The sequence below is a fragment of the Diospyros lotus genome, chromosome 8 (genome assembly GCF_014633365.1).
Source record: "Diospyros lotus cultivar Yz01 chromosome 8, ASM1463336v1, whole genome shotgun sequence".
NCBI classification, from domain to species: Eukaryota; Viridiplantae; Streptophyta; class Magnoliopsida; order Ericales; family Ebenaceae; genus Diospyros; species Diospyros lotus.
In genome coordinates this window covers 32451499-32514296 of record NC_068345.1, presented here as the reverse complement: position 1 = coordinate 32514296, position 62798 = coordinate 32451499, and the positions used below count along the sequence as shown (strand labels likewise).

The following is a 62798-nucleotide window of genomic DNA, read 5'->3' as shown; positions in this document are numbered from 1 at the left end:
TGAGCTCCCATCGATGTTTCTAGCTCACTGGCCTAACCGTCCAGCTCGCCAATCAAATTATTCAGATCGCATAACAACAAGATTGCGGAACAACCGGAGGCAGGGACCCACCTACTTTATCTGGGGCATCCCAAATCCCTGATAATACTGAGTCCACTCTCGATTTTATGGAGATGATAAGGACACATTGTCCTTCATAAAATCATCTTTATATTTTTGTATTTTAATGCAATTATAAACACCCCTCACTATAAATAGGGGATAAAAATGCCATTGTAAAGAGAGAGAACAGCGAGAATGTTATGCTATTACTCTGCTGGAATAACCAGAGAACACTCATTCTGCCCGAATCACGTAAAAATTCTTTTTATCCGTTCTATTTTGTTCTTGTTCCTTGCATTTTGGTTTATTTATTCATTACGGACCTACAAATCACGGTTGACTGATTCTAAACGTCGACACAATCCGACTTTTAATTCTTCAAACCGCTCTTTCTTGGTTTAATCCCCCAATTTGATTTCTTAAACAAATTAACAATAGTGCTAAGTATATTTTATTTGTATACAATGTGCTTTTATTATAATAATATTTAAAATTTTAAATAATTAAATATCAATATTAATTAAGAAAATTATTTAAAATTAAAAGCAAAGTAGACTAAATATATCTTAACCATTATTTTTTTTAAAAAAATTAACATTACCAATAAACAAAATCATAAATCCATAAATAGGATTGTAATCGAACAGAACTGAGTCAAGATTCGTTGAGTTCAAACTTGATTCGGTGAATTAATTTCTAGTCTTAAGATTGGCTCAAGCCTTAAAACTCAGCTTAGACACTGCTCGTCAACAGGTTAACAAGTCGAGCTCGAGTGCCTACTAGTGAGCCCATTTTAACACTTCAAAATTAATTTTTGTATTGCACTATAAACTACGCTTCGTTCTATTTTTCTCCATTTTCTTAGGAAACAAACAGTGTTTGTATGATATTAGAAGAGAGAAAGAGAGATCAAATACCTCATTTGCATACGGTTTCAAGGAAAAGAGAAGTATAAACCCAAATGGAGAAAGAAACGAAACTGAGAAGACGCAGTTGGAGAGAAAGCGAGGGAGTCACAGACAATCGAAGAGAGAAAAAAAGCTAAAGAGAGAGGAAGGGAGAGAGGGAGATAGACAACTGAAGAGAGAAAAGAAATTAAAGAGAGAAGAAGGGAAAGAAGTCGTCGATGAGAGAAAGATAATGCAAACAGAGGAACTACAGTAAAGACGCATTTGAAGAGAAAGAGAGGGAGATGAAGAGAAGGAGAGCTAAGAAGATATATATACGGTTGTATGTGTTAATTAATGGTATTAATGTATCTTGTGCCACATTTTGAAATAATGGAAAATTTTGCCACATTAATATTAATATGTAGTGCCTTCTCTTTAGCCCTGTCCACGGGTGGGGCCATGGACCAAGTCCAGCATATCCAAATTTTCGAGATGAACAAGGGTCTAACAAGGGTTCGATGATTTCGGGTTTGGTGCGGAGTAAAACCAGTCGGGTCGAGTTTGGGTTTCCATATTACAAAAAATCATTTAATTTCTTATTTTATTTTTATTTTTTCTCCTGTCATACAGGCTACAATCAAGTAAAAACGAGTAGAGGTTATGTAATAGGTTTTAGGTCTTTTTTTCTTTTTGATTAAGATTTGAGATGATTTGTTATTAAAGTTAAATTGCTTTACAGTAATAGAAATATTCTTCTCAATTTACTATTTTATTTTATTATATATTTTATATTATGTTAAATTAAATTAATATATATAATAATTTAAAAATTAATTATTTTATATTAAATAATATATTTATAAACTAATTTATTCACAAGTTATTTATAAATTTCTAATTGAATACGATTATAAGTTTTTAATCGAAATTATTAATATTCAGGAGTCTCTAATAAGATATATTGTGAGATTTAACGAATCAAGTTTTATCAAATTTAAACTCAAAGCATTTACAAATCAAATTTTAAAATTAAATTCAAGTTTAATTTATTTATCTTAAAAATAAACTTATACGAACTTTTTAAGTAATTGTTGGATTCATCTGCCACCCTATCCACAAATTATAATAATTTAAATATTGGGGATATCTTATTTTAGTCAATCATTGGAAAAGTAACTCATAATTAAGGTGTCTTGTGTGATCATTTCAATATCATCTATTTTCTCTCTTCGTCTCTGTGTCTCACGCACACACATGCACATGAATATGGGCGTGTTGGCGCCCGTGTGGGGTGCCTAATTTTCAAAAGCCAAAAGGATTGGAGACAGAAAAGGACACGCAGACAAGCAATGTGATGACCATCTCTCGTTATCTGGGGAGCACATGACTGTTAAGGAGAGGCCAACTTTACTGTATCTTCACATGCATCATCACCAACTTTCATGCCTCTTAGTCATGAAAAGACTCATCTAAACGTCTTTCCTTCAATAATTTCAACCAATTACCATTCATCCCATGCACGCCCACTTCCCCTCGTGCAGAGGGAAAAGCTCAACTTGATTATACATATATGTGGGTGTATATATATATATATATATCTTGGTTTCCCTAGAAACTATAATAATAACCCAGAAGAAGGAAATTTTCCTTTCTGGGAAAATATTTAATTAGAATATCAGTTGGAATTAATTAAGGGATGGCAGAGGTTTGTTTCTGTAGCACCCTGAATTGTTTCCCATGTTGCATGGGCGCACCTAGTTTCATTTCATTCATGTTTAAATAGTTGAAGTTTAACCCAAAATAGAAACAATAGCAATCAAATAATTAAGCATTTGATATTCATGTTGATATTCATGTTGTAGTTCGTCGCTTTCTTTCTCCCTCAGCTGCGGCTGTTAATAATTTGTTATCATTAACTAATATTGAGTGTAGGGCACATCTAGACCTAATTTTATTTTTTCTAGACCTAATTTTATTTTTTCAGTCTGGCCCACAACCATGGACTTGCCCCCGAAGAAAATTCCATGGCAAGCCCACTCCTCTCGCCCCGTTTTCTATCCCATCAGCACATGGTTTTGCTCAACTCGAACGCCACATAAATTCGATAAAGAAAATACCATTACCCCAGAATTTTGATCAGTTCGTGTCAGCATTACCCATATAAATATACTAGTTCCCAACTCCGGTTCGCTCACAGAGCGAGCAACCTGAAACTGACAGTGCTCCAGTACGTGCCATTACCCTCCCTCCTGCTAGTGCTAGTGCTTGATGATGATAAGCTTCAGAAAGCTGGTTTCAATGGCGAGAAAGTGGAGGAAGATGGCGGGGATAGGGCGGAGGAGGATCTCGCTGCCGAAACAGGCCGGCATGAGGGTGGCGGACAAGGGCCATTTCGTGGTGTACTCCGCCGAGAGACGGCGGTTCGTGGTGCCGCTGGCGTACCTGAGCAGCCACATTTTCCGGGAGCTGCTGAAGATGTCGGAAGAAGAGTTCGGGCTGCCGAGGGACGGTCCCATCACCCTGCCATGTGACACGGCGTCGCTTGACTACGTTTTGTCGGTGCTTCAAGGGAACGTTTCCGCGGAGATTGAGAAGGCGGTGCTGGTGGTGCTGGCGCCTCCTACTCCGAGCCTTTGCTCGGCCGCTGTTTCTAGTTACTTTGGGGCGGGCCTTGCCCATTGCCAAATGCCAAATGCCCGTCCATGCCTTCTAATTCTAAGTTCTAATTAACTCATTAATTATTAATCTGGATATTTTTGTGTTCATAAATCTCTCCATTTTGTTGCTGAGAAGGCAATGTATTGTATATATGAAGGTAATTTTTTGAATTATATATTCTATTTTTATTGATTATCATTACTATTCATCTTTACGAAAGTCGTGGCCTGGCCGGAATATTAATATCAGCCGAAGTTGGGCGGCCATTGTTGAGCGGATTACTAGTTACTACTGTGTCCACTGGGCCTATGCCCTTGGGCACAATCAACACGGCCCGTTTGAAAATTAAACGGGCCCATTGGGAGAGACAAAAATACTAACTTTTGATGAGATTGGATGAAACCTCTCCATCCCATTCTATTTCATTTCATCGTTAGGGCCGTTCTTTTTACTATTTTCAGTTTTTTAAAATAATGAAAACATATTTATTTTACTATTTTCAAAAATATATTTTCAAAAACAAAAAAAATTATAAAAAATACTCAAAACAAAAGTTGTTTTAGCTGTTTTGAGCCAAAACAACCAAAATATGAAAAAAAATAAGGTAATTTATTTATTTATTCGTATTTTATTTTTGTAATGGAAAAAAATATTACAAAATTCACCAACTTTAAAATTTATATATTTCTTAATAATATATTAGCATTAAATAGTTCTAATTTACTGAATAATCAAATTTATTAAATAAAATGTCATTAAAAAATTATTGTCAAAATTTCAAATAGAATGCATTTTCTAGTTTTCTTTTTTGAGAAACAATTTTTTAAAATGACAAACATAACGCATTTTCTGTTTTCTAAAAATAAATTACTAAAACAAAAAACTAAAAATAAATTCAAAACTCAAAACTAAAAATTAAAATTCAAAAAAACGCAACAATTCTCCCCAAATAATGAATACTTCATTTCATCGAACTCCATTTCATAACCCTCTCTTGTACACACCCACCCTAACATAAATTATGGTAAGAAGTTTCGACATTTGGTAAAATATTAGGAATGTTCTTTGTTTTAAGAAACTACACTCAATTACCTATACTTTTTTTAAAAAAAAAAAATAAGATTATTGCTTTAAGTTAAATCACATGGGATATTCTTGAATTTTAAATAATTACAAGTATTTCTTAATAATTTTTTAACAAGTGTCATTATTAAGATATAATAATAAATTTATAACTATTAAAAAGTGCTATCTTTAAACTCTAGTTTATGAAAGACTTATAAAATAGAAGACACACAAGGGTACAGGCATCTTCTACACTAGCTTTCTCATACTTAACTTAGTTTCTATAGAAAAATATATAAAATCAAGAGAAATGTAGTTTGAATAGTATTCTTATTATACATTGATCGAATGAATCACTCATTTATATAGATTGAAATTGACAGATAAAAGAGTAGATGAAAGAGTATTATTGAGATTATTTGTTTTGAATTTTCAAATAGAGACATTAAATGTGAGTTAATGTATCGTTAGAGTTGAAAAGGTCTCTTCAATACCCAAGAGTAGATTCCAAGAAAGTCTCTCCTATAGGAAAAGTCTCTTGAATTTCCTTATTTAGGGTTTTTTTTTTAGCCTATATTGGAGTTAGACTCACTTTTTTTAACACAACAAGAAGTAAATTCCACTTAGAGCTCAGGAGGTAAACTCTTTTGTTTGTTTTGTTTTCGTTTACAAGAAGTGTTTTGTTATTAGGTAAATTAACTAAAATTGTTAAAAAAAGACCAAGGTAAATTTATTGGGTATCAACATAGTTTAGATTTAGTTTCTTTTTTTTTAGAAAATCTCTATGGATTTTTTCTTAATATTAAAAATGATCGATGTCATTATTTTATAAACTTGTTGATGGCCCACTATAAGAATTTTGAGATTTAGTGACGGCTAAATTCAAAAATCCGTCGCTAAATCAATTTAGTGACGTCCAGCGACGAAACATGTCCGTCGTTAAAGTCTTCGTCGCTAAATTTCTTTTGTGAGGGATCCGTCGCCAATTTAGCGACGGAATAGCGATAGAAATATTTCCGTCGCTAAACATAATTTTTTAAAAATTTCACGATGAGAGTTTCTGTCGCAATTTTTTTTAAAAAAAATTATTTAAAAATAAGAATTAATTTTAGCGACGGAAATATCCGTCGCTAAATTTAATTCAAAAAATTAAAAAACATAGTGACTGAAAATTTCGTCACAAAATCCAAAAAAAAATTTAAAAATATTTTGATAAATTAATATATTTTTTATTTTTAATCATAAATAATTATTAAATTAATCTAAAATAAATTAAAAAGAGAATTATATAAAAATTTTAAAATTCATATTTATAATATGAAAATTGATATTCAAACAAAATACTAATAATCATTTGTTACATACTAATCGTTACATAAAAATAACTACAAAAACTAATCATCTAAATCGTCACTAGCATTAGGTGAGTCAGGCTGGTGAGAAGAAGAAGAAGGAAACATGCTACGAGTAGATGTAGTAAGTTGTTCAACCAAAGCTTGCATCTCTAACATTTGTTGTCGAACGTTATTCAGCTCCTGAGCCTGTGAATTTATCTGCTCCGTCTGCAATTTTATTTTCTCTATCATTTCTTGTATAATCGGATTTTCATTAAGACTAGATGAGGCAGTGGATGAGCTGTCAATATCAGAAAATTTCAATTGGGATAAGGATCTCGTGCCGTAAATCCTCTTCTTCTTATTTTTCCTGTTGGCAACCTAAATGAATATCTGGTCGCAATCTGGCTGCGGAGGCTTCGCAGATTTCTCATTTGGTTAAGTCGCCTACTCCAACACCTGTCCGTATGTTTCCTGCGACAATTTAATGAAAAAAATATAATAAATTAGTTATGAATATTAAATCTTACGTTAATTATAAAAATGATATTATTTATAATTAAAAAAGACTTACAGCGGTGCTCGCAGAGCGTCTATCGACGTACGCCCTCTATCATTCCTTAGTTTTTTTGAATGAGGTCGTTCAAAAAGTTCAATTAGTGTGAGCTCCCTTCCAAACTCTCGTGTTTAAAAAAAATAATATAGAATTAACAATTTTAATAATAAAAAATTATAAATATTAACAACTTAAATAAATTAATTTTCTCACCATTCATCTTTTATGCTCTGTTGAGGATATGGAGCCTCCAGTATGTCGAGAAGCACCAGCGCTAGAACCACCTATCTCACTCAAACGGTTCAACGATACTTGTGCCAACCGTTTCTTGAAAGGTTCATCTTGTTCCCTTTTCTACATCCAACGATCCCAAACATCATTTTGTACAAACACTCGTTTTCCATTAGCATGCCACTTACGAATGTTGTCAATGCATTGCTTAGCTACTTTTTGTGCTCACTCCCTTTTCACTAATGCATCAATTGTAGGATCCAACTGAAAAATTTTTTGTAAAAAAAAAAAAGATTAAATAACTTAAACATTTCTAAATTAATAATTACAAAAAAATATTAAAATGAGGTCTTAGGGTTTAGGGCGCCTGAAACCCTAAGACCTCATTTTAATATTTGAAACCTTTCCAAATGTTGCTTAAATTTACTGTATCTTTAGAAGCCGGGCGTGGTCCTGCTCCTGGTCTGGTTATATTAAGGATGCATACATATAGATCACTCGAGTTGATTTTTCAATATCACCATTTTTGTATATGTATCGACTACTAAGATGCCTAAAAGTTATGGGTAAAGTTAAAGGGGGGTGTTTGGCTTAGCGATTTGGTTGCTTATAAGTTAGCCTTTTAACTTAAATAATGTACAATTTGTTTGGTTATATATTTGTTAAAAAATAAATAATTTAAATATTATCAAATTTAAACGTTATTTTAACAATGTTTTAAAAATATTTTCCTTAATTTTTCTCAAAACACTGTTATCAATTTATTTAGTATTTTACTATTTTATCTCAAACAATTATATTATTTTCAACTTTATCTCTTTCTTTCATCCATTTATCTTCTCTCTATCGTCGTCTCTCTCTAGCTCCTCCATTGTCGTCGCTACCTCCATCTCCTACATTGCGGTCGTTGCCTCCAGCCCTATCCCCATCACTATTGCCTCCATCACCTCCTTCTCTATCTTCGTTCATCGTCGTCGCCTCTATCTTCGCTTGTCGCCATTAATTGTCTCCATCTTTGGCCGTTGTTGTTGTCTCCATCTCTCACCTTTTTTGTCTCTCTATATATTTTTTTAATGTCTATTGTATTAATAAATTTAACATTTTTATGAATTAAATTTAAATTTAAACATAAAGTATTGTATTAATATACTTTTAATAATTATATATAATTTATTAATATGTAATGGTAATAATTTTATTAGTTATATATAACTAAGTTTTGATAATTTATTAACTTTTTCAAATCAAATACATAACTATATAAATGATAATTTAAAGTACACTTATTTAAATATATTATAACTTAAATGTTAATCAATTTTAAAATTTTACACACCTTATATAGGTAAAAAGGCTTAAATGCCATCTTAAAAAAGGGCAAGCCAAACAGCCTCTAAGTCTGATAAAATCCATCAACTTATTAGATTTAAATATAATTCATAAACTGCAGGAGTGGGCGACACTGTGGGAGTGTTGAGTCGTAGGGAAGGGAAGGCAGGTGGATAGGAAACATAAAATAAAACTGGAAACTAAGACAAAATTGAATATTAAAAAATAAAAGTTAAAATTGAAAATTCAGGGGGCCCCTGCAATCAATGTGCATAACAGAGGCATATAGAATAGGGCTGAGGGGGAAGAAAACAATAGCAAAAGCACACTGAAAGGATAGGCTCCGTCGACAAAAATACAAACTACAACTGCTATTCTGACACTCTTTTATTATTTTCTAGTTTGTACACACTCACTCACTCACACCACTCATTCACTCACATGATCGATGTTCTCTTGCGTGCTCCATTGGGGAATAGCTGCACCACAGTCTACCCTATTTATTTATTTAAAGGAAAATATTATTTAGATATTTAATTCTGACATTTTGTATTGATAAAATAGAGGAGAGTGAGTTGAATCAAAATCGCAAATGGGTTATGGTAATCTCTTCAGCTGCTACTGAAGTTTAAAGTAAACGACCAAAAATAAAGATTTGTATGTATTATTTAGGGGGTGTGGGTGTGGGTGTGGGTGTGATGCATTATGTGTCTACTACGGAAAATACATTTAATTTAATAGATAAAATAAATTAGGAATATTTAGCATTTGTGGTAGTGGTTGTGCTTGGGATCTCTTCCTTGTGAAGATATCTCTCTACGTGGGATTGGGATGGTAACAGCGAGTGAGTCCCTAATCCATGGCCAATACCATGGCCAATAGGTCAGTGTGTACGTATGTACATTGTTATAACCCAAAGACATACCCAACCTCTTTAACTTTCTTCATTTAATTATTGAGAAATTCTATTTGAAACCGTAAAATTGTTCTTCACAACCCATATCCTGCCAAATTTTTCACTAATTTTAAAATTCTTATTTTACCCCCACAACCCATAACCCGCTCTGTGCTCCGACCACCCCGATCGCCGCCTCGCCTCGTCTCTCTCTTTCTCTCCTGTACCATATACACACAAAAACATATATATATATATATATACACATGCGCGCGATAACCATAGTTGGCCATGGCTGCCAACCCACCACCATTGCTGGGTCGACAATGGCGACCAACCCACATTCTCTCTCTCTCTCTCTCTTTCTGCGAGGTGGGTCGACGATGGCGGCCTACCCACCGCCATTGCCAAGGTGGGTCAGCAATGGCCAATCCACTGAGGGGGGGAATCGTCGAATCGTGGGGTTCAGGGGTTTCTCGAACCTTTGGTGGGTCGGCCATTGCCGACCCACATTGGCAATAGCGATACCGACCCACCTCGCGGCCATTGCACAAAAAGAAAGAATGTGTGTGTGGGCCGACTAATAGCGGTGGGTCGATAGTCATGACTGCCACCCGCGTGTATATATATATGTATGTGTTTGTGTGTATATGGTGCGGGAAAGAAAGAAAAAGGTAAGGGTTCCCCGATTATTGGCAATCGCGTTCCTCAATTGCCATGGCAATCAAGGCGTTCCATGGTCGTGGCCATGTAATAGTCGTGTGTGTGTGTGTATATATATATATCTGTGTGTATGGGTCGGTCAGCAATGACATGTGTATATATATATATATATGTATTTATGTGTGTATATGGTGCGAGAGAGAAAGAGAGACGCGAGGCGATGGCCGGCGATCAGAGGTGATCAAAGGAGAAAGTGGGTTGTAGGGGTAAAATAAGTATTTTAAAATTATCAGATAATTTAGTGGGGGTGTGGGCTGTAAAGAGCAATTTTATGGGCTTCGAATAGAATTTCCCTTAACTATTTTGTCCTATGAACCTAAAAAATAGATCTATTAGCCCTTCAATTTTTAATTTTAAACCTATTATGTTCCTTAACTACTAATTTTGTAATAATTATATATCTGAATCCAATAAAGATTGCGGGTGAGTTACACATGTGGTTTGACATGGGCCTCATATTGACCAGACCAATAAGAATGTGCCATGTGTCTCGCTGTTACAAGAGATGAAGTGGCTAGTAACGGACGACACAACAGATTGACGTCGGAAGTATTACTGCCCGTCCACCTCCTATGTTGCTGGATAGACTGACAGCTCACCCCCATGTCATGGGCCCAAATCTACTCGCCTACGCTTAGTCGTTACTTTCGTCGGCCCTCGCCCTAATCAACATCGTTATCGGCCACTAGTACAAGAAATGCGAGCGAGCGATTGACCGATTGCTTCCCATGCCATCGACCTAGATCTGCCTGCCCAGCCACTACTATGGATCGCCCCCGACCTAAAACGATGTCATCGCTAGCCACTAGCACAAGAAATGCTAGCTACTAACCTCTTGTGTTGGTGGCTAACGAGGTACTCGTGTCGCTAGAAATAAGAAAAAAAAAATATAATGGTATTATATGCACCTCAATCATATATGTAACTCACATGTTACCCAAATGTTTAAAAAGTTCAAAATTGAAAATGGTCATTCCTCAAGTTTTTGGGAATGCCCCCTTAAATTTAGGGATAAAATTGTTAGCCATTAAAATTTTATTTTTATTCTTTTATTTTTTGAAGTCAATTAATAAATTTTTACAGATAATATTTTTCAAAAATACAATTTTTCACACAGACATAACCATTCACACACATCCATCTTTATAACATATATTCAAATTTCAACAATTTCGATCCACAAATACAAACTTCACGAGATAAATTTATAAAATAAAAAACACATATATACTTACATAAACATATATATATATAATACAGATATATATACATATTCTATTCACCTACTTTCTCTCTCGTCAGCAACCATAGGCGGCTGTCTAAACACAAAAAAAAAAAATTCACAATGGGCCAACATGAAAATAAATAATCAGACATTATATATATATATACACACGCAGACACATATATATATATATATATATAGGAAGAAAGCAGCGGCCATGGGGCGGCCATGGCCGCCGAGCTTCACATCCCCCGAACCCTGAGGCCCAAGGCCTCCAAGCTGTTTTCTAGGAAGGAAGCAGCGGCCATGGCCGCCGAGCTTCACATCCCGCGAACCGCCCAAGGCCTCTAAGCTGTTTTCTATTCCCTACATGCTATTATATATATATATATATATAATATGGCTTGGACTTCACAATTTGATCTTGGGCACTTCCAATTGATTAATAATATTCATGATCCATCAATTCTGTCTTCACGTGTTGGGCAGCTTGGGCTTCAACTTCAATTGCTAAGCTTCAAGACTCCATTAATTGTTTAATTAATTAAATATTCCCATTGCCAAGCTTCAACTTTAACTTCCTCAGATAATTTAAATTGATTTAATCCTCAAGTGCAAGCTTTATATTTTAATGTTGTTGATCGGCTACGACTTGGTTCCACTCGGGAAATAGAAAATAACTTGGATCACACAGTAATTTTGCCTCTCAAATCCCAGTGTTTAGAGCTTTCAATGCACCTCAAACCCTGGGCTTCGAGGGCCATTAAGACTCCCAAACCCTGGAGTTCAAGAACCTTAAAGCGTCCTGAACCCCAGGGTTCGAGGGACATGAAGCTCGGCAGCCATAACCGTTGCTTCTTTCTTATGTATATATATGTGTGTGCGCGTATATATATGTGTATATATATTTATATTTGTGTATGGGGTATATACGTGACTGTTAATATATATATATGTATATATATGTGTGTGTTTGTGTACGTTGTTTTATTGTTATATTTTTATTTATTTTTTTAATTTTAATTGCATCAGATTTGATATTTTTTATTATATTTTTTTCATTATGAATAAGTGGATGGCAGTTATTGATTGAGGAAAAAAGTGAGTGCGAGAGTAAAAATGAATTTTTAAAAAAGTATTTTAGATATATTAAAATATAATAACCGTAAAGAATAAAAATGTAGTTGGGAATAAAATTTGTTCTAATGTTAAAGACTTAGGCCATCCTTTTTTTCAACGCCTGGGGTGCGGGAGAGGCGTGTTTTTCAAACTTTCCAGATTAGCCTACGTGTTGAGTCCTGCGAAAAGCAGTTGCAGTGGGCCCCACGCACCAAGTCACGGATGTCAGATCTGACCGTTCGTTTGTTCATGTGCTCCCATTTGTCAAACAAAATCCTTCCTGGCCCCCTCTCCCTCCTCTCTCTTCTTCTGTTGACGCCTTCCCTTCCCTTCCCTTTCCCACTGCCCTCTGGGTGATAAACTTAATAAAAATCCATCAAGTCCAGAGAGTGTGGTTCTGCCATTGTCAGTGGCAGTGGCTGTGGCAGGTCGGTGTTGAAAATATAAAGTTTCAAATTTCAAATCATAATAATAAATTAGGATTTGGGAGAATAATCAGAGCAGAGTAGGTGATATTAAACGAGAACATGTCTCCATGACGATCGATGATGGTCAGATCAGATGTGAATTTCGATGGATGGGCCATCTTAACTGTATTCTCTTTTGGCTTAGAAAAATATTATTGATAAATTATGAGTTATATTTTAAATTAATATAATTAAAATATTTTTTATTTAATGCAATAAAATAAGGCAATTAGGTGATGTGAAGAGGTCAAATGCATGAATAAAATATCCCTCACAATGAGATAAGGTGGCATGAGATGATAAAATACGAGAGATATTTTTATCATTTATAATGTATTACGTAGTTTATAAAATATCAATAATATGGTTTAATAATAAAATTTAATATTTTAATTATAAAAAATTAATAATTTAAATTTTTACTATAACTAAAAGTAAATAATAACATTATATATATATAATGTCACATCATATAAAAAAATCATATTAACGAGACAAATTAGATTAAACTTAATATATAAATATAATATTTAATCGTTCAGTAATTAAAAATTTTGATATTTAATCTCTGATATGATAAAAAAGATTAAATTTGATTACAAAAACTTAAATTTGATGAAATCTAAAAATAATAAAAAAAGATTTAAATTTCATAAAAAAACTTAAAAATATTCAAAAAAAACACCTAAATTTTATAAAAAAAGAGACCTAAATGAAACATATAAAACAAAAATTAGGTCTTTTTATTATTTTGTTTTTTTAAATTTTTAGGTCTTATGAAATTTAGGTCTTTTTTTTTTTTGAATTTTTTAGATTTTTTTATGAAAAACATATAAAATGAAATTTAGGTCTTTAATTATTATTTTTAGGTCTTTTATAACATTAAGGTCTTTTTTTAAAATATTTTATGCCTTTTTATGAAAAACATATAAAATGAAAGTTAGGTATTTTTTTATTATTATTACGTATTTTTTATGAATTTTTTAGCTTTTTATGAACTTTTAGATCCTTTTTTTTTATATGAAATTTATGGATTTTTTTAATGAGATTTAAGTTCGTTTTAATATTTTTAGGTCTTTTTATGAATTTTTTTGGTTTTTTAATGAAATTTAGCTCCTTTTATTATTTTTAAGTTTCTTTAATAAATTTTTTAGGTATTTTTATGAAATTTGGGTCTATGTTTGAATATTTTTAGATATTTTTTTTATAAAATTTATAGAATCTTCTGTGAAATTTAACTTCTTTTTTTTTTTTTTATCAAATTCGATCTTTTTTCTATATTAGAATCAAATGTCAAATTTTTTAATTGTTAAATGACTAAATATCATATGCCTAAGTATTAAGTCTAATATGATATGTCTTATTGATATATTTTTTTTGTATATGATGTGATATCTTATGTGGTGTAAATAATAATTTTATTTATTCTTAATTATTATTATAAGAATTTAAAATAATAATTTTTAATTTTAATATTTTATACTTTAAGCACGTATATTTCTGCCACCATACGTATCAAGGTGCTTCTATTTTTGATTTTAGAGTTTTAATATCATTCTTTCTAGGCCAACTTAAAAAGTCCTGGACGTTTAAGATTCTCCCGTAGGGTCTGTATAAATTATAATAGATTGCCGCGTGAAGGTCACTCTCAAATCTCGGTAGCTTTCACACTAACTAACTAGTTAATGCTATGAATTTCACTCCCGCTTTCACACATGCATCCGTTAATTTCTTTCTATAAAACTATCATAAACGTAACTAAATGTCTACAATCAAACATATATTATATATATATATAAAATTTTGATCTCTAAATAATATTACTTAATTTATACTAAATAACGTTGATATGACAATTCAAATATAATAATTATGTGAATAATATTATTCATATTTCCAGTTTAGATGTCATATTTTTATTGGACAATAAAAATATACGAGTGTCAATATTTGCTGTACATCATTTTCATTGTTTAATGAAAAGATGCCACCTAAACTGGAGTCTAGATGAATAGCAGTACAATTTGATAGGATCGACCTCATATTATTATATTTAACTTTCCACATCAACATTATTTAAAAATCAAAACTGTGGACATATAGCTAATTAAGATATATCAGCATACATATGCGTATATAGGCTAGGCTAGCAAGCAGCAATGTATTTGTTGTTGCTGCTGGTTGATATAGCTTCAACAAGCATCATATTAGTTGAAATAGAGATGTCAAATGGATGGAGTTACTATAAGCTCATGTCCCATTAAATTATAGAAAAATATATTTTTATGAAATTATATTATAAGTAAATATAGGTATAATTTAGTGTATTCATTATTTCAGTATATTACTTAATAGTTTAAAAACTACAAGTTTGGGTATATTTTATAACTTTTGGAAGAATAAAAATAATTTGTTATGTTATTTAATACAAGAAACTATAATATCTGGTACCATAATAGTAATATGATTTTTCAATTAAATGATAAAAAAAATCAATAAAATGATGATTATGTTATTAAAAAATATTCGTAACTAGTTATTTCGATGATCTTTTAATAATATAAATAAATAGTAAAAATTATTTTTTAAATTTTAATATACAAAATCACTAATTAAATTTTTATATTTTAATTTTAGAAAGCAAATATTTTTCAATTAGCAATACAAATAAAAGGAAAAGATTCGAAAACGTAAGAGTTCAATAAGTAAAAAATGTAAAGAGTTCACATGTAGGTCTTGTAAATTAAAAAGTTATTAATTTACTTTCTTTTTTTAATGTCCAGATCAATGCAGATTCCTTATATGAAATTTTTGTCATCCAAAAAATTATTTTATCAAATTTTCCTTCTAAAATAACATTAATTATTGATTTTTTTGGTTACATTATTGGTTTACATCTTATTATTCATGATCTAATATTAAAAAATAATTCCTGAACTAAGGGGGGGGGGGGTGTCTTATCGTTCAAATGGTAAAGCAATAAAATAAATAAAACATGAATTTAAACAAGAAAATTATTATGAAATGAAATTACTGATTTTGTATATTAAAAATAAAAATAATAAATTTTAAATAATTAATGATTTTGAGTTTTCTTTTTTTGTGTCCTATATATGCCTTTAGCTCTCACCGGTGGACTAAAACACTTTGATACCATATCCCATCCAATTTTGAACATATATATATATAATTGTAATTAACATAAAAATTATCTAAAATTGTCTTACAAAATGGTATATATGGTTACCATCTACAAGTACAGAAAATGGTTTATTAAAATATCTAGACTTAGTTACAACATATTAATTTCACATTACTTCATATATCACTATTAGAGGCAATAATGACATATGAGATATATGATTACATATATTATTATTATAATAATAGTAAGTCCAAATTTGTAGGAAGAGTGAAATTGAGATTGACTTTAATTAACGAGTTTGTATTGTATGTATGGTGTGTGTGTAAGGTGGGTAAAATAAACAAAAAAAAAATATAAATATAATCCACGTTGGACAATTGATTGGCTTAATTTAGCTCCGTCTAGAACAGAACAGTGTCTAAACTCGCACAAAACGACTTTACTCTTCCACGTCCTCGCGAGTTAAAGGCTGTCTAGAAGGACAGAGGTCAAAGTCTTGCACGGGAGATTAGTCAACCAAAGGCTACTACTACTACCACAGCTGCTCCTGTCAATCACGCCAGCCAACTACTCCATCCAACATTTTAAGTCGTTCCAGCAAATGAAAAATGAAGCCCCCCCCCTCTTCCACACCAAATTAACTTTTCACTTTTTAAATGTTGACATGTCTTATGTATATATGTATATGGTATTTAATGAATTCACTCAAATATAGAGTTGGTGACTGCAAATTTTATGTAAGTAAAACAAATAGGAACATTCAATTTTAGTTAATATATGGCTGTAAACTCAAGTTAATTAAAAGGTGAAATTTACCAAATATTATTATATTTTTAATAACAAAAAAGCAAAAAGGCATGCAGTAAGCATTACAAATTTATTGCATCATCAGAAGTTCTATATATAATAAGCGCCGGTCTGCAGCAGTTGTATACCATTCCGCTCTGACTCACCCTCCTCACCTATCTCTCTCCCTCTCTCTCTCTCTCTCTCTCTCTCTCTCTCTCAAAGCTACTTTTCCCAGCTCTCTTGTGAACGATATATAAATATGGCGTGCTAGGCTCGGGCAACTTGCTTGCGCAGAGAGAGAGAGAGAGAGAGGCAGAGAGAATTGGCAAGCCATATATACAACCACAGAGAGTGGCCGGAAGATCAGTCCAGAGATGGGTGATCAGGTAGTAGTTGAAGACTGTACTTTGTCACCAACCGGCGGCGACGTGCCGGCCGTGGCGGCCCCTCCCGTGCAGTCGACGCAGTACAATTCGCCCTCTCTCTCTAGGAAGCCATTGCTGAACATCGAACAACCGAGCGCTCCGGCGACCAACTCGATAGTTCCGAGAAGCGCCGGCCGGACGCCGAACTTCCTGACCCCAAACTTCCTGACGCCGCTGGCAAGCCCAATCCGGAGAGCCATCAAGCTCACCAAGCTTGACCATAACGACGCCTGGCTGCCCATCACCGAGTCCAGAAATGGCAACGCTTACTATGCCGCTTTCCACACTCTTTGCTCAGCAATTGGCAGCCAGGCTCTTGTGCTCCCCGTTGCCTTCACTGTTCTAGGATGGTAATTAAATTAAATCACCCTAATTCACCTTTCCAAATTATTTTTTCCTTCATATGTAGCTATTAATTATATAAAAAAAAAGTTAATAGAAATATTTATATATATATTATTATCACTTAGGGATTTTTCCTGTGTCGCTAGCTCTGCAGAACCACTTTAGACTTTTTTTGGATGTACACAGTCGTAGGGTACATATATAGATGGCTAGCTTAAGCCTAAAGTGGGAGTCCCGTGACTAGGCATGGGCATGCAAAGCAAGGCAAATTGTCAAATCATCCAACTCTCAACTTCATTGCTTACCCTTCTTAATTTCCTTTTAATTAATGTCCCATTAACTGATCAGTTGAGCAACATGTATAAATTTTATCTTAATTTGTCAATGATTTTCTTCTGTGATTTTGTCTAATATATATTAAGAATTTATTATAGGGAGTTTTTCTTAAATATATATATATATATTTATATTAATTTGTTCCTTGTGTGACGTGCTTGGTGTTTGGCAGGGCATGGGGCGTAATTAGTTTGACAGTGGCATTCGTTTGGCAGCTCTACACCATGAGAATCCTGGTGAGGCTTCATGAATCTACTGAAACAGGAATGCGTTACAGCCGATATCTCCAGTTGTTCAGCGCCATTTTCGGTACGTATCTATCTATACGTCTTTCAGTTTTACAGCCTTAATGATCTCCACGACCTTGAATCCCCCGATAACGGCGTCGGACCAATTAATGTCACAGGCGAAAAGATGGCCAACATATTTGCGGCCTTCCCAATCATGTACTTGTCGGGGGGAACCTGCGTGGCGCTCATCGTCATCGGCGGCTCAACCATGAAGATCTTCTACCAGATCGTGTGCGGCGAATCCTGCCCCAATCCCAAGCCCTTGACCGCCGTGGAGTGGTACTTGGTCTTCACCTGCGCCGCCGTGGTGCTGTCTCAGCTGCCCAACTTGAACTCCATCGCCGGCGTCTCGCTGGTCGGCGCCGTCACGGCCGTCGGCTACTGCACAATCATGTGGATTGTGTCGGTCGACGAGGGCAGGATTGACGGCGTGTCCTACGATCGGGTTAGGCCTAATGACAACGTTGTTTGGTTGTTTGGCATTCTGAATTCCATCGGGATCATCGCTTTTTCTTTCAGGGGCCATAATCTTACTCTTGAAATTCAGGTAAATAATAAATATACTTGGGAGTTTCATTAATCACTAACTACTCTTAGATTTTGCCATAGACTCATAGTTCTTTCTGCTCTTGATTGCAGGCGACAATGCCTTCAAGTGAAAAACACCCATCTCATGTCCCAATGTGGAGAGGGGTCAAAGTAGCATATGTGATCGTTGCGCTGTGTTTGTTTCCCCTCGCTATTGCAGGATATTGGGCTTATGGCAAAGAGGTATTTCTTTTCTCTATTACCAAAGTGTCACAACCATGTCTTAGATAGTCTTAGTCTTGAACTAAATTTATCTATCTGATTAGTCGATTTAGTTTGATTTTTGTTTTACTTTTTCGGACCCAAATAGTATTATTCGGTTGCGTGTTGGTTAAATCTTTGAATATAGAGAGCCATTTCCCTTAAAATTAGTTTTCTTATTTCACTTTTATTTAGTTAAATCTTTTCATTTTGCCCATGTGGAAGTGGTTGCTTCTACTTTTTTCTTTTTTCAAAAATTAATTTTATTAATCATAATATTTTGATTCATTATAAATTTTAATATAATTTTATAACTAAAGTTAATTTGGTTAGGTTAAGTTTATTTTACTTTTCAATCGGGTCAGTGGTGAGTTCAAATTTTTAAATTGAATTATGATCTATTCACATTCATATTTAATAAAATTCAAATACCACATCGGCAAACGCACCCCTATTCATGGTCAAACGTAGTCAGTAAAAAAGATCTTTCCTAATGTATACTCTGGTCTTCTTCGTTTCATCAGATACCTGAAAACGGCGGAATGCTGCCGGCGATATACGTGTACCACGGCCGCGATACATTACCGTCCATATTGGGGATGATGTGCTTGTTCATCATCATCAACGCCGTCAGTTCCTTCCAGATCTACGCCATGCAGATGTTCGACGACATGGAGCTGAAGCTCACTGCCAGGATCAAGAAGCCCTGCCCCTGGTGGCTCAGGGTAATCTCCCGGGCGATGTTTGGATACGGCTGCTTCTTCATGGCCGTCGCTATCCCTTTCCTGGGCAGCATAGCCGGCTTAATCGGTGGGATAGCGTTGCCGGTGACATTCGCCTATCCCTGTTTCATGTGGCTCAAGATTAAGAAGCCCAAGAAGCATAGCTTCATGTGGTGGCTGAATTGGGGATTGGGAATCCTGGGTTCCATTCTGAGTGTTCTGGCCATTGCGTCTGGGATTTATGTTATGATTGATACCGGGATTAAAGTAAGCTTCTTCAAGCCTCAGTGAGACCATTCACATGAGGAGCAGGTTCTGATTGGCGAGGGCTTGTTTGGATGTGTGGATTAATGATCAAGAGGGAGCCATTAATTATTGTTTTCTTTCTCTTTTTTTTTTTCTTTTTTCTTTTTTTTTCTAGTGTGTTAATACATGGTTGTAACAATTAATTAATAGTGCTCCTAATTAATCGATTCCTATTTTATCTACTTGTATGCAAATGTATTATATATATATAAAGCTAATATTAGGATTCATTCTAAAGCCACAGTTGAAGAAAACAACTGCTAATCCATATCAACTAAGAGTCGATCAGTAACAACTCAAATCTTAAGTTGAAGTCCAACTAAGAGTCAGACTCTTGACACTTAAAAAAGCATGACAATTCCATCCCAGATAAGAGACCAAGTGAATGTGTGACTCAAGATTTGGGTTGGGACGTGAAAACCAACCACATGGGCTTGGCTCGTGTCTTGCCATGCATGCTGCCCAAACACAGGCCCAATCTACAAAAAGTTTAATGGGTTTCATCTTTTTGTGGGGAATTAATTTCAGCGACCATACGTTAGGGATAGGGAAATAGATTGGGTTATTAAATGAATTGAGCCCTCACAAGCATGGGTTCATTCAAGTTTTTGTTTAGTTTAAGCTTTGTTCCTTTTTGCCCAAAGTGGTGGTCGACAAGAGAGCTTGAGGCAATAACAAGTCCAGTCACAGCAGTCTGCGTGGCGAGAGTGGCTCCTGCAAACACTTCAACACTCAAGTCAGTGGACATTTAAGATGACAGAGTTCCTTTAAAATTAAAAAGAACATACATTGATTAGTGACAAGGCGGGCTCATATGGGGGAGAAGGGGAGAGCCCAATCCTTGTGTAATCATCGACCTTTACAAGAGGATGAGAAGTCGAGGATCCTAGCATTGCTAAGGATGGGGGCGAAGATAAAGGGCTAAGAATCTCGAGGCAGCCGAGGCCTATTGCGGGTGTGGGGATCTCAGACGGTATTAAAGTAATGAGGATGTTGCTGGGCTGGCATGAGCCGAGGCCAAGTCTAGAGATCGAGCTTGGAGCTGGGTTATGGGCCTAACGTCAAATTGGGTTCTTGTGGTTAGTACGATCCACAACTCTCCAGGTCGGATATTCACTTGTGAACATCTGAGCTCAGGATGCACATTTCAGGATCATGTTGTGCTTCTATGTTGGTCGTATTTGAGTCGAGCTTTGGGTTTGGGCCGATGCCGGTGTGAGCATTGGGGTTCGTTTCGGTATCCTGATAGGTGACGCATGTGGTCTCAAAATTTGAAATGTCAGATTTGGAAAACGGTACATCATAAATAGGTGGGGAGATATTTGATAGGCTTAATTATATATATATTTTTATATAATTTTTATTTTAATTTTATGCTATTTTTCTTGCATAAAATGTGTATTTATGTAAATTTTATATTATTTTAATTATTTTTTTGTAGAAACCAGCAAAGGATTGAAGATTTGGGCATAAAACAATGATATTATAAAGTTAATTTTAAAATTAATATTATAAATTAATATAATTAATAGTATATTATATTATGTTATGTTATTTATATATATTATATATTATACTAAAGTGGCGTGAAGGTGTACAAAGGCATGCCAGGTGCACATTTATATATAATATATTATAAGATATTAATTATATTATATATAAAATATAATAATATTATTATTATTATAAAGTGAAAGTGAAGTCCAGGAAGAATTGAAGCAGCGCACGGAGTCCAAATTGGAAGCCTAGCGCCACGCGTATATATATATATATAAAATAATATAAGTAATCAATCGGAGATTAGGGAGCTTCACGCTCGGTGAAGAAGTTTCAACGCACGGAAAAGAAATAGAAGAAAGTGGCGCACAGACTTGAGATTGGAGGAACTGAAGCGACGAACAGAGAAATTGGAAGGACGCACAAGCACGCAACAGCAGCAACCAAAGAATTCAAATTTGTGCCATCCAGATCCATTTTAGATTTGGACAGGGAGCTCCCTTCTTTTTTATTCGATTTTTAATTTTTATTTTTATTTTAATAATATCTAGATAAAATATTTTAACTGGATTTGAATGAATTTTAATATTAGGATTACGTGGTTATTTGTTTAATTTGATTCAAAACTCAATTATTATTTGCCTGAGGAATTTATATTATTGCGTTTAATATTTTAAAAGATTGACTACTTTTTAATGATTTATGTATGACTGACTAAATAATTGTTATAAATTAAATTCAAAGGCAATATAAATCACATGCTTGACTATGAGATCGAAAGATGATTAGCTTATGTATGAGAATCGAGGAAGTTTAGTGAGTCAAATCTCCTTCCGAGATTAGAGATTTTCAAAGAATTTAATACTTATTTATTTCGTTGATATCTGCTCAGAAATCTAATAGTGAAATTAAATTAATAAAGGATTAATATGACTTGAGAAAACTTATTAATTAATTGAGGGAAATCCACCATCACATGCAAATAATTATAAAATACTATAAGGGTATTTGTGGTTTTGAATTGAGTTGAATAGATAATTACATGACCAAGATTAAATGAAATCTAAACCCTAGTGCATCTATTATTTAATTTTTCTCAAGAATTCAGTTTTCTATTTATTTTTTTTATTTATCCGATGAATTAATTAGTTCAACTTAGGCTAATTAAAATTATTTTGGTATTGTGATCTAGTACTCGTAGGATCGACATTTTTTTTTTATCATATTTGACTAGGGTACACTTGCCCAAATTAATTGTGCATAAATCACACATCAAGGCCCATCTCCCCTCCATTCAAGGCATTGAATGCTTGGTAGGTGCCGTGACAAATGGTGTGATGTTAGCGGAAGATTGGTATCGTTTGAATCTTGCCCGTCAGATACATCTTGGGGTGACGATTTGTCTTCGTTGATGGGCCTGAATCACGATCGCTAAGTGATGCCGCTATAATCTTCTTCTCCTGCTTCTCTATATTACTTTTCGCCTTTTATTTCTGATTTAAGAACCCCTATTTCTCTGAGAACTCCTTGCCCTTCTATTGTCTTCATTTTCGATTGTTTATCGTTTTCTAGCTCAAGACTTCACTCAACTTCATAGGTAATCTCTTGAATTCGACTCTTTTCACTCTTCTCTCTTTTATGCTTTCCTTATTGTTGTCGTTTACGGGTTGTCGAGCGTTATTGCAAGATAAGGGAGCGAATCTGGGTTGGGGAGCCATTCCATGATTGTCGTAGGTGAACAATCGGTGATAAACATGACGCGTATGCAAGGGGCTAGCCGTCAAGTCTTGTTAGCCGAACTTAGGAGGGCGATTCAAAGGGTAGATCGGGGTACTCAGAGCGTAGCTCAGAATAAGCGTGGAGTGCCAACTTCTAATAGTTTTATTTTCATTGGTTCCTCCGAGGATAATGTAGGTACCCCGTCCATGGCTAGGGAGATCGCCAGGATCGATGTTAGTGGCAATAAGGCAGCTAGGGCCAACCAACCAAGGTCATCTTTGGGTCTTTCTTCTGGCTCAGGAGTTACATACGACTGGGTAAGTGAGGAGGCGACCAAGTTCGCCTCAGTATATGACTATCCCGGGGAATTGTTGAGCTGAGAACATGAGTGTCCCTATCGGCTACCGGGAATGAAGGTCTGTTTGTGTGCCGCCCATGTGGGGAGGAAGAGCAAGTCTATATAGACCTGGCCTCGGACATAGATTCAGGGTTGATCTATATGTATGAGACATTTTTCACGCATTTTCGACTGCGACTCCCATTCACGGACTTCCAAAGTTTGGTGCTGGCGATGCTGAACGTTGCTCCAACCCAACTGCATCCAAATAGTTAGGCTTTTGTTCGAGCCTTTGAAGTGTTCTCCAACTTCCTAGGCTAGGAGGCAAATACAAGGGTGTTCTTCTACTTTTTCCAGTTGAATGGGGTCAACAAAGATAGCTAGGTATCCCTGAGCGACCTTTCGAGAAGGCGATTGTTGAAGCTCATCGACAGCTTTTACAAGGGTTTTAAGGCCAACTTCTTCAAGGTGGCTTCTCGAGAGGATGAGCTTGTCTACTTTCTGGACGAGGGTAGTGCCAAAAAGCATCCCTTGTACTGGACGAAGGAGTTGAGTTAAATCATGGGGTTGGAATACTTGAGCTTAAGCCCTTAGAACCAGGTGATGGTAGACTTACTGGAGTCTTGTCGTGTGTTGGAGACGTAGGCTCTCCTTAAGCACAACAATGACCAAGAGGGCTTGGGTAACGACTCGCTCCTACTTATGGGAACCACCGGTAAATAATCGACCAGATTACTCACCCGACGAACCACAACTGAAGGGTTGGACTATGTTTCAACAGGAAACGCCCTAGGTGGGAACTAGGCTTCGTCTTTCCCTTCGTTCCACTCAGGAATCGGTCCCAACTCGAACAAGAAAAACTCAGCAGACCAAGACTCGAAACCCGAGTGAGCTTCACCTCTCTTCAACTCGCCTCATAGCAAGCCAGAGATGACCCAGGCACAAAGCTAGCATAACAAATACTTCGCTGAGTATTGGGGATTTATGAGAACATATCTCACTGATCTTTACTTGGTCCGAAACTTGGCTTCTCCAACTAAGCCATATACAACGAACAATCTCACAATCATTTATTACATTATGATGATTACAACAATTAAATACATTTAACGCTCAACATCACATACATTTACTCACAAGGGTATACATACATAACACCACATGGCTACGTACAAGAGATAAATAAATACACAACAAGGGTAACACCGCTAGTTGCCACAACAACCTCTCGGCGCCATCCCTGCTTGCATCTGGACTTGCAACAGCTACACATGAGGTAAATCTCATGAGTCATAAAGACTCAGTAAGGGTGCAATGCATGTAAATATGAATATAATCATGTTTATGTATGCCAATGCATGCAAATGAGGCTAGGCCCACCCATCCTCACAACCCTCCAAGGTTTGAGGCATTAACCTATCAGCCCTCACAACACTAGTCCTCCCTATGGCCACAGGTCCACTAGATCTCGCATCACACAAGTGTTAACCACTACATGCAAATGGAACATAAAAACATTATCAAACACATTTACCAACTTGCAAGGCCACCTCTATATGGGGCCATCCTTTACTTGGCTCAAAGTCTCATCTCTGCCTCGGCGAGAAAACCAGCCCAAACTCCAAGCTCTTCTAGGATCACTGTCTTCCCAGTCGAACCTAGATGCAACCACACATAAAAACCCATTCACATCAGGCATTAATCCAAAGCTTATGATTTTTGCCACACCACAACGCCACTCATAAACAAATTTCCAAACAACCCCAACCGAGGGTTAAACCAACCAACACTTCACATTATATCATCTCCACAACATCCCAATAACATGCTAATGCTTGAAAAGAAATTTAATAAATTTACCCCAGTAAATCAGGAAAAAATCAGCCAATCGCCCACACCGGCATTGCCTCATTAACTGCCATCTCATGCCCGAAATCCCACTCTCGAGCTTCCATTAAGCTCTACTAGCCTCGAAATACTTTCCAGAATTTTTCTGGAATTTTTCCCATTTTTTTCCAGAATTTTTTTTTTCTTTTTTCTTTTATTTCTTCCTTCCTTCTTTCTCGACTTCCCGTGCGCCTTCATCTTCTTCCCTTCATCTTCACTACGTGACCACTGCTCCATCTTCTTCCTCATCTAGTCGACACAGACCAGTCCAGCCACCCACGACGCTAGCCCTCGTCGGCTGCTGCCGCGGCCAGCCCCGCCGCTTTTAGCCGCCACTGAAACCAACTTCTCCTGCACCTGAGCCGCTGCCAGCGTCGGCCTCCCTTGCGTGCCATGCTTTCATGGTCGACAGCACTTCATCAGGCCGTCATTGGCATCGCTTCAGCATTGGCCAACCACCATCTCAGGCGCTGCTTCAACCTCTGCACGCCGCGATTGCCAACGGCCATCATCCGCTTCAACATTGCCGCGAGCCGCCTCAGCCATGGTTGATCGGCCTTTCTCCATTGTTGCTCGCGACCTCCTTCGCGCCCAGCCATGGCCGCTCCATCTCTTTCTCTCGCTAACTCTCTCTCTCTCCTACTCTTGCTCTCTCGCGATCACTCCCAAGCCTCGGCCATCACTCTTTTTCTCCCTCGTTCTCTCTGTTTTCAAATATCAGAGGATAGGAAGCTTCCTCACAGACGCGCCTACAAACACACACATATATATATATAATTTACATATAAACCCCCCCTTAATTTTTCATAATTTTACTTAGGAAAATATTAATTGAATTTGGAGAATTCTAATAATTATACTTGGACCCTCCCAAGATTTTAATTAATTACCCACAAGCCACCAAAACCTTAATTCTCCAAAATTAAGAAATGACTTTTACTCAAAAATGACGATTTCATCCCTGCGCCTGCACAGGACCTTTTATTTTACCCAAAAACACTTAAGGGTTGCTTTATTCGTAAAACTGAACCACCCCTAGGGTCCCCTCAGCTTCCAGGAGATTCCCTCCGACTATTCGGTATTGGCACCCACTCGGGCTTATAAGAATTTATTCCAAAAATTATTCCCAGTTGAACCGCTACCAGTGTCACTATCCTCATCTTGAGACGCTCACCAATCCCTTGCCCTCTTCCCTGGACATCCAAGTCCCGAAGCATTCCTAGCCGCCAATTCGACAATTCTTAATAATTAATTTATCAAGATTAACTCTTGGGCTTCCCGAACCACCCGAGGTCCTGACAAAATAATCCAAATTTATTTATTTTTCAATATCATATAATACCGGGTATTACAGCTTGGCTGAGTACATGGGTCTGCTTTCGTCTTATCTTTCAATTTTTGGTTATTATTTGATGTTAACCACGCTATTTGTTTGTTGTTTCAAGCTTAATGGCTCCAAAAATGCCAGTCGAGGAGGTTAGGAGAGGCCTAGAGAAGAAGCAGGTCAATGTGGCTAATAATGGGTCAGTTAGAAAGGCTTTCGAGAAGGCCCTCGCTACTAAGAAAGCCTCCACCTCTTCTAGGGGTCCTGTGCTAATTTTTGGGACCGCCACCAAAACATCTTCTGCAAGGATTCCTACACTCCCTGGGCTGAGGAGCCAGAGGCTTGGTGTCCCTGTTAACCTGAAAGAAACCAAGGGATACCTGAAAGGAGAAGGTGAGAACGTCCGGCACTCCAGGTGCCACCGATGGTCAATTGTCAGGTGTTGAGAGTCTAACTTAAGAAGCCTCTAAAGCACTCAGTTTGGCCCCGAGGCATTCATTGACTAGCATCTATCTATCTCATTAGACCGGAAGAAGATGCTGGATCTTAGGTAGCTCCGATGTGCCGTTGGTCTGAGCTACAAGCCCTCTGCCTTGTGAGCGCTTGCCGGTCGAGAGAGGTAGAGTATTAGGCTTAGTAGAAGAGGCACGACTAGGCTCTCAAAGAAGAAACTGATCGATTGAAGGGGCAGTTGGCAAAGGAGACGACATATCTACAAAATCGGGCTAAAGACGAGGACGCCTCGGCTCATAAGGTGTCCAGACTCACCCAGAAGTTATTAGACTAACAAGATGTTGCATGGTTAGAGTTGGACAAGATGAAGAGTGAAGCCTTGGCAATCGAAATCGTGGCCCATGAGAGAAAAAATAAGTTTGAGGCTGAGTTTGCGACTGCACTTTCTCAAGTGTTGGTCCATTGACACACACAATGGCCACTCAAGAGGGAGGGTGAATTGAGTGATTAAAAACTTATTAAATCGATTCTTTCCTTTTTAAAACTCTTGAGATTTTCTTATACACAAAATATACTTGTTATAAATATGTATGTTGTTTGGAAATGATAGCAATATAAATACACAAACAACCACAATATAAACACAAGATATATAGTGGGTCGGTGTATCCAACACCTACTCCACTCTCTCAAGGTCAAACCGACACTTGAGGTTCCACTAAAACCACCACTAAGTTTTCACACAAGATCACCTAGCAAACTTGTACACCCCGAGGTTTCCCCTTTGCTCACCCCGGAAACTAATACAACACAATAATACACCTAGATTACTTGGGCTCTAGGATGCCACTCACAATCCACAATCTAATACAAATAAATCAATTCTATGTCCAACACACTTGGACTACAATGGATATCAATACAAGAACAATATACAAGGCAAAATGAAATGATACAAGTTACCAATAAGAAGAAAACTTCTTCTTTGCCTTGAGGCTCCAATAGATAGATCTTTGAAGCTCCTTGGGCCTTGGATTGCTTTGATTGAGTGCTTGAGAGCTTGGGTGTGCTTTAGAAAGATAGGAAATGGTAAAGCATTAGCCTTCTCCAGATTTCTCCTCTTGATATTTATATTGGGCTCCCAAAACGACCTGCAACGGCTCCAAAAATCTGACCGTTGGAGTCTGGCAGTCGACTGCTTTATCTTACAGTCGACTCCGCGACACCCACAGTCGACTCTCGCTACCGACAGTCGACTCTCGCTGCCGACAGTCGACTCTCGCTCAACCCGCAGTCAACTTTCTCACAGACAGTCGACTTTTATTGGCCTACAGTCGACTCGACAGTCGACTGGCCAAAACTCACTCTCGGTTACCTCGACTCTGCATAAACAATGCTCGGCTATATCGACTAATGCACATCCACAGTCGACTGCCATTGACTTACAGTCGACTGTCCCTCACTGGGAGTCGACTCTCAGTCCAGATTTCAGAAAAATAAGATTTGCTTTGATAATACAATACATAGCATAAATTCATTACAAGATATTTACATTCACATTTACTTTTATTTATATTTTACCTTCTATTTACTTTAATACATAAATGTAAATAACAAAGTACCCCCCATTTGGATTCAATAAAAATATCTAAAAAATCAAAATCCAATTAGATAAGAAAGTAGATTTTGGGTTTTAGAACAAATTCCGATTTTGACAAATTTAGCATTTCCAAAAACATACTTTTCATTACTTGAAAAATTCACTAAAAATCATTTTTACAATAATGAATACTAGCTATGAAAATACCAGGAGTCAGTTTTCCAAAAGGAAAATATTTTCTTATATGTTCCCTTATAGTGTGCTAATATTCTACTTAGAATCAAATAACATTTCTTGATTCGTTTTGATACACAAAATACTATAATACTTAATGAGTATCAAAAATTCATTAGGGGTTTTAAACATACTAAAAATAGTTTTACTAAAATTATGTTTTGTTAAACATCAAAATACACAATAGGTTGATTGGAGCAACTTAGCTCAACATCAAGTTGACCAAGCTAGGCTTGAGGCTGTCAAGATGAAGGACGAGGCTGACAAAGCTCGGGCTGAGGTAGAGAGCTTGATGGACGAGGCCGCCTATCAATTCACGACAGCCTATGAGAAGGCTTTGTCCCATGTTTGGCTGGTTTCCATGATGCCGACTTCTCTGAGTTTGATGGTTGTTGAACTCGCTTCTAGGATGGCTATCGGACCCACTAGGCCTTAGTTTTTTGATCTCGTAGTGTAGGTCAGCACTATCTCTATAACCCTAGCATCAAACATAATGAAGAATGTTTTTGTTTGGTTACCTACAATGTTCAATGTTTGTTTTTTCTCAATTTGTTATTTCCCCGAATACACAGGTTTGTGCGTAACTCGCTTTATTGCATGCTTGGTCCCCCTCTCGTTCTCTATTTTACTTGTAATACAAGTTCGCATAAGTGCATTTGCTTTTGGGATAGACCCAAGGCCCACACCTGGCCTAGGCATATAATATGGGTTGACCAAGCCTATCTAGTTTAGGGCATCGGCTAAAGAGACCGAGATGACCTGAGGTCCACACGTTAGGTCTGGCCCAGGCTTAGAGTGTGGGTTGACCGAGCCTGTTTGGTTTAGGGCAGTTGTTAAAGAGACCAGGATAACCCGAGGTCTACACGTCAGGCCTGACCTGGGCATAAAGTATGGGTTGATCGAGCCTATGTGGTTTAGGGTGTCAGTTAAAGAAACCGGTTGGGATGACCCAGGGTCCACATGTCAGGCTTGGCCCAGGCTTAGAGTGTGGACTGACCAAGCCTGTCTAGTTCAAGGCGTCAGTTAAAAAGACCGAGATAAACTCAGGACATTCATTTGCTTACTGAAATAAGAAAATATGAGCAGATTTTTTGAATTCCCTATGATTTTATTCATAAACTGTGCAATGCATTGGTGTATAGTCAAATGATACATTGCGTAATAAAGCCTATGGCGGCGTAAATATGGAAGTAATGAAGACTGTAATGAAGCAAAGGCACAAAATTGGGCTTAAGCCCATGACGATGTAAATGTAGACATAACGAAGACTAGAATGGAATAAATGAAATAGTCTTAAAAGCAATACATCAAATGAATTTGAGACTATTATCACTTAGTTGAAGTATTTCTTTAGGCTAGTTACATTTCATGCTCTTGGTAAAGGTTGCCTTGAGAGTTTGGCCAAGTGGTAGGCTCCGTTGTCTAGGTTACATGTGACTTGATAGGGGCCCTTCCAGTTAACGTCGAGCTTTCATTCTCCGGGTTGTTGTCATGCTATTTCGACCTTCCTTAGGACCAAGTCTCCCTCCTAGAAGCTTCGAGGCGAGACCCTCGTGTTGTATTTTTTCTTTATTTAGCCGCTTGTTTACAGATGTGTGCCATATCATGCACCTTTTGGATAAGGTTGAGGTTGGCTCTTTGCTCGACCTCATTAGTACTCTATTAGAAATGTTGTCTTCGATGGCTCGGCTATCTGACCTCTACTGGAATCATAATTTCGGATCCATAAGTGACCTTAAAGGGGGTTTCCATCATCGAAAATTGTGCCATGGTGTGATATGGCCACAGTACCATTGGGAGCTCCGCTGCCCATGCTCCATTAACTTGGTTGAGCCATCTTTTGAGCCCAGCAAGGATGATTTTGTTGGCAACTTTGGCTTTCTCGTTCGTCTAGGGATGCTTAACTGAGGTGAAGACTAAGTGGATGTCGAGTTCTTTACATAATTCATGGAGTTTCTTATTGGTAAACTGAGTGTAGTTATCCAAGATAAGTGTTTTGGAGAGACTGTACCTACAAATGACATTCTTGCAAACAATTTTTTTGACTTTTTCGACTGTGATAGTGGCCATGGGCTCAGTTTCAATCCATTTGGTGAAATAATCAATGACCATGATGATAAACTTGAGTTGTCCAAGGGAAATCAGAAAGAACCCGAGTAGGTCTAACATTCTTTTATATGCTAACATTCTTTTATATTAAAAACTTAGTAAGTGATGGCATTTATTATGAAAATGGCACTAACTCAAGTAAGCAAGAAAGCTAACATTCTAATGGCACGTACGTCTATATACAAAATGCCACTAAATTACAAATATGTTTCATTAATTACTTCTTTTGGGAATTTTTAATTTTTTATAGGAATATTTCCAAAAACATTTCTTTATAAAGATAGAAACTCTTCTTTGATGTCTATATGTAATTATAAATAATAAAAATTCTGAATGTAGCTTAACCAAAACAAATTTATGCAAATGAAATTAATTAAGTACATAATATAAACAAATTTGTATGCAAAACAAATCAAATCATAACCTTATCACTCCACTTACACTTGCACCATTCGGACTCACCCACACAGCACCATAAACTTAAAGCTTTCCTTTCAGTCCACTCAATTTTAGCATGATGAATCTTTCCTTTCGCTTAGTTTGTGCGCTTTTTTTTTTGTTAATATATTGTTTTTGCACAAAAAAAAAAGCTTTGAACATAAAATTCACAAAAATGATAAAAGAGAGATTGAAAAACAAAAAATATAGAAGTATCGACTTTATTAAAAAAATAAGTTATAAGTTATGACTAATGACGATGTCATCAGTTATGTAGTACATCTTCATTAAAGGAGACTAAAAAGATCAAGTATTATTATCTTTTCTACTTAACACTTCTTTTAAAGAGAATGCGACACATGACTATAACATTGCATTATTCTTATCAAAAAAGACCCTACTCAAAGTAGTGAAAAAGATAAGAAGGGTAATAATTCTAAGCGGGGATCAAGATTCTATAAATGCTTCTTTCTTTCTTATCATCTTTTATTGCTCTGTCTCCTTGTTCATTGAACTTTTTTTTATTGATAGAAAACGTTTTACCCTGTGAGGTCTCACAATGAGAGATTCAAAACAATAATTATTTTATTAAATGTGTAATTTTCCTAATGAGTAGTAAAAGTAGCATAAAAAAAAATTACAACACTCAAATCTTATAAGCTCAGCGCCCACCATTAACCACTTGAAGGTCAAATTTAGGGGTGTTCATAGTGCGGTTTGGGCAATTTAGACTATTTTCAACACGTCAAACCACACATGCGGTTTGGCATTAAACCAAACTGCATGGTTTGGTTTAGGTCAGTGGAAATCGCATCAAACCGCACCGCAATTTGTGTACGATCTAATGCGGTTTTCGCAGTTTGAGAAATAGGAAACCCTAATTACAAGAAACCCTAATATGCCAACAACCAAACCCATAGAATAGTCATATAAGCCTAAAACTTAGAACCTAATAGAGCAGTAAAGGAGAGAACTTACAGTGATAGTGAGCGTGAGCGAGAGAAAGGCAGGGGCGCTAGGCAGCCCGCATAATAGCGACCGTCGGCCATCGAGCTGTCCGAAGTCAACGACCATAGAACGGATCAAGAGTAGAGGGTCTAAGAGAGAGCAAGAGAGAGATCAACATGTAATGAACCAAAGCTGAGAGCGAGGGTAATGACCAGACCACCAACAAAGAGTGAGAGTGAGAACAAGATGCAACGAGTCAGCGACCATCGGCTACATCGTTGTGGATGGTAAGGCTGGCAATAAGCCGATCTACTCGTGAGCTGGCTCAAGACTCGACTCAATAATTGGTTCAATAAGCTAACTCGTTATACAAATGAGGCAAGTTTGAACTCAAATATTTGGCTCATTTACTAAATAAGCCGAGCTTGAGCTATCATTAGCTCGAGTCATTTGGCTCACGAGCCAACTCAATATACTTATATATGTATTAATTTTATAAATTTATTAATAAAAAATATTTATTACTTAATACTCAATAATATAAATATATGCTTAATCATTTTATAAATATATATACATAAAAGTAAGGTGATAGTTAGTTTCGAGCTGAGCCGAGCCAACTCGTAGTCATTATCGAGTCGAGCTCAAGCAAAAAAATTAGTTCATATTGAGTTATGAACCAAGCTAAAATCAATCGGCTTATTGCCAGCCTTAATGGATGGTGACGGTGGGGGGCGATGGAGATATCAGTAGTGGAGCTCGTGGCGATGGGAGGCAGTTAAGGAGAGGGAATGACTTAGGGTTAAGGTTTGGTTGGGGGGAAAGAAGAGAGGAAGAGCCGAAGAGAAGAGGGTCGGGTCGATGTTGGCGCTACCCCTTTTATATTTATAATATATATATATTAATTATATATTATATGCAGGCGGTTAGGTTTTGAACCAGAATCGTCGGTCTGCCAAATCGCAAATCGCGCAGTTTAACATTCTTCCAAACTGAACCGAACCACCAGTTCAAAAAATCGGCAGGTTCGGTCCGATTCAGTTTGACCGGAAACTGTGGTCTAGCGACTTTTTTGAACACTCCTAGTCAAACTTGTGGTTAGGTGTGTGCAAAAAATCAGATAAACCGATTTAACCAAACCGAACCGAACCGACTAGTTCAGTCAATTCAGGCTCGGTTAGCCATAATAATCAGTTCGGTTTCGATTATTTATTTAACAAAAAATCAGTTATTCGGTTTGATTAAGTTATTTTGATAAAAATAGTCAAAAACCAAACAGAACCGTGGAATAAACCAACCCCTCATACGGGAATCGAACCATGAACCCCTCATGCGAGGCGCAGCACCCCATGTCTCTTTGTACTTGCCATTTCATTTTCTCTTCGTCAGTCTCTCTCCCTCGCCATTTCATTTCATTTTCATCCTGATTTGGTCGCTGGCCGGTTCGTTCCTTTTCTATCCCTCCACCATCCCTCACCGTCCCCGATGGAGAAGACGAAGACGAAGGCTCTTACTCTTTGAGGGTACTTCGTAGATCAGAGAGAAGAAAAGACCCAAAAGCCGGAAGGACCGAACCGATCATTGGTCCTTCTGTTTGCTCGCCCCCATTGTCTCTGACTCTCCTACATAGCGGCACCATCACCCCCTCCGATGCCATCGTCAACGTCGATGAGATGCTCCTTCTTTTTTACCTCTGACACAACAACGCCGACTTCAACGCCTACGACGAGTGCATCTCTCTCTCATTCGATTTCCACCACTGTGCTCGCCATTTGGTAAATTTTTTGCAACTTCTATTTTTCCATAAACTTGTTTGAGGGCAACAGATGTTCGGTCTCTTTGGTATTCAGGTTGGTTCGATTTTCGGTTCGATTACCATGATTTAGGTTTCGGTTAGTTCGGTTAGGGGGGTTAGTCAGTTCAGTTCGGTTCGGTTATTATATGCTAGTCAGTTTGGTTCAGTTAGTAATTTTTAGGCGGTTCAATTCGGTTATAACCGATTGCACACCCCTACTTGTGGTGTTTCATTGCTTTTTAATATATACATATAATAAGATTGTTATCCGATAAAAATATTATTTATAAATAGAGTTTATACACTTTAATATAAAGCTAAGATAGAATTTGTTAATCAAAATATTGATTTAAAAAAATGAAATATGAAAAGCATTCAGAACAAAAGTAATTTTTATTATATTTGTTAAATTTTTTAAAAATAAATTACATAATTTCTTATCTTAACTTTCAAAATAAATTTATCTCTTTTTATTTTTAAATAACTTATCTTAAACTTTACAGATAAATTATCTTAATAGAATTATATCTTATTCATTTTAATAAATACTAATACATTGTACATTTACTTTTTAAAAATAATTCATTGGCTAATATCCCAAAAGCAAATCCTAAGTGGGAGACTAATTTGGAGTCGTTAATATATTGATAGGAGAGCCATCACATCTGACCTCAAGGCTCATAACTTTATAGGAAGGGGATTAGCGACCCAGCCAGCACTAGCGGCTGCCCCCACCACACCTTTACTGAAAGTGGTTAGCTTTATTCTCTCTTTCTCTCCTTCAATATGATTCTGAAGTTTCAAAGTGTTTCTCAGACGTCAAAACTGGTGGGACTTGGCTGCCATTCTTTCTCCGCAATTGCCCACCCACCCAAGCAATTAAGACCGACTCAAAGAAGATGTTTTTCTCTGTCTTTATTATATTATAAATAATTTATTTTTTATTTTAAAAATTATGTCTACTCTAACCAGACTCTTTATTTTTCTCTTTATTTAATTTTTTATTTTATTATTTATTAATAAACTTTAATTTTATTTATTTTACCTTACATATAATTTTCACTACATAAAATAAATAATCAAATATATAAATTAATAATCAAAATTTAAATACAAAAAATAATTAAATTTACATATACATAATCAATAATTAAATACGCACATACACAAACACAATAATCAAATACATAAATCAATAATTAAAAAATACAAATACACAATATCACTAATTTAATATATAAATAAATTAAAAAATTAAAAAAAATCACAAACTAATGTGAAAACCCGATGAACAACAAGCCGCAACAACAAGTTCACTATCATTCGTTTTATTGGTCATCGCCGCCACCACCTTTACTGGTCGTCACTATCTCCGAATCTGATTGGCCTCTTCTGTTGTTGCTCATCGCCTTCGTTAGTCCTTCGTTGTGTTGGAACTCATTTTCTTCGAAGTTGATGGTATTTTGGGGGGGGGGGGGTTGTTGTTCTTCAAGATTTCAATTGCTTTGCCAAATTTGGCGAATTAATTTGACAATGACTATGGAGGTGTGATTTTGGGATTTGTTTCCTAAATTTGGTGAAGGGGATCCGCCAACTGCCCCGCGGGGCCCTGTATCCAAGTCTCATCAGTATTTCACTTCGATTCTTGAAGCTCTATAAAAATGTAAATCTCTCTCATATATTTTGATCCAAATCCACCCACCGACTGTGACCCACTCGTTGCCCGAAATCCAAATCGGATTAGGATTCTCATCTGTAAGTGTTCATTTTTAAAGTTTTGAAAAGAAAACTTCTCTTTCTGATTCTCTTATCTATTCCAAGATTTCATTGGACATAAAAAAAAGGAAAGAATAAAAGAGAACTCTCTTTGTGCGTGTTTTTATCAGTTAAAGTACATGAAAGTTATCTTCTTAAGGATGAATTTACCAAATTTCTCTCTCTCTCTCTCTCTCATCTGTTGCATAAAACATGATCAAGCACCTAACAATAATATGTACAAGGGAATAAGTGATTTAAAACCCTAAAAAAGGAAAAGAAAACAGTCGACTTTGAACAACAAGAACAAAGCAACAAAAGGAAAGTTGGGTCCGTCTCTTTTGATCGCCAAATAGTTTTGGTGGATGGTGGCATGCATATATCATCATCCTTTAATTGCATCCGACCTGACATCCATTAATTTCACCTCTTTTCATATTCTTGAATTTGTGTCAAATGACCATCGCAACAGCACATCTGAACACCTTTTTCCAATACGTACCTTTACCTAGAGCTGAATATTGTTACACGTTATTTTACAGGCGCATAATTTTTATTGACTTCATCATTCCCCTATTTACCGATCTTTTCTTCCATTTGGGGCTGAACTTTTTTCAGTTCACATGTTTGAATGAAGAACATTTCTCCTCGTCGTCACTTTGCTGACGTATGAGGGTGACCTCACTGGTGACATAAACAGGGACAAATTGTCATTCGCAATAATTAGTTCAAGAGCTTGCTTTTTACTGGTCACTAATCACTGTGTTCACTGTTCTTATGCACACAGTTAGTGCTTTTGTTGGGCCTGTCACCTGGGGGGACTCATTTTCCAGCTGCCCCCACAATGCCCAAGATATAATGACTCGATTTCTTCATTAATAAGAAAGAAGAAAAAAGTAATAAATCAATATAGAGAGAGAGAGAGAGAGAGAGAGAGAGAGAGAGATGGCAAATAATTAAGAGATTGTTATATATTATATGTATAAAGTTCCCAGAGATGTGATCCACATGGCTGTTAATAGACATAAATAGAGGAGGTGGTGGTGCTAGTCAAGGCTTCCACTTTGTTCGTTCCCCCGCAATTGCCTCTCTAAAGGTTACACCACTCAAGCTGCAGACTCCACACCCACATGAATCATCTTAAATTTTTGTAAAAAGAGTGCTTGTCATATCATTCTATGTATTTTTTTTTTTGTAAAAGGGTCATAATTCGTTGTAGAGTTATAAGAGACGAAGATGTAAAGTTTAAGCGTCTTGGTCGCGCGGGTACTGTATGCCTAATTAAGAGAGTGGGAAAACCTTAATTTTAATTATGTTTTAGAGAATAAAAAACATTAAAAATCTAAAATATAATATTAATAACATGACTAAATAAACATAATTAAAATGAAGACATTAATTACAAGTCTAAATAAAAGAATTAATTAAATATGTAACAAAATTTGTAAAGAATCACAATATTTTCAAATTAATAAAAAAAATTAGAAAACTCATTTTAAGAGTTTTTCCAAGAGCAGATTCAATTGTCGTTGCTTATTATTGTAATTAATAATCATATATATATATATATATATAAGAATAGAAAATAAAATAAATGTTGGGTGCTTTGTCAGGCAGGCGTACGCCTCAAAGCATACCTCACCCATTACACACATAATGTAAGTTTTCGTGACTAGTGAATCGTATTTATTTTTATGAAATATTTTTTGTCCATGAACCTCGTGATGTTCAAAACGACGTCTATAAATAGCCGACTACGATTGCAGCCCAAAGTCCTCCTCCCCCAAGGCCATGTACCAGCTGGAGTAGTACTAGTACACTACAGACGACGAGACGACGCGACGTGCCATTAATTGGAAGAGGTATATATATATATATATAATATAATATATGCGAGTATATATATGGAAGAGGTGGGGGAAGTGAATTATGTAAGCCGGCCGGCGATGTCGAAAACTCCGGTCATCTCATCATCCACGGCGCCTAAGACCCCGGGGGCATTCTCCGGCGTGCAAGGCTACTTGGACCAAGTTGTTCATCTCTCAAAGGTCAACCCACAAGAGGACTGGCTTCCCATCACTGAATCCAGAACTGGCAATGCTCTCTACGCCGCCTTTCACTCTCTCAGCTCTGGCCTTGGCTTCCAAGCACTCCTGCTTCCCCTGGCTTTCGCCACTCTTGGCTGGTAACGTTAACTTCAATTAATTAAGTAGCTACTCTCGTCCCCGCCCGCCATATATATGATGTATCCATCATCGATCAGTTGGATTGATGGGGGTTTTTTGTTGCAGGGCCTGGGGAATCATTTGCCTATCGGTGGCTTTCGCGTGGCAACTGTACACACTATGGATTCTAATCCAATTGCATGAGGCCGTGCCTGGGATGCGCTACAGCCGATACCTGCAGCTATCGATGGTCGCATTTGGTAAAGCACCCACCGAACCATTTCTGCATCTTCCATCATTAATTATTTATTCATGGAAAATTTGGATCTTAGAATCTGCCAAATTAATTGTTGCAGAGAAAATAAACAATATTGGCGTCTATGCAGGACGGAGAAGATGATGATTCTAAATTTAGTTAGGGGCTTTTAGTTTTTGTTAATAAATTTAATTAGGGTTACGTACAATATGAAATGAATAACAAAAAAAAAAAAAAAAGAGGAGGACAAGATTCACGTACGTACGTGTATACACACATACATGCAGGAAGGAGGGAGGAGATGGTGCTTCAGAAATTAAAGCTTATTAGTTGAAAGTAAAAATAAACAATATATTAATCCAAATGCCAAATTATGATTCAGAAATATGGTTGATTTGATCGTTACGGACCAACCATCAACGCCCAACTTTTGTTTTTTTTCTTTACTACTTAGGAAATAAGTAAACTTTCTAGAATTTTATATATTTATTTATTTAGATTTTGGTCAATCTACTTGTCTGCGAAGTTTCTCCTTTTCCAAGTGAAAGCAAGCCAACAAACAAACAATAGTCAAATAATGTTGGCCTTTCTTTATGATTTATATTAAATAATTGCAAAAAAAAAAAAGTGACCCCTGTAATTTAATTTATTTATATTTGATGACAGCATCAACCAGCCAATATCTCCACTTTTTTTCACCTTCCAATATCATCCCCACGTTGCGGAGAGTAGCGACTTCGCGTTGGGTCTCTATTCTTCCAATATCATCCCCCCCCCCTCCCCTCTCCCTGGGTCTCTATTCTTCAGTCTCCCCCCCCCCCCCCCCCATTTGCCACCTAACATGTTGTATGGCAACTGTTATGCTCCATTGACTGATTAATGATATATATGAAATCTTATTTCCTTTCATATTGACCAAAATTACAATAATAATAACCTTGTGTTGGTAGCGAAATGTTTGTCATTTTATTAATTTTGGAACTTATATTGCTGTCCCAAAAATTAAAACATAGTAGTTTAAGAAATAAAAGAAAATTTATATATTTATTTTGAATAAACTGGACTCCACCTCTTATGATCTTTTAATTTAAGTTATTTACAACAAATGCCTTGTGTAATTTAAAAAAAAATAAATTCTATTATTAATCATTAAACTTTTCATTTGTTTTCGCAATAAACTGATTATTCATATATTTTTATGATCCATTCTTCTCCGCTTTTATTTATATATATATATATATATAATCATTGTAACCAGGTAGGAATAGGTAGGTAAAGTGAAAAAAATGATATTATTTTATCCCTAGACAAAATCAATCATCATGTCACGCGTCACCTCCGATCACGAGTTATGATTAATAAATAAATAAATAAATATATATGGATTCTGGAAGGATAGCATTTTTTCATTTTCTTCTTTGAATTTGGGGTACTTGGAGTCATTGAGATTAAGGCCCATGCTAGAGATGTAGAAAACTGATCCATTCTTCATGTTGGTCAAGGTGAGAAACGGGGCAAGTTGCTGGCGTTGTTTCCAACCATGTATCTCTCCGGCGCCACCTGCGTTGCCCTGATCATGATCGGAGGAGCAACCATGAAATTACTCTTCCGGCTCTTCTGCGAAGCCGCCTCCTCATGCAACATCAATCTATTAACCACCATTGAGTGGTACATTGTTTTCACTTGCTCCGCCGTTGTTCTGGCTCAGCTTCCCAACCTCAACTCCATCGCCGGCGTCTCCCTCCTCGGCGCACTCACGGCCGTCACCTACTGTACCCTCATCTGGACGGTTTCCGTCTCCAAAGGTAGGCTGGCGACGGGAGCCTCCGACAACCCGCCGGAGCCAAACTCCGACGTGGGTAGGCTCTGCTGGGTTCTCAATGCGCTCGGTATAATCGCCTTTGCATTCAGAGGCCACAATCTGGTTCTTGAAATTCAGGTTGAATTCATTACTCATGATTCCATCTGTTTTGTATCTACTTCTTCTGCGCATAAATTTGTATAGTTTTCTTTATTTTAGCTATATATAATAAGGGTCCTGTCTATAATTTAAGTTTTGACGTTGAGCTATTGATTTGAAATTTCAGGGTACAATGCCCTCCAGCGAGAAGAAACCAGCGCGTGTGCCAATGTGGAAAGGAGTGAAATTCGCATATCTCGTCATAGCGATGTGCATGTACCCCATGGCAATCGGAGGATATTGGGCTTATGGAAACTTGGTAATTCAAAATGTTACTTTTCCAATAATCAATCATATAACCATCCATAAAAACTTACCTTAAAAAAGATACTCTTAATTATTTTATCTTAACATTTTATTTATTTATATTTCATACATGTTAATGCTTTATTATCTAACATTTTATGTCATACTACGAAGTTAATTTAATTTTAATGACGACTCTTATAAAACTTTGCATGTAGCCTGGCCTTAAAAAAAAATCTTACTATATATAAACCATTCTACTTTAATTATACATAGCAAGCAACATCCTGGTTGATCTCCTAGACCAATTAACTAACCAAACCACGACTTGAGGATCGCAGATACCATCAAACGGAGGGATGCTAAGCGCAATGTACAAACACCACAGGCACGACACCGCAAAAGCCATACTCGTAGCGGCAAGCGTACTGGTCATTGTCAACTGCCTCACCTCGTTCCAAATCTACGCCATGCCAGTCTTCGACAACCTCGAGTTCAAATTCACCAGCAAGATGCAGAGGCCGTGCCCGTGGTGGCTGCGGACTGGAATTCGGGCATTCTTCGGCTGTCTGACCTTCTTCATATCGGTGGCGCTGCCATTCTTGCCGGCCTTGGCGGGGCTGCTGGGCGGCATTTCGCTTCCGGTCACCGCAGCGTACCCCTGTTTCATGTGGATTGTGATCAAGAAGCCTCCTAGGTATGGCCCCTCGTGGTGGTTCAACTGGGTGTTGGGAGGGGTGGGGATGGTGCTGAGCGTTCTTTTGGTTTTTGGAGCTATTTGGAGCATTGCGGCGCTGGGAATTGAAATCCACTTTTTCAAACCCAAGTGAGACTGTTTGTTGTCCAGCACAAGCGAATGCTTGGCCCAACCGGAAAGCCTCACCTGTAACTTGACCCCAACACACAAAAATAAAATGTATAAAGAATTAAATACTAACATGAATCCTACCTCCCGCCGATGATTAGCGTAAAACTTGTTGGGATCCCAAAACACGAGTTCATGTAACAAATCTCATGTAGTGGCATAACATGAAAGCTAGATATGTTATAGATAAATAATTAAACCACCATCATGACAACTCCAGTAGATTCAGCCATTGCGTGCTGAGTGAGATCTTTGATATGATGTAATGTGTCTCATGCAACTATTCAGTAATGAACATGTAAGCCAAAACAGCTTCTGCTATCAATCTTTAATGATAAAACTTTAAAAATAGAAAATGACAAACACTTCGATCTGCTATGTTAGAAGCCGAATCAACTACAGTATAATCAGCTCGCTTTAGCTGCAATTACAGGTGTAAACAAAAAGGACGGAAAATAAAGAGAGAGAGAGCAAAACAAGATGGACCAAGAGCCATGGTCAATAAATTCTAAAAATCTACAGAGAACAAAGCTGGGGTCGACATTGGACTCACTTGTGAAGAAGCCGGTAACTTAATAGAGCCTCTACATCGATAATGGAAGAAGCATCCTTCGTTTCTTTTTCCGAGCCAATCTTACTTGCTTTGTAACTTTCATGCATACGCACATTATGAGAGCAACGCATACTAAAACGATTGCAAGTTTCATGTGACTGAAATATAAGGAAACTACTGAGAAAACCACAAAAGCTAAAATCATGAGTTCCCATATCACAAAGATCACAACGTCCACCCTGCATTCACAGAAGGCAGAAAGCAAGATAAACAAATGTCAGACCTGTTATTCTTCTTAGTCAAAAATACAAGCAGAGATAAGTCCCTGAATAGCAACTAAAGCTTATGCTACACGCCATACGTGGCATGAACTGTTCTCATGTGAGGACCAGTAATTTCAAGAGTTACATTGAGATGACAATGCAAGTTCATAGAATGGACAGGCAGCAATTTCAAGCTACTTAACCAAGTACATCACCAGAAAAATTCAATCAATGCCTACTCATATATTTGTAAATTCTTCTCATCTGAATCATCAAGAATTCAATCCATTTAATCCACCAACAAGAGATGAGCCGCATGCTCTGGTTTCTAGGGAGTCCATTCTACACTATACTCTAGCCACAAACAATTCAAGGATTTCCTACATCATCATTTGTTTGTTCATTAGCCATAGCACACCATATTTCCCTAGCTCAAAACATCCCCCAAATAAGACCATATTTCTTTTTGTGACCGAATGGTCACAGGTTCAAGTTTTGGAAACAATCTCTTTGTAGAAAAAAGCAAAGGAAAGTTGAATACAAATATGATGTTCCATGTGCCTACCCTCGCAAAGCAGGGATACTCATGCAGTAGGGATGCCCTTTTCTATTGGACCATTCTCAGCTTATTTCACCTTCCATTAAAATGACCACATCCAAAGCACGGAGCTTTTGCCTCAAACGTCCAAAGCTCTAGATCATAAACATCAGCAGGTATTATTGAAAATTGAAACAAACCAAGAAAAAGATTTTAAAGAAAACAATGATGGTATTGAGCAGGGAAATTATCTCACAGGCAAGACAGGTCCTAAACCCATCTGATGTATCCGTTTCTTATAGGATGGGCACCTTGGGCCCACATGACCACATGAGTTATGACAGCACAATAATTGCGCTTCAAGAATAGATATAATGAGTAATAAATTTCTTTTTAATGCGAATGCATAAAAAAATGTCTCAGCAATGTCTTAACGCTCTTAAATGCAGAATACGCAAAATCGAAAGTATTTGTTCATTCAGAGAAAAAGAAACGACAAGGCATTTCCCATGACACAAAGACCTAGAATTGGAGAAACCCATGATATATATGTTACACCTCTAAATGTCTTGGCCTATGATACAAGTCAGCACCCCAAGTCTCAACAAAAGAAGGGTAACAACAGAGGTGTCCACTGTCACAAATGACTAGAACATGTATATATGACACACAACTACAATGACATTTTCAAGGCATTCCATGAGTGTTATTTTGGTTTTTATAGACCTTCTAAGAGATAGTAATGAATTACAAGGCCTTATTAAACAGTTCTCTCTAATTCCAGTGAGCCGATCCACACGTTAGTAAAATTATAGCAATCTTCTTAAGAACACACCTAAGCAGTCAAGCATCAACAAGAGATTTTAAGTAACCTATACCCAAATCATATTGCATCATAAACAAGGCATTTGATAGGAATCTCAATCATAAACAAATTGGTGAAGGTTGCAAGTAAGACAGTAAGGTACAACTGCTTGGAAGCCAATGTTATAGAGGGTTTAGTAACTATCCATGTCTCATAATGATAAGAAGAGTGAAAATGGTTCCCAAGTACATGCTAATCAATGTGAGTTGAAGTAATAAAGTTGTAACAGCCCACAGCAGTTGGACCAACCAAGACCATGTCATCTCATATGACTTCAGCCACATTTTTCTACACCTATTATACGCTGAAAACATAATCATTTTTTAGTCCCAAGAACTAGTTGGTTTTAACATTTACAGTACCAGCACATGGATCCTAACACTATTCTATGTACATGGGAACATCTAATACTACAAGCTATCAGCTACCTAGGAATGAAGCCTAGAGAAAGCCATGCAAAATTTTATCTTTCATCCTCCCCTGATATAATACAAAATAAGGCTAACAAAACTTATGGCTTTGTTTCCGGAAAAATAAATAGAAAAAAAGAAGAAAGAAACTTAATGCTCTAGATAATGTTCCATAAACAATTAGACAGCCCATATTTACAATACGGTATGAAGAGGAACATAAAAAAAAAATGAATTACTTCTAACAAGAAAAATTTATAGAAGCTGCTTACTTCTGTTATAAATAAATAATTAGATGATTTAAAATATCAGTTTCTTTGCAATTATATCTGGAAATACATACAACTTCGTCGCATTCCAAATTGTTCAGTTCAAAATTCAAATCATATTATTTACACAACCAGACTACACTACGAAAAGAAACAGTACCAGACCTTGCAAGATGACAAAATGGAGGCTCACAAACTAACCAGATTATTAATCATGAATCAGTTAAAGAATAAACAGAGCAAAATTACTACCAGATATGTAGCTTCATACAAGCAATATAGTGAAGAAGCCATTCCTTCCATGCAGACTATTTAGAGTATAGGCAAAAAAAGAAGGGTCACTGTATCTGTTGCATGGATCTTTTACACTTACGAGGTAATGTGTCAAACACTTTAATGATCAAGTTAAGGTATAGAAACCATGTCCTCAAAAGCAGGATGATTTGTGCACTAGGGGCACCCTTTACTAAAGCTTGATTATAAAAGTATGCATCAGAGTTACATTCTATGACAAAGAGCTAAATTTTTACTTTGTAAACACCATTTTATACAAAATATTTTTCTTTTGAAGTTCATAATATGAAATCTAGATATGTCTTAGAGCCCTTGTGCATGAGACAGATGAGGTGACACTTAAACACATACCCCTACAACCAACATAGATACCAAAAGGTCAAGTAAAAACGTTTGCAGTTTGTCTACTTAAACCCTTATCCAGTGTACCAGTTCAATATTTGCTAATAGATATCCCTCTGAAATGATCTAACACGAGTAAGTTATGCTACATAATTAATAAGTTAGAAAATTCTGAATACCTAACTATACTTTATCAACTCCAGATTCACCTAATTATTTAAAAATAAAAAATAAGAAATTGCAAGGGGTATGAATTTGGAATTTTTTTTTTATTAAATTCACATTTTCTTTTGTTTTTACATAACTAACATCAGATTTGGAATTTTTTTATCAAAGTAGCATCAGATGTTATCCAAGCCTAGGCTGAGAGAGACCTGGTGATCTCTAGCTTCTCCTTGACAACACTTAGCAACTTTTGCTAAGTGTTTCGCATAGAAAAGGCAAAACCCGCAGTGTAACTAGCGGGTTTGCCTTGCATAAGATGCACTGTTAAATTAGCGGGTCTTATGCAAGCTTATGCCTGGTCGGTCTTCTGCAAAAGCAAACCTGCAGTTGCACTGGCAGGTTTGCTTTGGCTTACAAAAATGGATGCTTGTTAGACCCGCCAGTCTCTCTCGGCCCAGGTTTGAAAGCCATTTGTTACTACTTCAATAAAAATCACAAAGCAGATGCAAGTTACATAAAAAAACACAAAACATATTTGCTAATTTAATTAAAAACTTCTGAGTTTGGCTGTCCCTATAATTGAGAAGGTAATCAGAACCTAGCAAGATTCAGAAGACCAAACAAGGTTCCAGAGGATAATGAATGCCAATACTTTGAACTTCTACTATTTGTGTGCCCACTAATAACGAGTCACTTAGTTTGAGGTAATTTAATTTTAACTTCTAATCGTAAATCCTGTAACACCATTAATGGCAAAACAAAGAATCATTCTAGCACCAATAAACATTTTCAACTTCTAATCCTAATTCCCAAGAAACCTGATTTATCCCAAAGTCAAGCACGTTGTAATGTCAATTATCGCCAAGTTATGGTTTGGTAAGTTGACTCTTTTATTTCTTAGAGCATCTCCAACCCTTCACCCCAAATTTGGGATAAAACTTATCCCAAATTTGGGGTAAGACCTAATTCCTCTCCAACCCTTAACCCCAAATTTGGGGTAAAGAAATAGTTTATTCTTTTTTTCTTTATTTTTTGATTCTAAACTTTTTTTATAATGTAAATTATTTACTTATTTATTATATATCAATTTAAATTATTACCTAAAAATTACATAATTAACTAAAAAAAATTAATTATCAATAATATTAAAAAAGAAAAACATTACATTTACTATCTCAATTAATAAAATATTATATTAAACACAACAAAATTTATTAATTATTATTCATTAATTGATTATAATTTATTAATATTATTTAAATATTATTAATACTAATAATAAGTAAAAAAAATGTAAAAATATATAAAAGTGGGATATAAAAGGAATTAAATTTTGTTATAGTTAAAATGAGGGGGGCAAAATAGAGATAAATATATTACCCAAATTTGGGGTCAAGGAATAGTTTAACCCCAAATTTGGGATAATAATATTCATAACCCCAAATTTGAGATAGGATTTGGGGGTGGGTTGGAGAGGGTTTTACCTCAAATTTGGGATTTTACCCCAAATTTGGGGTTGGGTTGGAGATGGTCTTAATTATTGCTTTTTATTTCGCACTTTCCGATAACCGGAAACCTAAAATAATGAACTTACAAACACACAAAAAGAACCTAACTGATCAAGATGGATCTGGAAATCCTCCAGGATAACCGTTAACATAAGCGACCATGACAAGAATTTAGATCACCGAAAAAGGCAAGAAAACCCTAATCAGGCAGCAACATAGAGAATTAAACACCAACTGCGGAAATAACGCAATTTGAGGGGACGCAACACACTTAAAGACGGATGATACCTAGAAGAAGCGAAATTGGAAGTAGAAGAGGAGGCGGAGAAGAGAGAGACGGAAGCCCAGTCGTGCTTGGATCGAATCTGGTACTCCCTCAACTGTTCAGCCAGATTTGCTCTCGTAATCATAGCTTCGACCTCCCCGGCCCGCCACTCTCTACAAATCGCCCTAGAATTTGGTGCCAAGTAGGTATATCTGGAGCTCAGTTGTCATTTACAATTGAAGTCCTGCCGGAGAACCCAAGTCGTCGAATTTGAATTCAGACGCAGAAACAAAAGCGAGAGAGAAGACGCTAGCAAGTGCCTCCATTTAAACGTTCTATATAGTTTGTTGTTTTGCTTTTATTGGGTAAATTGTAAAGAAATATATATATATATATTGAATTTTTTTACTTTGTTTTAATTTACCACCAACTTTTAATTTTTCAATAGAATACTTAATTTTGGGTCTAATTGTAATTTTATAATTAATTTTTAATTTCTTAAAAATATATAGTTAGTTTTAATTATATTATTATGATTATGATAAATGCCTCCTCAACTTTAATAGTTTAGATTAATTGCAATGACACCCTTACAATTTAAAAAAATTGGAAGAGAATCCATTCTCCGCCTTTACTGCCATGGTTTTCTCCTGCCACCACTTGATTATTTCGTTTCTTTGGTGCAATCAACATTGTTGAACCATCATTTTTTTCTCTAATTGGATTTCATTATTCCAATCAAATTTATCGTTTTAATCAACCTATTCATAAATTTTTCATTCTCGTCGATATGTGTAAAAAAATTTAAGTGGAATGAGACATGAAAGAGAAATATTCTTCAACAAATCCAAAAAGTTCTGAGAGATGAAGTAATGAGAATAAAGATTTATGAGGAAATGATGCGTTAATGACTTGAAAAGACAAAAAGTGAGGTAGGGTTAGGTGAAATAAATGATAATAGTTGGTTATAACCCAATGTCGACTTAAGGCATAGGCCATTAAGGCTTATGACGACATATGCCTAGGGACCTAAAAAGAGAGGGCCCTAAACAAATAGGAACACCATGAGAAACATCACACAAAAGATGAGAGATATCGAAGAAGATGTTGGAGGAGACGCTAGAGTGAGAAAGAGAGACGTCGAAAAATATGCCAAAAAGAAAAAAAGAAAGAGATGTCGCAGAAGACCAATCAGGCAAAAATGCCGACGGGAGTCGAGAAACTAGGAGATGTGGTCACTAGGGTCACGACATGTGAGATAGTAGGAGAAAAAAAACCAAGAGCAAGAAACAGCAGACGTGCGCCAGTCAAACGTTCAGACGATGACACTGCTCACACGGAAGAGAAATAAAGAAAGAAATAGCTCAGTTAACTCATATAAAAGGTTCGTTGTTATCGTCTCCTTTCACGCATTGTCGACTATGCCGCTGCCATCTACCATTAGCCTGCCACTTACCATCGCCTTATTGCCTGCAATAAATGATTGAGGTTGAGTTTGATGCTTGACTTAACTTTTGAGTTTTGATTTTTTGAGTAACTAACTTGATAGCATAAAAGATAGAGAGAGATAAAAAAACAAAGTAATAAAAAATGGACGGGCTTCTACTGGCTACCAGAGTTGACAATTCCTATTTCCTATTCGGTTATCCTTGAATAATGAAAAATTACCAAACCATTGAAATGATGGAAGAAAAATGGATATAAAGGCCTTGACCGACCTAGACCTTTACCTACTTCTCTACTTTTTTTTTTATATGATTTCTCTTTTTTAAATTGTATTTCTCTATAGAACATCGATAATGTAGTGTTGGATTCGAACGGTTGGAACCTGCTCTATTGCTTTAATTCGACTCTCATTTTCCAGCTAACCCTTGTTGTCGCATAGCTACAGTAGCACTAGAAATTGGTTCAATCAGCAGTGGCATCTCCTTCTCCGGTTAGTTTATCTTATTACAATCGACACCGGTAATTGGTACACCATCTTATTATTATTTTATCTCAATATCATAGTTAATTTTTAATGGCATATGTTTTGATTTTTTTTTTACAAGTAATAATATCAACTTTTATTACAATTTCATTCGAAAATACAATAAAAAGAGCATAATCATATGCTACATTTCCAACTTCCTTGCACTTTTTAAAATTATTTTTATTTTAACAAAATAATATTAATGAATCTAAATTAATTATTGTTTGAATAAAAATGTCTAGTAGAAAATATGAATCTAAATTTGAAAAAGGTAAGAAAAAAAGAAAAGTAGAAGAACCAACTCAATTCTAAAAATGTGCACTTAATAGATTTGTTAATAATACTAAACACTAAATGCTAAAAAGAACTAAATTAATATTTAAATAAAAAATTAGTTGAAAATTATCAAGAAGTTTTTGAGGATAACAGTTCATATTCACCAAAAAAATAGTGAAGAAAGTGATAAAAGTTTAAAAGAATGTGTTCTAATCGACAAGATTAAAAATATTAATGATAAAATGAAACAACTATTAAAAATATTTATGATCAGCACAATAGAAAAATTTACACTCAAAACTAATTGATTTATTAGTTGAGAAAGGTCCAATTAGATATATTTTAGATTTTTCAATATATAAAAATTCTAAACACTTTTTTACAATTTATTACATTCAAAATTTACCAGATGAAGAAAAATATGGTAGAAAATGGATAGTATATTCAAAAGAATTAGGTAAATTATTTTGTTATTGTTGTAAATTATTTAATTTAAAATTAAATACAAGTCAATTAGCAAATGAATAGTGTAAAGATTGAAAAAATCTTAGTGCCAAACTTAAAAGTCACGAAACAAGTGATGAATATACTATAATAAACACTTAGGTTAATGCTGAGATGAGATTACTTGAAAATAAAAAAATTGATCAATATTTATAAAAGAAAATAAATAAAAAGAAAATATATTGAAAGAATGTACTAATACGAATTATTGTTATTGTAAAAAAATTATTCAAAAAATAATTTGACATTTCGTGGTACAAATGAGAAGATTTATCAAGATAGTAATAGAAATTTTTTGAATTGAATTGAAATGATTGCTAAGTTTGATTCTAATATTTTATTTTTGTGTTTAGTTTTAATGATAAAAAACATCCAATGATTTTATACTCTAAATCAAAGTATATGATTTGGAAACAAAAATCAATTTAAAGTACTTTGTTATAATGAAAATAAAAACCAAATGAATTATGATTTTCTTTATTCTTATATATGGAGATTTGTACAAACAAGTATTATGATGAAATCTCCGAAATAATTTTTTTAAATATTAGTTTTGAACCATCGATCAAAATGAACTAATATTTTTCGAATGTAAAAGGACCATCCTTATGTTCTTGATAGATTGATATTTTATCTTTGATATAATTTTGATGAAAAAAATCAATTGCACTTTGATGATGAAATTAGTTTATCATGTTTATTGACTTGGTGCATGAAATTATTTTTATATGATTTATTAAGCACCAAATAAAAATTAATTCCATCATATAATTGAATGTCAAAAATCTAGTTATAAATTTATTGATGACATTTGAAATATTATAATAAAAAATGTTGAATGAAAATTAGTCTCAACAATCTAATGTAAAAAATCTTACGGTAAAATTTCTTGATGATAGTTGGAAAGTTATATTTTTATTTGACTAAAAGTGTTGTACCAAATTTTTTTAAAAGGATTTGAAAATAAAACAAGTGTTGTTGTTGCCCCCAAGTTTTGAACCCCTGTCACTAACCAAGCCTAAAACTTATATGCGAGAAGGAGCCACTCAAATTGGAAGCACTTTAGTTTATTTATGTGCACAAACTAATATTTCCTTCAATTTGTTGACTAATACTTTAATTTGTCGATTAACGCTACTACATCTGTCGACTAATGCTTTCAATCTGTCAACTAACAAAAAACTTGCATTGCATTTGTCAATAGTTTCTTTCGTCTGATACCTCCAACGGCTAATTTTTCAATTTTCAACAGCTTTAAATGGCTAGTTTTTTGTTGAAGTTTGTAGAATATTTATAAATACAAATCAATGATGATCTTGAAGAGCTAATGGATGAGAATAAAGTTATTTGAGCTTACATCTTATACTCATTTATATTTATATTAATTGTGTTTCATTTTTCTCTCTTCAAGACTTTGATTTTAATTTATATCAATTCATTTAAGTCTTGTTTGTATTTTGAGAGATTTTGTAACTAAGGGATTTATCTCTTAGATCATTTCTTTATTATTCAATTCTTATATTTTTTAGTTTATATAGCTAGAGGGCTACTTTTTTAAGTATGAGGTTGATTTCCTAGCAAGTGTGCTAAAGGGCTTACCTTGAGTGTAGGAGATTGTATATCATAGTTTTGGACTAGATAACCTATTTGGGTTCAAATAGGAGATTTAGTGAATTGGTTTAAAATCCTTAATGAGAAGTTAAAGTAGTGGATTAGACTTGGTTTAAACCGAACCACGATAAATTCTTTTGTTCATCTCTTACTTATGCCTTTTATTTCATTTATTGTTCCAAACATTTCAGTAATCCTTACTTACATTGAAGTTTTATTTTTCATTAAAAGGATTTTAAGTTTCAAATAAAATTTTAAATTATCCAATTCACTCTCTCTTATGGTGTCCCATATCATTTCAAACCTATCAGATTCAATAATGCAAGAATACGTTGAACACATTCAAAATAAAGAAATTCATACTTATTACCTTGGTCATCATATATAAAATGAGTAAATAAATATTTTAGCAATAGAAATAAGAAACATCTTTATTAAAAAAAATTAAAGAAATCAAAATATTTTTCAATTATACTTGATTGTACCCTAGATGCAAGTCATGAAGAACAAATGTCTTTTATATTAAGATGTGTAGATATTTTAATAAGTTTGATAAAGATAAAAGAATATTTTATAAATTTTTTAAAAGTGGGTGGTACATCTGCTCAATGTCTTTTTAATGTACTCACAAGTGAAATAAAAAAAATTTAAACTTGATATAAATAACGTGAGAGTACAATAATATGATAATGGGTCTAATATGAAACGTAAATAACAAGGTGTATAAAAAAAGATTATTCGATATGAATTCTATAGCATTTTAAACACTATATGGTTGCTACAATTTTAATAATTTAGTTCTTTGTGATATGCTAATTCATGTGTTAATACTATGACATTTTTTTGGAGTCACACAACACATATTGTCATTATTTTTTGTTTACAAAAAGATAAAAAAATTTACAAGATTGTGTTTTTTATTTGACACTTAAACCATTATCACAAACACATCGAAAAAGTCGTATTGAAAGTGTTAAAATAATTAAATTTCAATCTCTATAATAAAAGATGTTTTATATCAATTAGCAAAAATTAGTAATGATCCTAAAACAAAAAGTGAAGTTATTTCTTTATAAACATATGAGATTGAAAATTTTGAATTCCTGTTAAGCATGATTATTTAGTACGATATGTTATTTACTGTTAATATGATCAATAAATACTTATAATGTAAAAATATGGGCATTTCTATAGCAATAAATCACTTGAAAATGTCTTATTTCTTTTTTAAAAAATTATAGAGAAATTGAGTTTAAATTCTATGATTTAAACTAAAGAGATTGTAGAGCAAATGAATATAGAACCAAAGTTTCGTAAAAAACCTACAATAAAAAGAGAAAAATAATTATTTGATGAGAATGAAAATAAGGAGATAAAATTATCTATTGAAGAATCTTTTATAATTAATTATTTTACATATTTTGTTGATCATGTTTGTCCTTTAAGGTGTAGCCACTTAAAAGGGGGGTGAATTAAGTGTTTAAAATTTTTCTCTTTTTTGATAAATACTATTGATTAATTATTTTCTTTAAAAATATATAAATTATTTTTTTTAATTAAATTCTTGTTATTTAATTTTAAACAAATTAAGATTTTATAACTATGTATATGTGAGTTTGAGATTAATAAATTGCAAATCACAAGAAATAGCAAGAATAAATAAATGAGGCACAAGACAATTTATAGTGGTTCAGTGTCTCTACACACACCTACTCCACTCTCCCAATGTCTCAATCACTCTTGGGGTTCCACTAATTTCATCAAGATTTTCACACTAGATTATCTTGGAAACTAAATACACTCCTAGATTACAATGGGTTCTAGGAAAATCACAAATACTAAGGTTTTCTCCCTGCCTTACCTTGAAAACTAGATTCACCTAGATTTTAACGGTTCTAGAAAATCTATACAATCCACAATGATAATTTAATTGTTCACAAATAATTGTCCACACTTTGACACAAATAAGCAATTAAGTACAAAATATATAAGGTAATAATATTTAAATAAATAAATAAACGATGACCTCAACATGAATGGAGAAGATCGAATTTGACTTTGCGATCTCTTTTTCTCCTATTGCCTTGTGGCTCTTCGGTGGATGTGCAACGAATCTTTAAGAGCTTTAGAATTCTTGAAAATTATCTTGAAAGCTTTTGAGTGATTTGGATAAGTAATATGAGCAAAAAATGATATCCAAAATGAATTTGGAACTATTTATAAGCATTCTGAAAATTACTTTAGTGGCACTATAGCAATGTTAATGTGTACTGTAGCAACAATGAAAAATTAATTTTTTGTCCAAATTTCACAAAATTATTTTTTATACATTTTAGAAATACTTTGAAAAATAATTTTAATGGAAAATAATATTTTTGAAAATACATACACTTATGAAAAAAATATTTAATAAATTAAATTAAAAAATATATTTTTAATAAAAAATAATATTTTTGGTAATACATATACTATGAAAAATATTTTATAAATTAATTTAAAAATTATATAAAAAATATTTTTAATAGAATTTTTTTTTTGGTAATACAAATGTTATGAAAAATATTTTATAAATTAATTAAACATAATTCGATACTATAATTAATATATTTAATAAAAATATTCTTTTTATTAATCATTAAAAATAATTTATTTTGTATATTGAAAATTCTCTTTTTGTTATTCATCAAAACTTAATTAATATGAGTAAGTTGGCTCAACAGATCATGCTATTTTTTCTTTTCAAAATGGATTTGAACAATTTCAAATATACGAAAATAATTTTGATTTTCTTTATAATGTAGAAAAATTAAAATTATTTCATGATGATAATTTGAAGAAAAATTATTTAAATCTTTAAAATTTTCTAAAACTTGATATGTTTTCTGATATTGATGGTGTAACGGCCCGTCTCCCGGAGCCCTCGTGCACCAAGAGGATCCTAAGAAGGTCATTACTAAAATGATACCGAATAATACACAACTACAACTCATGTAAAATCCTTATTAAAATCATATTCTTTTTATCATTTCACATCTCATAATCATTTTTACAAAACCATTCATCACTTCGGCTCACCTGGGCTTACATAATATAGGACAATCTCAAAAATGTAAACATTAACCTTAATAAAGACACGATGACACTCAAGATCTAGTTTTGGGAGAGCTCTGCACTTGCTACCATTGCATGATGGCCTGGACCCAAACGCCGCTGAACGTACCTATTATCACAGGCGTTTCTCTTACCTGAAATGATGGAAAGCAATCATGAGTCGCAAGAGTCAACAAGCTCATGAAAGAAAAGCTAAGAGTTTAGGGTAGGACTCTTTCCATGACACCCCATGTAAATCGTGCCAATGCAACCACACCATGTCATGATCCATACGTGCCTTACTTCTACATGCATAACATAAAGTTAACTGCACATAAGGAACCAGGGGCCCACATAAGTCACACATTGGCACCCAGGTCCCGCATACAAACCTGTTGCAGCCTAACATAGGCTACCATTTCATCATTCTCTTAGACCAGCCTTTTCCTGACATGGTCGGCTTTTCCTGACATTCAACATTTGCCTTTTTCTGATTCTCGTTACATGCACTTCCTGATACCCATCATACTATCATGTGTTCTCCATGTCATACATCACATAATCATATACTTCCGCGACCTTGGTCTTCCCTTAAGCCAACCCCGAGTTAATATCTAAGCCGAGCCGAAGTTCACATGAGTTGATTCTCCCGACACCTGACACGGTACTCCCGTCCAGAATAACAGTAACATTAGAACCATGCAATGCAACACATAAGAAATGCAAGGGCTTCTGTAGCATAAACGTGATGACAAGGCCCCTATAAACCAAGCATCAGGCACTGCTACGCCCACACATAAGAATTCACACATGCGACATGCTCTAAATGCATATGCTTACCTAGGATACCCAAATTGGCTCTTAGACCAACAGGGTCATGCAAATGCTCACGCATCCCATCACACACAAAGCTTGTCCCCACGTGAATGCAACCCAGTCCCTTGTAGCACACACATCATGATATGCACAAACCAATGCAGGAATCTGGACTACCAGCTCTTCTGGCCCGTCTAGCTCTTATCGTAACAACCGATGACTGGCGCTCATACATCCAGCCATCAATTGCCACGACCCATGGTTGACAGTTAGTGGCTTTGTACCCATACCTTTAGACACACTGATTGACACTATTAACTTTATATCTTCTGAACTTAACATTATACAACATTTCTCCATAACCCTTCATGTACATAACCACATAACATCATGATACCATTCTCATTCGTAGAAAACCATTTCAACATATATAATAGACTTTTGACATATTTCCATAATACCATATCATTTTCTAAGAACCTAGCCCCAGTGGGTTCGGCATCATTCCCAAGGGAAGCGGAGCAATACGAAGCTCCGTGATGGTTAAAATGAAAGACACAAAGACGTCATTGCTTAGCTCTTTCCATTAACAATAAACCCATTAATAAAATAAAGGTCATATAGTAGTTACCACGCGGATTATTATTATTAATGAGTGGAACCGAGTCACGACGAGGGAGGGTTTAGAGTATAAGAAACTTCGAAGACTTTCATGGGAAATAAATAACGCGAAGAGAGGGTTAGGAGCTTGCCTGAAAACGATGGATTTTAGACTCTTTTGTGCTCCCGTTGCGAAGTAAAACGTTTTACTGCATTGATAGGACTGCAACTTAAATTAATTAAATCTAACCTCGTAAACTATATAATCTAACCGTATAAATTTTATAATTTAAACATATAACATTTATACTAACTTTACCCACTTACCTGAATATTTTAAACACCAATAAATCCTCAAAATCTCTTAATTTTCTCTAATTTTCTTCCTCCCCAACTGTTGCTCGCGAGCTCTTCTTCTTCTTCCTTAATTTCTCCCTTTCTCTCCCTCTTTTCCTCTCTATTTTGCTTGCAAAATGGCCAAAATTGGCCCCTTAAAACGCAGCAAAATGCTGCTTCGTGCGCAAGGCACAATCGACAGCCCAAGGGCTGCCGTGTGGCGCGGCCTGCAGCCGCATATGGCTGCCATCGCCTTGGGCCGAAACGACTTCGTTTCGGCCCCCCTTTGGCTAAAAAATCAGCCATTTTCCTCGCGCGCATGCTGCTCCCCCTTGGTCTCAATCCCTCGCCACGCCCACGGCTGTCCTTACGCGCAATCGCTCGCGCCCGCGCCCACCTTCAACATATATAAGCCTTCTATTAAATTTAAAGTAACTTTCAATCACTTTTCAGCTTTTACACCAACACCCACAACTTTCCGAAAATGTCACTCACACCCTACACTTCTTTTATTCCTTATTTCACTTTCACCCGGTAATTTTCAGAATTTCGCTAAATTAATTTATTTACCATTTTCATAAATACTCCCAATTAATTTAATTAATTACCTAAATTTCCTATTTCCTCAAACAATATAAATACATATACTTTCTAAAATCTCCAAATATTCAATAATGACTTCAAATATCAAAATTAATAACTATTATTTGTCTCCAAATTTTGGAATATTACAGATGGTTTAGATTTATTTTCAGAATTAAAAGTTTTAAAATAAAATATAACCATATATATATATTATAACAAAACAGCCACCAAATTCTTTTCTGGCCCATTTTCAATTTCTATTTTGATATTTTATTATATTTTATTTATTTTTTTCTTACCCGAAATAGAATTTTTGTAGATCATTAATTAAGCCTAGATTTATGAAAAACGTATAGTTCTTGGAATTTGTACATAACTTTTTTAGCTAAGAAGTGCTTGGAGAATGTCTAAGCATGGTATATGAAGAGACAATATCTAATCCATATTATTAATTTTTAAATATTAACATAAAATTTTAATTGAAATAAATTATAAAAAATGATATTTTTTTAAATTGGGAGAAATCTTGAGATATCAAGTAATACCATCGGGTGCCAAATAATTTTTTTAAAAAAAATATTAATTTTTTATTTTATTTCCCATAATTTATCTTTCATTCTCTCTCAATAAAGCCACCACTCAAAACTCTAAAACCCTTAATTAGTTTCAAAATCATGCAAAAAAAAGTACAAATCATATATATGTTTATGTTATTACTTAATTTTGAAAAATAATTAGTTGGTAGGTTATGTTAAATTAGTTATTTAGGCAAAATTAGATTATTTTAAATAAGTCATTTAAGTTATTTTGACAAAATTAATATTTTGTATATGTTATTTATATTTATCGTATGTTGTCATATTTCTTTTAAAAAAATTATTATGTTTATATTTTTATTATTGACAACAGAAATATGTAAAGTTATATATGGATAATTAATTCTGAAAATTTGATTATTATCATTTATATAATTAATTGATTATTTAAATTATCTTTATTTTTTATATACAATTTAATTAATTTAAATTTATTTTTTTATAATTTTAAATGTTATAATTTTATATATAACTTAAATATTATAATTTTATTTTTTAACTTTATTCTTTTTGTTGCTTTCTTAAAAATTGGACCTATCTTGAATGTTGTAATTGATTGTCAGGAGAAATATGTAAAGTCATGTATGGATAATCAATTTCAAAAATTTTATTATTGTCATTTATATAATTATTTGATTATTTAAATTATCTTTATTTTATATATAGTTTAATTAATTTAAATATATTTTTTATATTTTTAAATATTATAATTTTATTTTTTAACTTTATTTTTTTTGTTACTTTCTTAAAAATTTGACTTGTCTTGAATGTGGTAATTGATTGTCAAAAGAAATATGTGACGTCATATATGGATAATCAATTTCAAAAATTTGATTATATCATTTATATAATTTGATAATCAATTTCAAAAATATGTGAACCCATACTTATTTAAGAACCTTGGGATAGTTCCTTATAAAATCTTTGTTAAAAACATGATACCAATAGTTAGGATGTGAAGCAAAGGACTTGCGTTTCCTCTTTATGAAAGTTGTTTGCTTCTTATCCTTATGCACATTATTCTTAAAATGAGAGATTTTAGGTATCAAAACATGATTGGATTCTTGAGGATTTGCATGAGAAACATTTAAAGGCTTGGTTTCCTTAGGAATCCATTTCATTTTAGGTCCATAATATGATTTCCTTTTTAAAGGACATTTGTATGCAATGTGACCTAATTTACCACAATAAAAGCATTTAATTTCATGATAGGTGTGTAAATGTGAGCTCTTGACTTTTGCTCTTTGACTATTAAAATTTTGAACACCTAGTTCATGATCACATGAATTTGTAATCTCTTCTCTTAAACTGAATTTCTTATTTAATGCGCTATTTGAGGATTTCAATTCAAATTCTTCCAAAACATTTTCCTTTAACAATTCTTTATTGGAAGTAATCAAATATTCATTCTTAGATTTTAAAACTTCCAATTTTTTTGACAATAAATCTAATTTCTTTTGAACAGTTTTATTTTTCAAATATAGCTTTTCACAATTTTCATATAAATCATTCAAAGCATTCAATAACTCTTCATTTGAAAAATCATTCTCACTGTTATCATTATAAGCATATGAAAAACTAGACTCATGATCAATATCAATAACAAGAGTAGAAGTAGAGGTTACCTCATTTTCTTTATTTACCATGAAACACATGTTTGAGCTTTCTTCACTAGAGGCACGGGAACTTCCTTTCTCCTCTATTTGTTGATGATTCAATGAATTTTTAACCTGTGAATTTTCATCAACTTGCTCACAACATTTGTTAGAAAGATATTGTAACGACCCGTCAAGGGGTCTAGACGTTTTTGGGTATTTTATTTTGGATTCAAAAATTTTTTGCTTTAATTAATTGAGGGTTGAAAACATTCTCCCTTGTTTATTGGAATAAAGAGTAAGTGGAAATAAGAATTTTGTAGCCTATTTAATTGGGATCCATCAATGTGAGAAAAGTCCAAATAAATTGGGCCATTGTGATGTGTTCAAAATTTTTAATTATTTTATGAATTGGCTTGGATTATGATAATTCATTTGGATTAATGAGTTGGGCCATGGAATGGCCCAAGGTATGGGCTGAGCCCAATTGGGGAATGAGATTTGAAATTTTTGAAAGAAAGTCATAATAAAATAAATTAGCCATCAAATGTCAATAGTGCCCTTGGTCTTTCATTTGACCATTGTAAAGGTGAAGGGCAATCAGGTCATTTGGACAAAGTTGCAGGTGCAGACTGCGCATTGCCCTCTTCATGTTTCATCTGCAGTGGAGACCTTTTCTCTTGTGCGTACTCTCCTTTCCTATCTAAGACTTCTTCTCCTTATCTTCCATTTTCCCTCCTGGTTGCTGGTATTTTCGTCTGGGTTGATAGCAGCTTCAAGAATGGAGGATTTTTCTGCATAGCAAAGTTATCAGGCAAGTTCTTCTTGCACTCCCCTTTGATTTTCAGTGCAAGTTCCTTCACATATCTCCTTCTGCCAATATGATTAATGCGTACATGTTGGCTTGCTGTGTCCATTTTAGCTCATTTAGCTCACTGTGTTCATTTTATCTCATTGTGTTCAACCTTTTGCTTTTGTATCTCTCTGTGGGTTTTCTTGCGATCTCAAAATGGGGTTTGTTTTCACCCCAAGCTTTCTTCGTGAATGGCATTTTATATAGCTAGGTGAGGATGAGAACCTCTGTTCGTTCTGCATCCAAAGAAGCAGTGTTCAATGTATATATATATATATATATATTTATGTGTATCACCCCCTGAATGAGCTTGCTGATCCAAATGCTTCTTATATGTATATGTGCTGTGTTTGAATGTAAAATGCTCAGTCCATTCAAATGATTTCATTAAGGCATTTGGAGCAAACAGCAAAAGCCTCAACTGAAAATATATATAAACTGTTTGCCTATATATATGAGACCCACTTGTAACTACTTATATTCAATATGCGTAACGAGCTGATACCCCCCAGAGATTTGAAAAGCTTATTAAAGCATGCCCTGCCTAGCTAATCCACAATATATTATGCTTAAACAGTCATTCGAATGCCCCTGTTCTGTTCTGTTCAGCAAACCCAGTTATATATATATACACGTTCAGCTTCATTAATGTTCTAGCGAGCTCGTTCCAGTTCTTTCCGTGAGCTCGTTCCAGCTCTTTGCCGCGAGCTCACATCCATAAGCTCCCTGGCCGCTTAATCGCGAGCTCATTTGTCAAGCTCTTGGCCGCGAGCTCTTGCCGCGCGCCTGACCTCAAGCTCTTCCAGCGAGCTCTTGCTCAACCCCTTGACCGCGAGCTCGTTCACCTCATGACCCCGAGCTCGTTCGCTTGTCCTTCCCGCGAGGTCTCTTGAGCTCTCTCCGTAAGCTGCGACCTCAAGACCGAGCTGTTCCCGAGCTCGTCCCGTATGCCTTTGAATGAGAGCTATCAGCTCTCACCTTGTTTATTTACCTTTCCTTAACTTAAGTAAATGTTTGCATTTTCCTTAATTTATATTTTACTTTCCTTTACTTTAATACATAAATGTAAATAAGAAAGTACCCCCCATTTGGATTCAATAAAAATATCAAAAAAATCAAAATCCATAAAAATAAAAAGTTAGAATTTTGGTTTTAGTACAAATCCATGAATTTGCAATTTTACCGCCATCGAAATACATAGTTTCCGTTTCTTGAAAAATTCATTAAAAATCATTTTTACAACAATAAATGCTAGTAATCAAATTACCGGGAGTTAGTTTTTCAAGATGAAGACATTTTCAAAAAATGTTCTATTTGGTCCATTACCTTAGAAAAATTTCAGGATTATGTTTGGTCAGCAATTTCACGTGGTGTGGTCATTTCATTGCATGGAGTAGAATAATGAATTTGAGCTATGAGCGTGAATGTAAGTAAATGCATACTATCACTGGTTAAATGAAGTCACAACAATCATATGATGGGAATAATAGTTATTAAATTTATAATACTCCTCAACTGGTGAATCGAGATTTAATATTAAATAGCATCTCTCAAAGAAGTATTCTTGTGTTATAAATTACATTAAGCATTTTTGTGTCATAAATTACATCTTGAATGTGGTAAACATTATGAAGTAAGATATGTTGAATTTATTTGATGATGGGGGAAATACCCAGTATGGGTAAGTGATGTTAACAGCATGAATATTGCAGAATCAGGAATTTAAATACATGTGGTTGGCAAATGCATACATGATGCATACATGTACAGGTTTCATATATATATGTTTTGCGCACCTATTATTTTGCGCGGAGGGAGAAAGGGTACCCTAGAGCACTTGGCACGGGACGAGGTGGCCATAGCCCGGCAGGTTGGCTCCATATTTATTTGTGAGGTTCTATGAAACTTATGCACTTTTGCATGCATTGATTTATGGCTTGAGAACCGGGGAAATTGATATTGATAATGAAATTATGCACTTTTGCATGCATTGAATTATGGCTTGAGAGCCGGGAAAATTGATATTGATAATGAAATGATGCACTCTTGCATGTATTGATTGATGGCTTGCGAGCCTGTGAGAATTAATAATGATATTGAAATTTTATGCACATTTGCATAGGGATACATGGTGAGATGATATATTGGGTTGAATTGATAATTCATGAATTATGAATCTTGTATATATTGTGGAGTCCTTGATTACTCTTCTTGGTGTCATCGTGTTCTTGAATCATATATATTGTTCCTTGTTTCTCGAACTTGCTGAGCCTTGTGGCTCACTTGATCTTCTTTGCCATTCCAGGTAAAGGAAAGACAGTTATTGGGGGCAAGTCCAGTAGGACTACAGCCCAGGGATAGTGGTGTATGGAGACGCGTCCTAGCTTTAAAGATCCTAGTTAGTGATTTGGTGAGGTTTGTAATAGTGAAAATTTATTATGTTATGGCATTTGAGCCTCATATTATTTTGTATGGCCATCGAGCCTAGAGTTATGAGATATTGGGAATGTAATTAAATCTTATTAAATTTCCGCTGCTAGAAATGAAATGAGTTGAGTTCAGTTTTGTTCTATATCATCCATGTAAGGACCTTCTTTCGAGTATTCGGAAGCGGGCCTTACAGATATAATGAATCAAGAGTGTTTAGAATATCTTTAGCATTGGAGCATTTAGAAACTTTAATATAAATATCATCACTTAGGGCATGCTGTAAAATATGCATAGCTCTAATATTTAAAGAAAAATTTATTTTATCACGATCATCCCATTCCATCTTTGGTTTTAAAACAAAACCCTTTTCAACTATATACCACAAATAACAATCGATGGATGTTATGAATACACAAATTCTTTTTCTCCAAAAATTATAGAATGAGCCATCAAAATAAGGTGCCACATTTATAGGATAACCTTCTTTAAGAGCCATGGATCTCTCCTCAGGTTGTTAGACCTTGAAATAAGGAGTTAGGCTCTGATACCAATTGTTAGAACGGGAGGTGCTACGGCACACATCAAGAGGGGGTGAATTGGTTATTTTAAAAACTTAATTGAACTTGAAAAGCTTTTTAACACAAATTGAGGTTTTATGAAATAAAACGTGAAGTATATAAAAGTGACAGATGAAAGTTTACAAAAAATAAATATGTGAACCAAGTGAGGAAAA

General features: G+C 34.9%; 4 protein-coding genes across 4 annotated transcripts; 3 read left to right on the top strand and 1 right to left on the bottom strand.

The window, feature by feature from the left end:
• The first annotated feature begins 3187 nt into the window (after nt 1-3187).
• Nucleotides 3188-3842, top strand: LOC127808677 (auxin-responsive protein SAUR68-like). Its single transcript, XM_052347243.1, has one exon. The coding sequence runs from the start codon at nt 3261-3263 to the stop codon at nt 3720-3722; it is 462 nt and encodes a 153-aa protein (XP_052203203.1). The 5' UTR covers nt 3188-3260; the 3' UTR covers nt 3723-3842.
• A 12829-nt stretch (nt 3843-16671) lies between these two features.
• LOC127807090 (lysine histidine transporter-like 8) lies at nt 16672-19923 on the top strand. The gene is made up of 5 exons (XM_052344704.1): nt 16672-17303; nt 17807-17943; nt 18041-18471; nt 18564-18695; nt 19238-19923. Exons 1-5 carry the CDS (start codon nt 16903-16905, stop codon nt 19724-19726), a joined length of 1590 nt encoding a protein of 529 aa, XP_052200664.1. The 5' UTR covers nt 16672-16902; the 3' UTR covers nt 19727-19923.
• A 17679-nt stretch (nt 19924-37602) lies between these two features.
• Nucleotides 37603-41493, top strand: LOC127808507 (lysine histidine transporter-like 8). Its single transcript, XM_052347082.1, has 5 exons — nt 37603-38022; nt 38129-38262; nt 39761-40197; nt 40346-40477; nt 40806-41493. The coding sequence occupies exons 1-5, from the start codon at nt 37742-37744 to the stop codon at nt 41292-41294; spliced, it is 1473 nt and encodes a 490-aa protein (XP_052203042.1). The 5' UTR covers nt 37603-37741; the 3' UTR covers nt 41295-41493.
• A 135-nt stretch (nt 41494-41628) lies between these two features.
• On the bottom strand, nt 41629-47149 carry LOC127808509 (uncharacterized). Its single transcript, XM_052347083.1, has 2 exons — nt 46825-47149; nt 41629-42121 (listed from the first exon to the last, which is right to left on the bottom strand). Exons 1-2 carry the CDS (start codon nt 46944-46946, stop codon nt 41914-41916), a joined length of 330 nt encoding a protein of 109 aa, XP_052203043.1. The 5' UTR covers nt 46947-47149; the 3' UTR covers nt 41629-41913.
• Between the last annotated feature and the right edge of the window lie 15649 nt (nt 47150-62798).

What these genes read in the sequence shown, in the direction of transcription:
- LOC127808677 (XM_052347243.1), top strand. Translation starts at nt 3,261, where the DNA reads ATGATGATAAGCTTCAGAAAGCTGGTTTCAATGGCGAGAAAGTGGAGG.
- LOC127807090 (XM_052344704.1), top strand. Translation starts at nt 16,903, where the DNA reads ATGGGTGATCAGGTAGTAGTTGAAGACTGTACTTTGTCACCAACCGGC. An exon ending in GCCTTCACTGTTCTAGGATG is followed by an intron (nt 17,304 to 17,806) that starts GTAATTAAATTA and finishes GGTGTTTGGCAG; the next exon opens with GGCATGGGGCGTAATTAGTT. An exon ending in ATCTTACTCTTGAAATTCAG is followed by an intron (nt 18,472 to 18,563) that starts GTAAATAATAAA and finishes TCTTGATTGCAG; the next exon opens with GCGACAATGCCTTCAAGTGA.
- LOC127808507 (XM_052347082.1), top strand. Translation starts at nt 37,742, where the DNA reads ATGGAAGAGGTGGGGGAAGTGAATTATGTAAGCCGGCCGGCGATGTCG. An exon ending in GCTATCGATGGTCGCATTTG is followed by an intron (nt 38,263 to 39,760) that starts GTAAAGCACCCA and finishes ATGTTGGTCAAG; the next exon opens with GTGAGAAACGGGGCAAGTTG. An exon ending in ATCTGGTTCTTGAAATTCAG is followed by an intron (nt 40,198 to 40,345) that starts GTTGAATTCATT and finishes TTGAAATTTCAG; the next exon opens with GGTACAATGCCCTCCAGCGA.
- LOC127808509 (XM_052347083.1), bottom strand. Translation starts at nt 46,946, where the DNA reads ATGATTACGAGAGCAAATCTGGCTGAACAGTTGAGGGAGTACCAGATT. An exon ending in TCCAATTTCGCTTCTTCTAG is followed by an intron (nt 42,122 to 46,824) that starts GTATCATCCGTC and finishes CTGTGAATGCAG; the next exon opens with GGTGGACGTTGTGATCTTTG.